At 47.9% G+C, this 56,582-nt stretch overlaps 1 pseudogene across 1 annotated transcript; it reads right to left on the bottom strand.

Moving 5' to 3' along the window:
- Nucleotides 1–19,471: 19,471 nt before the first annotated feature.
- LOC309622322 (thimet oligopeptidase-like) lies at nt 19,472–22,896 on the bottom strand (annotated as a pseudogene). Its single transcript has 6 exons — nt 22,761–22,896; nt 22,185–22,560; nt 21,910–22,105; nt 20,617–20,737; nt 19,842–19,980; nt 19,472–19,627 (listed from the first exon to the last, which is right to left on the bottom strand). The product of its transcript is annotated as a thimet oligopeptidase-like (transcript).
- Between the last annotated feature and the right edge of the window lie 33,686 nt (nt 22,897–56,582).

The raw sequence follows: 56,582 nt of genomic DNA, 5'->3' as shown, positions 1-56,582 counted from the left end.
CTTTATTCTTTTCTTTCTTTTTTTTTTCAAACTTGTTTTTGGCTCTTCTGGATCCTTTGCATTTCCATATGAATTTTAGCATCAGTTTTTCAATTTCTGCCCCCCCTCAAAAAAAAGCCTACTCAGATTTTGGTAGGGATTTTGTTGAATGTATAGATTTGGAGACAACTGTCATTTTAACAACATTAAGTCTTCCAATCCATGAATGAAATGTCTCTACAGTTGTTTACGTCGTCCCTAATTTCTCTCAGCAGTGCTTTGTAGTTTTCAGTCTTATGTGTCTTCTTAAATTTATTCACAAATATTTTAATGTTTTTGATGCTATTATGGATGAAATTGTTTCTTTAATTTCATTTTTGGTTGTTCATTGCTAGTACATGGAAATAGAATTGGATTTTGTATGGTGATCTTGTATCCTACAATCTTGCTGAACTAATTTATTAGTTCTAGTAGATTTGTGTATGTGTGTATGTGTGTGAGTTCTTTAGGATTTTCTACATGTAAGATCCTGTCTCTGAATAAAAACAAATGTACTCCTTTCTTTCCAGTCTGGTGCCTTTTCTTTTCGATTTTTCCTTTTCACTTTAATTTCTTAAATATTTATTAACGTTGGTCTCAAACATATTTAGCATGCTTTCAAAGAACATTCGGGTTGAAAGAATGCAGAAATTATATTTGGCGTTTGGGGCTAAGGCATAAGAAATATACTTGCCATGGACTTTGAAAAAAAAAGTATGTTTCATTATAAAAAGGATACATTGGAAAGACAGAAATTGCTACCTTACAAAGTTCTTTTTTTTTTAATTATTATTTATTTATTTATTTATTTATTTTTGGCTGTGTTGGGTCTTCGTTTCTGTGCGAGGGCTTCCTCTAGCTGCGGCAAGTGGGGGCCACTCTTCATCGCGGTGCGTGGGCCTCACTATCGTGGCCTTTCGTTGCGGAGCACAGGCTCCAGACGCGCAGGCTCAGTAGTTGTGGCTCACGGGCCTAGTTGCTCTGCGGCATGCGGGATCTTCCCAGAGCAGGGCTCGAACCCGTGTCCCCTGCATTAGCAGGCAGAGTCTCAACCACTGCGCCACCAGGGAAGCCCCAAAGTTCTTTTTAAAAGGATTTTCTAAGCAGGCCTGTAGAAAGAAAGATGGACACAGACATGACATAGAGACCTCTTTTTTTAATTTGGTAATTATATGCAAAATACAGGACCACAGAAGTACTGAAAAAAAAAAATAAGCGACACAGAGGAAAACATTTTAGGTTTACTTTTTTGTCAGTTTCAAGGAACAAAGTTACCAGCCTATTTTATGATTATAAAATTATTGCTCGAAGTGCTTTGTGCTTCAAAACATGGTAGGTGGCTAAAATCTGCAAATACTTAACCTCTGTGCAACTTCTGACTTGAAGAGCAGAGTTAAATGATAGAACATCGAGCCCTTTTGCTTGTGGTCATAGAGAGGGAAATCTTAACCTGGGAACCCCCCTTCAGGCTTTGTTTTCTCTTTTGTTTCCACCTTTGTTTGGAAGAGTTTGTTTGTGTCCCTGTGCAGGGCCTTCCCCAGACAAACAGCCTCCCTGATTGACAGTCACAGATGGCCGCCGTCCCACCCTGTCTGACGTGTAAAACTTCCTCCAGCTGAGAGCCACCAGCCCCAAAAGAGAAGAAAACCTGAGGCCCCATTCAACCCTGCATCAATTATCCATGGCTTTGTGGAGACTTCTAGTGAGGGAAAGAGTTAAAGATCCATTTAAACTTTCAAACAGCAGAGGTAAACACTTGGCTAAGCACAGCTGATTGGATTTTCAATTGAAGAGGCCAGGCAGCCACAGGCAACGGGTGGTGAGGAACCCACAGAAATGATGGACACAGATTCTGCACTTTCAACTTGCATCTCTAGACAGAAATGCCGCCTAGAGAGGAAAGACACTGAAGAAGAGGGAAAGGCTGTGAGTCCAAACCCCACTGGTAGGCAGTCCTTTGGGCTGACTCCTTATCTGTGTTGGCTCCCACAAGCCTGGGTATTGGCGCCCCAGGTTGGAGACGCCACCTGCCCTGCCACGCAGCCTCTGCGGCTCTGAAAACTGGGGACATCTGAGAAAATTGTGGCAGCTTTCAAAGAGAGTAAAAAGGCTTAAACCAGTCCTATGAGAAATTTCGTTGTCTTTTTTGTTCGTTTATTTTAAACCAGTTTATTTGGGCCGGTTTTCCTCTTACAAGACATCATTCAGGTTCTAAGATCAGCCATGATTATCTCTTCCCAGAAAAATTCAGAAGAGCTACACTTCTGCTGGAATGGCACAGTCCTTTAACATCTGCTAATCACTAGAACTATAGGAACCCTGGCATGTGACCACCAGACCCCTGATCTGCCGGCTGGCAACTCTCTCTCTGATCTTGTAGGTGGTTGCTATTTAATTTTCCCTGAGCTCTTCTGAGCCCGTGGTTGATGGGAATTACTATTGGTTTAAGACAGTGATGGCCACCTGTGTACTAAACACAGCACTAGTATTTTCTATGCTAGTTAAAATAATGTGACCAAGTTTGCCCATCCCCCAAAAAGCAGAGCCTGAATAGGAGGTAGGCACTTCACAACTGCTATTTTCCGTCTGTCACCAGGAAAAGTTAGTGGGGAAATGAGCACGCCTCGGGTTTTTTTTTTTAATTTTTTTCTTTAAATTTATTTATTTATATTTATTTTTGGCTGTGTTGGGTCTTTGTTTCTACGCGAGGGCTTTTCTCCAGTTGCGGCAAGCGGGGGCCACTCTTCATCGCGGTGCGCCGGCCTCTCACTCTCGCGGCCTCTCTTGTTGCGGAGCACAGGCTCCAGACGCGCAGGCTCAGTAGTTGTGGCTCACGGGCCTAGTTGCTCCGCGGCATGTGGGATCTTCCCAGACCAGGGCTCGAACCCGTGTCCCCTGCATTGGCAGGCAGATTCTCAACCACTGCGCCACCAGGGAAGCCCTGGGTTTTTTTTTAATTGAAGTATAGTTGATAGAATGTTGTGTTAGTTTCAGGTGTACAGCAAAGTGATTCAGTTATACATATATATATTCTTTTTCAGATTCTTTTCCATTATAGGTTATTACAAGATACTGAATGTAGTTCCCTGTGCCATACAGTAGGTCCTTGTGTTTATCTATTTTATATATAATGGTGTGTATCTGTTAATCCCAAACTCCTAATTTATCCCTCCCCACGTTTCTCCTTCGGTAGCCATAAGTTTGTTTTCTATGTCTGTGAGTCTATTTCTGTTTTGTAAATCAGTTCATTTGTATCATTTTTTTAGATTCCATGTATAAGTGATACCATGTAATATTTGTCTTTCTCTGTCTGACTCACTTCACTTAGTATGATCATCTCTAGGTCCGTCCATGTTGCTGCAAATGGCATTATTTCATTCTTTTTTATGGCTGCATAATATACCATTGTGTATATATTGATATATACCACATCATCTTTATCCATTCATCTGTGGACGGACATTTAGGCTGCTTCCATGTCTTGGCTATTGTAAGTAGTGCTGGAGTTTGTTTTTTAAAAAAGCATATAAACTATACAATTCCTAGTTAATATATCATGATACTAAAATCCAGAATTTGGGGGCAGTGCACAGGTCTCTGCTTTATGTGCTTTGTTGAATGAGACATTGAGAATCTAATATATATTAAGTGCTCCACTGGAAATGTCTTATTAAACAAAACAGCACATAGGGGAGACTAGAACAGCGTCAGGCCACAGAGGACTTTCCACCTGCCACCAGCTCACTCTGCAAAAGGATGGATGTGAAACCCACAGACCTCTGGCATGCCAGTATCAGACAGCTGTAAGGAGTGTTTACTACTGCCCAGAAGTCTCCGAAATTCTTGGAAGGGGCTACTGGTGATGTTTCAGCGCCATGAGTTTAGATCCCACGGCAAGTGTGGGGAAACCACTCTTAGCCAAAAGGAAAGTCTAGCCAATCAGCCAACATCTGCAACTGACTCAACTTTGTAGCTGTCTCGTTGCCTGGGTCCACATAATTAAGGGAAAATGCTACATGCTCTAGCAATATTAGCAAAGCTGGGGTCTTAATATATATTCCTAGAGAGTTCTAAGGACCCAGGAAACATCACCTCTACTGGAAAAGTTGACCGTCAGCTTTTTGAACTGACAGTAGAGGGATGATTGGGCGGGTTTAGGACTTTAGGAGCCCCAAACGCCTGAAATTCCAGGTGGCAGTGCACTGTCATTAATATCCCCTGGTTTTAGCTCTTTGGGAGATACCTTTTCTGAGGGTTTTATACATTATTTTTGATTTATTTTAGTATTCCTACTTCTAGTCAAAGTCAAGACCAGGAAATGTAGAGATATGCTATGAGGTGGTTCTCGGGCTTTGTTTGAAATCTACTAAAAATTCCGTCATTCGTTCAGTGACTTTCACTGTGTACCATGCATCCGTGAGTAGTACTGCTATGGGTGCCCCTATGGAGCTGACATTCTTTGTTTAATATATTTATTTAATTATTTATTTGGCTGCGCTGGGTCTTAGTTGTGGCACGTGGGATCTTTTAGTTGCAGCATGCGAACTCTTAGTTGTGGCATGTGGGATCTAGTGCCCTGACCAGGGATCGAACCCGGGCCCCCCTGCACTTAGCCACTGGACCACCAGGGAAGTCCCTGGAGCTAACATTCTACCGGGGGGTTGGGGGGGGGGCGGGAGACAGACCAACGAATACACACTGTCCGCACAGTAGTAAATGTTGTGGAGAATTGTAGAGGCCAGAGGGGGGCAGGGCTTGCCGGTATGTGCGGCAGTTTCAAAAGGGTGTTTGGAGAAGGCACCACTTATAAAGGGACGGTTGAACAGCGTCCTGGGGAGGTGTGAGGGCTGAGCCCCTGTGTACTGGGGGGAAGTGGGTCCAGGCAGAGGGCTCAGCAGGGCAGAGACCCTAAGACTGGAACCACGTGGTGGAGGAAGAGCAAGGTGGCTGCAGCCAAGGGGCTGAGTGCGAGGGACCGCGAGACAGGTGGGGGGTGGTTGGCGAGGCTTTTTAGGCAATCACGAGGATCTCCACTTTTACTGGTCCTGGGATGGGGCACAGGAAAGTTTGAGCACTGGGGCGGCACACCCTGACTCAAGTGCTCATGCAGCATCGTCTCGGTGCTGTGGAAGCAAGAAGCAGGAGATGCTGCAGCGCTCAGCAAGAGATGATCCCGGCTTTGGGACCAGCGGCCAGCAGTGGAGGTGGTGAGAAGTCATCTGAAGATGGGAGGATAGATTTGCAGTGAATTGTGCTGTGGTACAAAAGCGGGTGGGAGGCACAGGGGCTTGCAGGGTACCATGTGCTTGGGTTCAGCTGGGGTCAGAAGGTGAAAGAAAGGCTCAGGCAAGAGCCTGAGGGTGTAGGGCGATGACTGTGTTCATGCATCTCGGAATTAAGGTGACTTGCTTGCTTTGCACAGTGGGCCGTCTGCTGAAGAGTATTGTCACACCCGCTCTGTGTTCTGCGTGATGCTTTTAGGTCAGCCTTAGAGTTCAGAGCTTTGTCCCAACTCTGCTCGCTGATGAACAGAGAAGATTCTTGTGATTTGGTGGTTTCCAAGAGAAATCCCAGCAAAGTGTGGATGGAGGTGGGGGCAGAGAGAATTGCTTTAGTCCCTCAAAGAGACTGTTTATAACAGTAGAACACAGTGAGAGCAACTAGGACAGCTTCTTCAAGAAGCACATATTCTTTCTTCCCTTGTAAGAGGCACTTACTCTCCAAAGAAATCTTTTTTTTTTTCCTTACTGGAAATATTTCACTGCTTTGATTTTATTTTTTAATTCATTGTCTTCAAAGTTGGCTCTTTCAGAATTCATTTGCTTACCATATAATCTATGACTATTTCAGAAGATTGAAATTAGGTTTGTTTTGTGGCTTCTACTTTTAAACCAAGAAGTGGGTTCAGAATTGGTGATGGAAGAGAACTTGAAATAGGATAGCTTATTGGGAACATTGATTTGGGCCCTTTTCTTCTAGTGTTACTTTTTAGCTTATCTCTTTCAGAATATGCCTGATTTCCTTCTCTTGAGATACCACATGTCTAAGGATCCAGTTGTTACTTAATTTTTCTTTGTTTACTGATAAATATGCTGTATGCTTTTGTTCTTTTAAAAAGCAATTTTATTGAGGTATAAAACACTCACAATAAAATACATCCAATTTAAGTATAGAGTTTGAGTTTTGACAAAAGTGTGCACCCGCGTACCTGTTACCACGATCCATATATGGACCATTTCCATCACTTTAAAAAGTACACTCTGGGCCCGTTTCTAAATAGCTCATCCCACCCAGCCCCAGGCAAACACTGATCTGCTTCTGCTTCCAGTCACAATAGATTATATTTGCCTTTTCTAGAACATCCTATCAATAGAATCAAATCCTATGCACTCTTTTGGGTCTGGCCCCTTTGCCTCAGCACCATGTTCTTCCTTGAGGTTCATTATCATGTTGCTTGTGTTGGGGTTTTTGTTTCTTTTATTGCTGAATAGTATTCCAATGTATGGACTTATTAACACACTTCACTTTTCATGGACATCGGGTTGTTTCCAGTTCAGGGAAATTATGAGTAAAGCTGCTATGGATATTTTTCATCAAGTCTTGTTGTGAACAAATGCTGTCATTTCTCTTTGGTAAGTGCCTAGGAGAGGCATTGTTGCATCTCCTGTGATAGGTACACACGGTATTTTTTTGTTTTTTGGTCGTACCATGCAGCTTGCGGGATCTTAGTCCCCCGACCAGAGATTGAACCTGTGCCCCCTGCAGTGGAAGCATGGACCCCTAACCACTTACCGCCAGGGAATTCCCAGTACACACACATTATGATTGTTATGTCATCTTGATGAATCTACCACTTTTATCATGATGAGAAGTCTGTCCTGGTAATAATATATTTGTTCTGACGTCTACTTTGTCTAATATTGTTATAATCACTCGAGCTTTCTTGATATTAGTGTTTGCATGGTATGTCTATTCTCTGACCTCTGCCTTGTAATTAGACTATTTAGACCATTTACACTTGAATAATTACCAATTTAGTTGGATTTAAATCTCGTATGTATTATTTGTTTCCTTGTTGCTTTTTTCTTCTCCAGTCTTCTTTTGGATTGAGTATATCCTAGTAAGTTGTCATCACCACTGGCTTATAATAGCTATATAGCTCTTCATTTCATTTATTTTTCTGGTGTTTCCAGGCACCTCGTCTTCCGTGAACTCCTGGTGCCTTTGCCTCGGCAGGACCACCATGGTCTGCTTGGGTCCCCCTCCCAGCACCACATTTCAGAAAGTGCCTCCAGGCGAAGAGCTGACGCAGCCTGGGGTCCTCCTAGTTTGCTTCCCTTCTTTCAGGGACTCTAGCCCCTTCTGTGTCTGAAAACAGTTACTTCATATACTTTGTCCAGTTTTCTGGTTGTTATTGTGGGAGCTTAGGTTCGGCTCTGGTTACCATATTATGTTCTGAAGTGTAATTTTATTTTTGAAATAAAGTATTTGGTTCTTGGCAGGAGAATGTGTTAAATATGTGAAATTGGGACTGCCTGTAAAACCCTAGATGCATAACACCATTGTTATGACTTCACAAAGTGATGTAAAGATGGTGATGATCAGTTTCCGGCTTACGCATAGCAGCACGTGTAAACCTCAGAAGCAGAAGCTTTGAAAAGTTCTGTATCAGTCCCGTTTGAATGATAACAGCCCATAATCGAGCCCTTAGGTGCTCAGTGTTCTACATACAGATCTTTTTTAAAAAAAATCATCTTACGTGTGTGTTTTTTTAAATTATTTATTTATTTATTTATTTTTGGCTGCGTTGAGTCTTCGTTGCTGTGCACGGGTTTTCTCTAGTTGCGGCGAGCGGGGGCTGCTCTTCGTTGTGGTGTGAGGGCTTCTCACTGTGGTAGCTTCTCTTGTTGCAGAGCATGGGCTGTAGCACGCGGGCTTCAGTAGTTGTGGTGCGTGGGCTTCAGTAGTTGTGGCTCACCGGCTCTAGAGCGCAGGCTCAGTAGTTGTAGTGCACGGGCTTAGTTGCTCCGAGGCATGTGGGATCTTCCCGGACCAGGGCTTAAACCCGTGTCCCCTGCATTGACAGGCGGATTCTTAACCACTGTGCCACCAGGGAAGCCCCTGAGGTTTTAATTTAATTTTAATTCATTTAAATTGAAATAGCCCCATGTGGCTAGTGGCTGCCGTATTAGACAGCAAAACTCCAGGTAGCAAGGGAGCAGGGGTAGAAAGACAGCCCTGTGGTGGAGCAGTCAGGGGAGCCTCCCAGCAAAAGACTGACCAGCCTCTTGCCTCACTGTGGCAGGGGAAGCCCCAGGCTGGAAATGGCAAATACTTGGCACAGGCACCACTCCGAACCATTCCTGCGCCCATGGCAGACATTGCTAGTCAATCACCACACACTTTCTTGCTAGTTCAGCCATAGCTCAGGATCCTTCTCAATACAACACTCCAGGCAGTCCCCAACTACAGATCAGTAGATGCTAGCATTTGAGAGAAATATTACTGGTCATCCCTAGGCCAGGAGGCCCATCTGGGAGGTCCAGGATCTCACCAGGCTGTAAGGTGGCTGGCAAGGGACGTGTGGCCAACCTGGGTCAGTGAGGCAACCACAAATATGGAGAGTGGAGAGGCAATGTGCTGGAGGAGCCAAGATTTTTCTATTTCTTCAAGAAACACTCAGAGCATGATTTAGGGAGAGAGGAAGGGGGTGGGGGGAGAGGTGAAGACTTGTCAAAGCCAGCTGATGTGCAAAGCATTTGGAGATTTTTATTGAGCTGGGTGCAATATTGTGATTTATGAAGAAAAATACATATTTGGTCATTCGGACCAAAAATATATATTTGGCCATCTCCCACGTGGCCCAAACCTTAAAATATTTACATTTTCGCCCTTTTTGGAAAAAAAAAATTTGCTGACCCTTATTCTAGAGAGGGTTCTGAATTGCCCACAAAAGTGGACTTGCTGGATTAAAGGAAATATGCATTGAAAATTTCAGCAGATGCTGCCCTTCATACTTGCACTAGCTAGCAGTGTATGAGATTGCCTGTTCCCCAGTATCCTCACCAACACAGAGTAATATCAAACTTTTCCATGTGGCCAATTGGATAGGTGAAAATGGTATTTCACTATCGTTTTAATTGTACTTACCTTATTAGCAGTAAGATTTAGTATTAGGCAGTAGGTATAATAAAATATATATTTGGTCTTTGTCCCTCATTCCTGGCACAAAACTTCTAAACCCCGTGGAATTTCCAGATAGGAGTGTCTTTTGATATTCATAACAAAACCCTTTCAACCACACCTGAGTTTGTGTTAATGAGGTGACTTTTGGAAAGCCCCTAAGGAAGGGGCTGGTTGCCAGGGGAACCAACCAGAATTAGAGGATTGGAACTTTCAGTCTCTTCCACCCTCCCCCCCACCCCCTTGAAGGGGAGAGGGGCTTGAGGTTGAATCAGTTAATCCTGTCTACATAACGAAGCTTCAGTGAAATTAAAAGAATGGAGTTTGGGGCTTCCCTGGTGGCGCAGTGGTTGAGAGTCTGCCTGCCAATGCAGGGGACGCGGGCTCGAGCCCTGGTCTGGGAAGATGCCACATGACACGGAGCAAGTGGGCCCGTGAGCCACAACTGCTGAGCCTGCGCGTCTGGAGCCTGTGCTCCGCAACAAGAGAGGCCGCGATGGTGAGAGACCCGCGCATCGCGATGAAGAGTGGCCCCCGCTTGCCACAACTAGAGAAAGCCCTTGCACAGAAACGAAGACCCAACACAACTAAAATAAATAAATAAATAAATAATTTAAAAAAAAAGTTCTTCAAAATTATTAAAAAAAAAAAAAAAAAAGAATGGAGTTTGGAGAGCTTCTGGATTGGTGTACCCAGGGAGGTGCCAGGTGGGACAGCATGGAAGCTTTGCACCCCTTTCCCCATACCTTGCCCTGTGCGTCTCTTCCATATGGCTGTTCCTGAGTTAGATCTTTTTATAATAAACTGGTAATCTAGAAAGGAAAAAAAAATATTATATATATATATATATATATATTTGGTCATCTCATATATATTTGGCTTTCCAAAAGTCACCTCATTAACATAACAAAAGGCACCTTTTTTAAAAAATTAATTTTATTTGAGCGTAGTTCTGCTGTACAGCAAAGTGAATCAGCTATACATATACATATATCCCCTCTTTTTTGGATTTCCTTCCCATTTAGGTCACCACAGAGCATTGAGTAGAGTTCCCTGTGCTATACAGTAGGTTCTCATTAGCCTGGAAGGGCGACGCTGCACTCTCCCCTCCGTTGCCAGGCAGGCTGTGCTTCTGTTACTGCAGCCCAAGGCCCCGAGAGCCTGCTCTGGTTCCTTAGGGGCCCCTGGGAGGGGTGTTTGTCACAGGTCTCTCCGCAAGCCCAGTTCTCTCGACCGTGACTGTCCTCGATTGCGGCGTCTGCTACACGGCCTGGGTCAAAGAGCCTAAAAGTGCGGGGATTGGGACCCAACCTGGTAGGAGGAACTTGAGTCCCGTGATCCCCCTAAGCCCCTGTAACCCTGCGGTGGGCGTGGGTCCCCCTCAAGTCACGCTGCCTCCCACACCCACAGCTTCCTTCTGTCTTTGGCTGAGTCCCCTCTGGTTCCTCAAATGGCCACCAGGTGGGAGCAGAGACCTGCGGTGAGGCTGGGACTGAGGCCTCCTTGAAGATGGGCTAGGAGGGCTCCAGGCAGGGCTGGGGGCCTCTCTCACTGGGGGTCTGGGCTTGCCGGGTGGCTGGGAGCTGGGTGCGTGCCTGGGGGTGCAGGCCTCTTTTGGGGTGAGTGTGCTGTGACTGCGTGGGGTGTAGATGGGCACACCTGTGTGCAGAGGCCTCTGCAGCTGTTGGGTGCGTGTGCCCTTGAGCATGCCCGTGTGCAAGCATGCAGGGGGTACCTGTGTGTGACTGTGGGGCCTGGGTCTGCAGAATCCTCCCTGTTCCCCTGCAGGCCTGAGAAGGCTGACGATTGGGATAGCCTGGCCCTTGAACTTTATGTTTCCAAAGCGGCAGGTGGCTCCGAGGCTCGGACCTCAGGACCCCCTGCCCGCTGCGTTCCCTTAGGCTGTGTCCAGCCAGTGTGGCGGCTTGTCCTACTTTGCCAGGTTTGGGGTCCTGCTGAGCCTTTTTTATTTATTTATTTATTTTAACATCTTTATTGGAGTATACTTGCTTTACAATGGTGTGTTAGTTTCTGCTGTGTAACAAAGTGAATCAGTTATACATATACGTATGTTCCCATATCTCTTCCCTCTTGCATCTCCCTCCCTCCCACCCTCCCTATCCCACCCCTCTAGGTGGTCACAAAGCACCAAGCTGATCTCCCTGTGCTCTGCGGCTGCTTCCCACTAGCTCTCTGTTTGACGTTTGATAGTGTATATATGTCCATGCCACTGTCTCACTTTGTCACAAATCACCAAGCTGATCTCCCTGTGCTCTGCGGCTGCTTCCCACTAGCTCTCTGTTTGACGTTTGATAGTGTATATATGTCCATGCCACTGTCTCACTTTGTCACATCTTACCCTTCCCCCTCCCCATATCCTCAGGTCCATTCTCTAGTAGGTCTGTGAGCCTTTTGATTTGTGTCAGGATGGGGACTCATTGCTGTTCCTGGGGGCCTCGGGGTAGGAAAGGCCAACAGTGCACTGGGGGTGCTCCTTAGCCCCAGGCTGGGGGTTCGGGGAGGGGGAGGGCCGCCACACCGGAGTTTGTGCCCCTGGTCCTGCCAAGCCACTGGGAGGGTGGATGCTAGCCCACTTGTCACCCGCTTAGCATCCTGGGCTTCCAAGGTCCTCCTCCAGCCAGGCCCGTTTCCCTGCTCCCTTTGGTGCCTTTCTACTGCCCTCACTACCTCCACCGCCCTCTTCCGTTCTCCCTGAAAACCACGCTAAGCAGACATTTGTCAAGGTCACAGTGACCTCCATGCTGCCAAGCCCAGTGGACAATTCTCCGGCCTCCTCTGACTTGACCCTCAGCAGCACTTCAGGGGCTGGTCCTTCCCTCCTCCTGCCATCACTCCCTTCCGCAGCTCAGGAATTCCGCTCTCCTGGTTTTCCTTCTGTCCCGCTGGCCCTCCCTCTCAGCCTCCTTTGCTGGTCCCTGATCTCTCCAAGTCTGGGTGCCCCATCCCTACACCTCTTCTGTCTCCCTCTTTAAACGCCCACTTCCTTGGTGATCTCATCCAAGCTCATGGCTTTCAAATGACTCCCGTTGAGTATAATTTAATTAGTTGGTTTTTTATCATCTGTCTTCTCCCAAAGGAAAGCAAGCTCTACAGGCAGGGCTTTTTTTGTCTTAAGTCAGGTTTATTAAGGTATAATTTACATACAGTTAATGTCACCCTTTTTAGTGTTCACTTCTGTAAGTTTTTGACAAACACGTATAGTTGTGAAACTGTCTCTGCCATCAATTACAGGACAGTTCCCATCACCCCCAAAAGTTCTCCATACCCTTGTGGTCATCCCCTCCCCCATGTCCCGCCCTGGGCAGCCACTAATCTGTTCTTTTGTCCCTTTTCCCTAGTTGTGCCTTTTCTGAAAAGTCATATAAATGGGATTGTACTGCGTGTAACCTTTGGAATCGGCTTCTTCCACTTATCACAATGCACAGCGCATTTGAGATTCACCCATATTGTTGCAGCTGTGAGCCGTTAGTTCTTTTATTCTATTGTATTTTATTGCACAGCTTTGTTTATCTGTTCGGAGGGGGACCAGTTGTCCTGGTTTCCGTGGGAGGGAATGGTTTTTCTGGGACATGGGACTTTCAGTGCTAAAACCAGGGTGGTTGGTTATCTTAGTTCTTTAGTTGAGGGACATTTGGGTTGTTTCTAGGTTGTTGATGATTTTGAATACCTACTCAATATAACCAGTGACAGAGGGTTTTTTGGTGAACACAAATGTCCATTTCTCTTGGGTAAATACCTAGGAGTGGGGTTGCTCAGTTGGATGACGAGTGTACGTATCACTGTAAAAGAGGCTGCCAAGCTGTTCTCCAGAGTGGCTGTATTGTGTAGCATTGTGGGAGAATTCCACTTGCTCTGCATCTTAACCAGAACTTGGTAGTGTGTCAAAAAAAATTAAAAACCGGTTTTTTAGCCATCTTAATAGGTGTATAATGATATCTCCTCACGGTTGGCAGAGATTTCCTTTATTCGCCTTGAGTAGTGTTGTGCCCCCAGTGCCTGGGTTAGTGCCTGCTATGTAGTAGACACTCAATGAATTTTTTTTTTTTTTTACTGAGTGAATGAATGTATGGATGGATGAATGAATGAAGTCAAAGGGGCTTCCGGTATCTAAATCTGTTATAGCAAATACATAGCACACGTACCGCCAATTCCCCCATGCCCCATTCTGTTTCCATGGCAGACGTCACTCATCAATTGAGCCATTTTATCCACCTGCTTCATTTCAGACAGGTACGATCCAGTCCTTTGTGTAGCAAGTGAGATGAGCCCCATGAGCTAATGCAGCTTTAGTTCAAGCCTCTCATTGGCTGAAGAAGAGGCCAGGCTCAGAGCAGGGTCCAAGGCTGCCCAAGGACTCACAGCGAGCCAGTGGCAGGACTAGATCTCCAGGCTGGGCTCTCCCCAGAAAAATGCACGACGTCTCTGACAAGGCTGGAGTAGGATGGGAGGCATGGACGTGGATCTGGGCCTGAGGCCGGGTTGGAGCATTGTGGAGTGCTCCCTGGGCCCCGGCCGGGTGGGAAGGCTGATGCCGGCGCTCTTCCTGCAGGTGCCCAGGAGCTGCTGGGATGGCCTACCCGCCCACGTTGGCTCCCTGGCCCAGCGGGCGTACTGGGCTCTGCTGAGCCAGCAGAGGGACCAGAGCATCGTGGCCCTGGGCCAGAGCGGTGCTGGCAAGACCACCTGCTGCGAGCAGGTCCTGGAGCACCTGGTGGGGATGGCAGGCAGTGTGGATGGCAGGGTCTCAGGTACAGTGGTCTCCAGGTGACGTGCAGCTGGGACGTGGTGGGGGCGGTGGCGTGGGGGAAGGGAAGGGAGAGTCAGAGGGGGTGCTGGGCGGCTCTTTCTTATATCTGCTCAGCTAGCGTTCACTGAGCACCTGTGTGCAGACCCTGTGCTGGCTTCTGGGCAGGGCCACCCCTAGTCTGTTGGGTACTTTTGTGTGAATTAGAAACAGGTACTCCTTGCCTAAGACACTCACTGCCACATGTGGAACCGTCGTCACGCATTGACATTGTTAGAACCAAACACTTGACCACCACGTTCTGGGCCATCATCCTAATAAGTATACAGGCCTATGGCTATCTGATATAAATGCTGTGCCCTTAGGTGTGGTGTCCTTGTGCAGCGCACAGCCCACTGGACTGTGCAGAGGACCCGATAAGTAAAAACAAAGACAAGGAGGCACTGACAGCCGGAAGGGAGACTCAGCTGCACATCTGTGCCAGACTCCAATGCTCTGCACCGCTTGCTGGCCGAGCTGGGGAGGGGAGAGGCGGAGGGAGCACAGAGAAGGGGCCGGGGGGCTTCCTTGAGGAAATGATGTTTGAGCTGGGCATTAAAGAAAGAGTTTCAACACTGTAAATCAACTATACTTCAATAAAAAATAGTGTCAGTTGGTGATAATAATTACAATATTGATGGGGATCGTGGTAAATGCTTGCTGAGGACTTACGCGCCAGGCTCTATTCCAAGCAGGTTAACTTATTTATTATTTAAAACATCCCTATAAGGTAGACATTATTATTATTTGAATTTTATAGATGAGGCCATTAAAACGCAGGGAGGTTAACCAGCTTGCCCAAGGCCACACAGCTCATACATCCTAGCACCGAGATTCAAACACAGACAGTTTGGCTCCAGAGCTGTTACCCCTGGGCCAGTGTCCTCAATGTATTGTTGCCCCTCTGAGGAGCCTTTTTAGTTGTTCTTTCTCCTAATCGTCTCCCACCGTGAAAAGTTAATGCCATAGATTCACCATATATTTGTTTATGCAGTGTGTGTGTATGTGTGTATATATATACAGACACACACAGACATGTGTGTGTGTGTGTGTGTATCTGTGCTCTATTCTATACATAAGAAAGGAAAACTGCCCCCATCCTCAAGAATCAGTTTCTGCCCTCTTGGGGGCAGTATTCCCCCTGCTGAGAATATATGGCCCAGGCAGTATTGCTTTTCTAATAATAACAAACAATACTAACACCACCACATTTGGAGCATGTTCTGAGCACTTTACATTATTAAATCTTTTAGTCTTTGTGGCAACCACATGAGGTAAGTAAGTACTATTATTACCCCCATCTTATAGATGGGGTATCTGAGGCACAGGGAGGTTAATTTATTCGCTCCAAATCAGGTGACTAACAACGGGGAGAGGCCATATTCAAGCTTGTTTAACCATTGTACTATCCTGCTTCTCCACTGGGCTTATTCCAATGCTTTATTGATCACCTGTTCTGCACCTGGCCCAGGTTAGAGCCCTGTGAGGAGCTGGGGATACAGCAAGGAGAGGCCCTCCCAGAATGTAGATCTGCTGAAAGTGTGTGTTGGGGGAGTGGGAGTCAGGCTAGGCTGTATCCAGGTGCCTAGCACATAGTGGGTGCTTGTTAAATAGTTATGTTAAAAAGCTTGGGACTGCTGGGCTTTTTGAGCTGGCTGTGATGGGCGTTCCCCGAGAGCAGGTCCAAGAATGTTAATGCTCTGCCCTCCTCCTAGACTCCACCAGGCCCAGGAGGCCCTAGGGCAGCCCTTGTCACTCAGATCGTACCAATCCTAGGTGTGTGTATCTCCCCTTCTGGGCTCACTCTTGCTCACCCCGCGCCCCTGCTTGCAGCACAGGGCCAGCCCAGCAGCGGAAGAGGTGTGGCTTAGAGCTGAGTTGGGGGAGTGGAGGGGCCCCTGCTGGGGCCTGGGGCCAGAATGGGGTCCTGTGAGAGGTGGGGGTGGCAGCACCCGGGCCACGGGTGATGCCCTGTCTGTGCCCCACCAGTGGAGAAGATTCGAGCCACCTTCACTGTCCTCCGGGCCTTTGGCTCCGTGTTCACCGGCCACAGCCGCCGTGCCACCCGGTGCTCCATGGTGATGTCACTGGACTTGAACGCCACAGGCCGAGTCACGGCCGCCCAGCTCCAGGTGAGGCCTCTGGATGGGAGGGAGAGGGGGCTCTTTGGGGCTGCAGTAGCCTCAGCCCCACTCAGCAGGGCCCACGCCTCCAGCTGGGACCCTGGAATGTGTCTAAATGGTCATCGCTCCCCAGGCCAAGGCCAGCTCCTCCCCACCTCACTCAGTGCCCAGACATCTCCTCCCGGAGCAGGCCAGCTCGTCTGTGCCTCGGAGTATCACAGGGATGAAATATTCATGAGTAGATACATAATTCAGCCGCTCATTAGCTGGGTCTTAAAAGCGTAAGCTGAAATTAAACAGGCGCTCGCTGGCCTTCTGCGGCCGCCCGTGTGTGACAGGCACATGGCCTGTTTGTTCCTCTCTCTGAAATCACCTGGCTCCTCCCCTTCCCCCCCCCCCCGCCCCCACCAACATTCTGTTTGAACAGAAAACAGGATTAGGTTATTAGAAGGGTTGTTTGTATGCGGAGCTAGGAGAATACCCAGACTCGCTGGTGCACGATAAATCCCTTTCTGTCCCGGCCCTGAAAGTCTACCGTGCATCACCATGTGGGTCAAGTTATTAAGGGCTTCGGTTGCATAAGAGTGTGTTGGAGGGCGGCTCTGGGTTAATTGTTAGTACCCTTGGATTCCTTCATCGGAATGAGCCCGTTGCATTCGTTGATTGCCTGCGTGGACGCTGAATCAGTGAGACAAAGGCCTGGCACGTTTTGATTTGGAGGCGTCCAGCCAAGTTGGGGCCTGAGGTGCTGCCTCGAAGAGTGGGCCTGGGGGTTGGTGGGGGTGTGCGGGCAGCCTAGCGGGGCCTCGTGCTGACCGGCGCCTGTCCTCTCCCCTGGCAGACGATGCTGTTGGAGAAGAGCCACGTGGCCCGGCAGCTGGAAGGGGAAGGCAGTTTCGAGGTTTTCTCCCAGATGCTATCCGGATTGGACCTGGCTCTCAGGTGAGCGACTGGGCTGAGCAGGGACAGCCGAGGGCAGTGAGACAAAGGGCCTCCGCTCTCCAGGGCCCCAGCCCTGCCTCTGCCCAGAGGTGAGAGGCAGTGGAGCCCAGTGGTTAGGAATCTGGCCTCTGATTCTTGCTGCCTGGTACTGCTCCTGGGCTGGGTGAACCTGGCCAGGTGTCACCTGCTCTGAACCTCCGTTTCTTCCTCTGTAAAGTGGAAATAGTACCTTGACTGCTGACCTTACAGGATTAAGTGAGATAATTCACATATGGCTCTTTATACACGCTGGGGGGTGGTGGTGGGTGTCTGCTGTGACGGTGACATTTTGGTACAGGTTCTGACAGCAGCGTGGGAGGTGGGCAAGGAACAGCAGACCCCAAATCTTCCAGAAGCTCCTAAACTCTGTGAGAGCCTTGGGTGCACCTGAGGTAGCTCAGGGCGAGGAGGCACCAGGTGGAACAGCAGAGAAGCCACAAGACTCATCTGGGAGGGCCTTCTGGGGGAGGTGGCCCAGGGAGTCATCTCTGCCCCTCGCTGACTCCTGGGAATTCTTGGACATGTGGCTCCCTGTCTCTGAGCCTTGGTTTCCTCATCTGTTGAACGAATGAGTAAGGTTCTATCTAGTGAAGCTCCAGGGAGTGCTCACCCCAGGCGAGGGGTGATAATTTTCAATTTGCCTCTGCGTCCCCCATCATTTGTCTCCTGCCTTCCACCCCCGTCTGAAGGGCAGGCCCAACCTGTCCTGAGCCTCCTGGCTAAGGCCAGAGGGGCACCTTACCCTTTGGAGAGAGGGCAGATTAGGGAGGAAACTCCCAGTTTTCAGAGCAGGGTAACTGAGGAGTAAGGAAGCTTCTGGAAGGCCTTCACTTAAGAAGGGCCCATTGAGGGCAGCAAGTGAGGAATATTCGGGAGGCAGGGCCAGGGCCTGAGGCAGACCCCGGGGCCACCTGGGGCACTCTGTGGAGCCCCGTGCCATGATGCCCACCTGCCCTGCCAGGCCACTGGTGTGGGTGGGTCCTCCTTTACTTCTGGTCCCTTCTCTGTTTCCAGGACAGAACTGTACCTGCACCAGCTGGCAGACAGCAGCTCCTTCGGCATGGGCGTGTGGCCTAAGGTAAAGAGGAGGTCCTTCTGGGTGTGAGTGGGTGTCTGTGTCCCCATGGCCAAGGTGGGCGGGTCCCCTGTGTGGCTCGTCCCTCTGCCACTGGGGTGAGTAGTTGGCAAGGGCTGGTCACGTGGGGGAGGCAGGGTTGCCTTTATGGGGCCTGGGCTTGTCAGGGAAATGAGTCTTGTGCTAATAAAGGGAACCAGGAGGTGGTTTGTGTAGAGGTAAGGGCGCGGTCTCCGGGACAGGCTGTCTGGGTTCAAACCCCGGCTCTGACACTTACTGGATATGAGACCTCAGGCATGGACCCTAGCCTCTCTGAATGTCTGTGTCCTCTTCGGTAAAATAACAACAGAACGGGCGGGCAGGCTGAGGAGAGGACAGAGCGTGGCACGGCCTGCCCGCCTGGGCCACGGGGAGAAGGTCGGGGCGCCGCCCGCGCCCTCGTTCCGCTGCCTGGCGTCCTTTGTGGAGGGAGGGCTCCCAAGGAGCTCAAAGGCCAGGGAAGGACACACGGGACGGTCCAGAGCCACCCTACCGCTCCAGTGGTGCAGCACCCTCTCTGAATTCCTACTGCCACCAAAACACATCCCTAAGGCCTTTGGGAAGAATTGCTAGGACCCAGGAAGGCGGCCCCTTGCTGTGGTCCAGACTTCAGCAGCTGCCGATGACCAGAGGGAGCCAGCCGGCCGGCCGTGAGCAGGAGGACAGGACACGGGGACAGGGACAGCCACAGCCGGGCTTCCCGCAGCTGTGCCCACCGCCAGAACCAGCTCCAGCCAGTCACAGCCCCCGAGATGCCAAACAGAGACGGGCGAGAGGCCGGCAGGAAACTGACACCCCCTCACTGGAGAGCCTGCCCGGTCGGGGTGCGGGGCACCATCCCCGTCTGAACTCACCCCACAGCTCAGCCGTCTCCCAGTGACCCAGACGCGTCACCACGGCCCCAGGGCTGATCCCCGACCAAGGTCAGAACTCCCCCCAGTGTGACGGCCCCCATGCCACTCCTGTGGTGGAAGGGACGGCAGGCAGAGACCAGGAGTAGAGTCTTTTTTATTAATGGCTGCGTTTTCAAAGAACCGTTTTGTTACCAGGAAAGCTCCCCAGGAAGGGATTGCATTAGTGCAACAAGGGGGAGCCTTGATGCCAGGCTTTCCAGACACTTCCAGGTGGAGACTTTTGGCCTAGGCCGGCCGCCGGGGACTCGGGGGCTGGGAGGACACACGGCCCCTCCCCCGCCCCGACGGGGCGCTAAGGCACCCGGCCCGCCTGGGGGGGCAAAACCCCGTGCCGTCAGCAGGCCGGCGGCTTGCAGCCCTCAACCTGCAGCCCTTTGCTCAGGAGGAAGGCGTCCTGCATGGGGTCACAACCCAGGAAGAGCTTCACCATGCCCTTGGCATCCTCGGAGCCCCCTGGCCTCAGAATGCAGCTTCTGTAGTCCATGGCAACCTGAGGAGAGGGGGCGGGGCTGCAGGAGGGTGGAGCACCCCCTTCACGGAGGGTGTGGGTGTGGCCACCTCTGCTGTGACTCAACAAAGGGCAGGGGAGCAGGGGGTTCTGGGCAGGGCCCTCAGAGCCTGGCAGGCCCAGGCGGGCGGCAAAAGCATCTAGGCCCAGGCCCAAGGACCTCCGTGTTGGTCTGCACGGCAGGCCGGCCTCTCACCTTGCCACTCAGGACGCCCTCCTGCTTGAAACGAGTGTGTGGACCGTGTCCGCGGAGTACACCTCGCTGCACAGGTAGCCATAGGACTGGGCGTCGTAGCTTCCTGCCAGGTGGCCGAAGGTCGCAGGCAGGTGGGTCCCTGGGACACACGCGGAGAGGCTCCTGCCCGGTCCCCTGGCCGCTCCGTGCCCCTTCCCCAGAGCCCAGAGCTTGGGGCCTCAAAGCAGCCCTGTCTGAGTCCCCTGCCACTAGAGGGAGTATTGGCCCAACACTTCTAGAAAACGGGGACCTTGCGGGCAACTCAGTGGAGGGACACAAATCAATCTTTGCCGACTTTCTGCTGAAGCTCACGAGGGTTCACCCCTAAGCCTCTTACAGGGACAGCTGCCCGAGGCTCCGAGGGATGAGTCAGGGCTCGCCCTCCAGCACGGGGAGAGCGCGGGTTAAAGCGCTCACGAGGGAGTGAACTGCGTCTCCGCACCGACACGCTCGGGCAAACCTCGTCGACGCGTTCCGTCCAGGGTATGAAGCCCTCTCCTGCCTCTTCCAGGCTCTCCAGAAAGCACGTGCAGATACGCCCAGCCCACCCTCGGACTCCGCGGGCCACAGCTGGAGGGACCAGCCCAGGAACCCAGGCAGGAAGAGGCCAGAGGTCAGCGAGCCTCGACCAGAGCCCGTCAGTCGGTCCCCCTTCACACACCACCAGAGGATCCTCTTGACCTGGGCAGTAGCCGCCAACCGACCGCTAAGGTGGGCCCGGCGTGCGCTTGGCTACCTGGCGTGGCTGGGACCCCGAGGATCTCCTGGCAGAGGCGGGCATTGTCCTAGGCCGGGTCCGAGGGCGTCTGCGTGTGCAGGGCCTGGTCCACCTTGGCCAGGACGATCTGGCGCAGGTTGAAGAGGCCTGGAGGGCGGGAGGAAGGAGACGGGGGCGCTGGCACTGTGTCCAGGCCGCGCTTTCCAGCCGGGCGGTCCGGGAGCCCCTTTCCTTTCCCTCGGCCCGGCCGCACGGGGGTTGGCCAGCCGGGACTTGATGAGCTTGTCCAGCAGCTCCTGGGGGACGGCGCTGCTCGTGCCCCGCCGAGACTGGCAGCAGCGCCAGGGCTTCACAGGGCGCGGCGCTCCCGGCCCCAGAGCCTACCCTCTGGTTCTCATCCCCGGCTGTCACCAGAGTCGCAGGCAACGTGCCCTTCTTTTCGTTTGTCTTTTTTCCGGCCCTCGACCACGCAAAGGTGTGAAGCCCTGCCACTCGCTGCCACGTGGATGCACCGTGAGAACACGGTGCTCAGCGAGAGAAGTCAGACACAGAAGGACACACAGGGTGTGACCCCACTGAGGGGAAACGTCCAGAACAGGTAGATCCACAGAGTCAGAGTGGGTTCCTGGTTGTCAGGGACAGGGGAGGGGAGGGAATGATAACTAAGGGCGTGAGGGACCTTTTTGGGGTGAGGGAAATGTTCCAGAACAGGGCAGTAGTGACGGCTGCACAGCTCAGTAAAGTGTCCCCACGCGCTCCGGTTGCAGTCTGTGAGAGCATCGCTCTCAGGACGAAGGGCTGACTGCAGGAAGACTGAACGAGCACTGGGTCCTGGGCCCAGACGCTCATCTGGGGACCCCCCCCCCACATTGGGAAGTCACTGGGACTTGCTGAGCCTCCACCGAGACTGGCAGCAGCCCCAGGGCCTCACAGGGCGTGGTGCTCCCGGCCCCAGAGCCTAATCTCTGGTTCTCATCACCGCCTGTCACCAGCCTTGCATGCAACGTTCCTTTCTTCTATTTTGTCTTTTTTAAAGGCAACTCTTGAATACCTGTATTTAACATTGCAGGGAACCAGTCCTGACTCCTTGATCTGGGACTTCCAGCCTCCAGAGTCTCGAGGACATCCACTTCCGTTGTTTACGCGCCCAGTGCGTGGGGTTTGGTGATGGAAACTGACACCGAGGGCGTCTCCTCGTGCGGGGTGACATCAGCGGAAGAATCCCGTGGCGAGGGCCTGCCTGAGGACCACGGGAGAGCCCGGGCCCTCCCCGCCCCCTGCCTTCAGCCCCTCGCCCGCACCCTCCTGGGAGCGGAGCTGGTGCATCGCTTGCCAGAACTCATGGAAGTAGGTCTCCAGCTCATCATGCTGGAACAGGGAGGGCGGGTTGGGCGTAGGCTTGGTGAAGTTGGCCACCATGGCCGCGATGGCAATCTGGCGCCTCCCGTCCTGCTGCAGGCAGCCCGGCTGCAGGCCAAAGCAGGCCATGTGCCCGGACTTCCCTTCCCTGGGGAGGGACGCGGGTGAGGCCCCGCTACCACAGAGGAGCCCCGGCCCACGGCCGACAGGTTCCCCCACGCATGCACCGAGGGTAGAGGTCCAGGTAGAACTTGCTGATGGATGACCTTGCCCGAGGCCGCGTCCCGGACCGTGTAGAGCCTCACATCTTCATCTTCGTGACGCATGTTGGCGCCTTCCTCCAGGTCGAAGGTCAGCCCCAGCAGCTCCTGGGAGATGCCCAGCCGCCTGCGCGTGACCACCTGCATGGGGAAGGACTCATTGAGCAGGTACTGGTCCACGTGGTAGCGCGTCTCCTCCCCCTGGTTCATGTAGTAGCGCAGGTCCTAGACGTTGATGGGCCCGTCAAAGTGCAGGCCCCGCCTCTGGCACTCAGCCTTCTTTAGCTCCAGGATCACGGCCGCTCCTGCTCCCCGAGGGGCTTCAGCTTCTGGGCCAGCTCATCTGCGGGCGGAGGGGAGAGGCTCAGCTATGTCCCTGTGGCAGCCGCCCAGCCGCCCCCCACCCCACGCCCCTCGAGGCAGAATGAAGGGTTGGGGAAGGCGACCCCCAAGGGCTGACACAGTGGGGTCTCAGGCAGCACCACGTCCAGTCAAGGTCCACCTGACCCCCGTCCCCACTGGGACTCGGGGAGGCGGGGTTACCTAGGAAAGTGGCCACCACCTGGCTGGTCTTGGCCATGTTCATCTCCAGCACAGAGTCGGCACGCGTGCTGAATCCCAGCAGGCGGGACTTCTGAGCCTGCAGCCTTACCAGCTCCCCGAGGATCGCGCAGTTCTCCTGGAACCCAGAGACAGCCAGCGCTGGGGACCGTGGGCCACGCCCTCCCCACAGGCCCCGGGCCAGGTCTCTGTGGGTGGGAGGGCTCTCAGGCCACTGGCGGGCACAGCCAAACCCCCTCCCTCCTCCTCCTGGCCTGGATTTCTAGACACTTTGGTGCTGTCCTAACATGTGGTCTTTATGAACACAGGTCCTTTTGGAACCAGAAACGGCGTGAACCATGATGAGCTCTAAGGCCAAGGGCAGGAAGAAATGTGACCAGGCTCTCCAGGAGCCACCCAGGGGCCTCCCCGGGCTCAACAATACAAACTTGGCTGCCGTGCAGACAGCAGCTCATCCCCACGGCGCCCGAACAGCCAGCCCCTGGACGGCGAGAGACCTGTTGCTGCAGGTGCCCCGTGGTTGGCTGGTGAGGCCTGGCCCCAGGCGTACGCCACCTTCTCTGGGGCCACCTCTCTGGGTCTGCGGTGGGGTTCTCCTGGGAGCCCCCAGTCACCACAGGACCAACGTGGCCTGTCTGCAGCCCAAGAAGGTGGGGACACAGGTCTGTCCCCCGTGGACATCACCCGCGAGGCCGAGCAAGCACCAGTGGTGTCTGCGGGGAAGATGAAGGGCTCATGCACAGCCCCCATCTACTGAAGATGCTAAACGGGAGAAGCACAGACTGCAGCCACATGCGGTATGGACCAAACGCAAGTGTCCTTGCAGGAACCGATGTCTGAATGTCGAGGCTGTTCCCGGGCCACAGTGAGAAGGCCCAGGCCCCACGCAAGGCACAGAGAGGGGATGGGGGGAACATCTGCGAATCTGAGCTCATCGGGCATCACCCCAGAAGGAGAGGGAGAGAGCCAGAAGGAGATACGGAGGCAGAGGGAGAGAGAGGGAGGTACAGACGTCTCTCCTTTCCCTGGGGGTTCTCTAGTGCAGCCAAGCCTGAAAACCACTGCATTTCGGGAGATGGGTCCTCGTGGAAAAGTTAAATAGTAGCTCATGGCATTATCGACACATATTAAAATGGCCCCAAATCTTGGGGAGTCAGGGAGGGGAGCTGGCGGCTGCCTCGTAAAGGAGGAGAGATTGGGCGTCAGAGGAGGTGCCTGCCTCCACCACCTCCGCCGCCGCTGCCCCTCCCCCAGGGCCCCGCAGACTTCATCTCCCAGCTGTGGTCCTGGGCTGGAAGGCAGCGGGGAGGTCAGGCCGTCCCAAGCATCAACGTTGACTTCAGGGCTGATCTGAAAGGCGCCTGGTGTTTGTTGAAGCAGAAAAAAGAGAAAGCAGTGGGCAGAGGATGGGAGGGGGAGGGAGCCCCCATCAGCCCTTCTCCCTGTCTCCCTCTCTGTCTCCCTCCCTCCCTCCCTCCCTCTACCTCCCTGCCTCTCACTCTCCCTCCATCTCTCCCTCTGCCTCTCTCCCTCCCTCTCTCCCTCCCTCTCTCCCTGTCCCTCTTGCCCTGTCCTGTCCCTCTCTCCCTCCCTCCATCCCTGTCTCTCTTTCCCTGTCCCTCTCTCCCTCTCCCTCTATCCGTCCCCCCTCCCTTTCCCCATTTCCATCTCCCTCTCTGCCTCCCTCTTTCCCTGTCCCTGTTTCCCTGCTCTGCTCTCCCTCTCCCTCTCCCTCTTTCCCTCTCCCTCTCTCCCTGTCCCCCTTTCCCTGTCCCTGTTTCCCTGTTCCGCTCTTCCTATACCTCTTTCCCTCTCCCTCTCTCCCTCTCGTGCTCCCTCTCCCTCTCCCTCTCCCTCCACCTCCTTCCCTCTCCAGAGAGGGAAGGAGGTGGAGGGAGAGGGACAGGGAGCAGGAGAGGGAGGGGGGAGAGGGAGAGAGGGATAGAGGGAGGGAGAGGGACAGGGAGCAGGAGAGGGAGGGGGAAGAGGGAGAGAGTGATAGAGGGAGGGAGGGAAAGACAAAGACATCTCTCCCTCCCTCCCTCCCTCCCTCTCTCCCTCCCTCTCTCCCTCCCTCTCTCCCTCTTCCTCGCTCCCTCTCCTCCCTCTCCCTCCGTCTCTCCATCTCCCTCACTCCCTCCCAGAGACAGAGAGACGAAGAGGCAGAGACAAGGGAGAGGGAGAGAGGGAGAGGGAGAGAGAGGGGGAGAGAGGGAGAGACGGAGAGAGGGAGAGAGAGAGAGGTCTCTTCCTCCCTTTCCCTCTCTCCTCCTTCTCTCCCTCTCTCCCACTCTCCCTCTTCCCTCTCCCTCCCTCCCCCCTCCCTCTCTCCCTCTCCCCCTCTCCCTCGTCTCTCCCTCTCCCTCCATCTCTCCCTCTCTGGGAGGGAGTGAGGGAGAGGGAGAGACAGAGGGAGGGAGAGGGTGAGACAGAGGGAGGGAGAGGGAGAGAGGAAGAGAAAGGGCGAGGGAGGGAGAGGGAAGGAGGACGAGACGTCTCTCCCTCTCCGTCTCCCTCCCCCTCCCTCTCTCCCTCTCCCTCCCTTCCTCTCCCTCTCCCTCTCCTAGAGGGAGGGAGGGAGAGGGAGAGACAGAGGGAGAGGAGAGGGGGAGTCGGAGAAGGAGGTAGGGAGAGGGAGAAGGCGAGAGGGTGCCTGCTTCCCTCTCTGTCTCCCTCCCTCCCTCCCTCCCTCTCCGTGTCCCTGTCTCCCCCCTCTCCCTCTCCCTCTGTCTCTCCCTCTCTGGGAGGGAGAGAGGGAGAGGGAGAAGGAGGGAAAGTGATGGAGGGAGGGAGAGGGAGAGAGGGTGAGGGAGAGAGGGAGAGAAGGAGGAGAGAGGGAGAGGGAGGGAGGAAGAGAGCTCTCCCTCTCTCCCCCCTCTCTCCCCCTCCCTCTCTCCCTCTCCCCCTCTCCCTTGTCTTTGCCTCTCCCTCCGTCTCTCCCTCTCTGAGAGGGAGTGAGGGAGACGGAGAGACGGAGGGAGAGGGAAAGGGAGGAGAGGGAGGGAGGGAGAGACGTTTCCTCCCTCCCTTTCCTCCCTCTTCTCCCTCTCCCTCTCCCTCTCCGTCTAACTCTCCCGCTCCCTCCATCTCTCCATCTCCCTCACTCCCTCCCAGAGGGAGAGGGGAGGGAGAGAAGGAGAGGGAAAGAGGAGAGGGAAGAGGGAGAGGAAAGAGGCAGAGGAAAGAAGCAGAGGGAAGAGGCAGAGAGGGAAGAGGGAGAGAGGGAGAGGGAGAGAGAGGGGGAGAGAGGGAGAGACGGAGAGAGGGAGAAAGAGAGAGGTCTCTTCCTCCCTTTCCCTCTCTCCTCCTTCTCTCCCTCTCTCCCACTCTCCCTCTTCCCTCTCCCTCTCTCCCCCCTCCCTCTCTCCCTCTCCCCCTCTCCCTCGTCTCTCCCTCTCCCTCCATCTGTCCCTCTCTGGGAGGGAGTGAGGGAGAGGGAGAGACAGAGGGAGGGAGAGGGTGAGACAGAGGGAGGGAGAGGGAGAGAGGAAGGGAAAGGGCGAGGGAGGGAGAGGGAAGGAGGGCGAGACGTCTCTCCCTCTCCGTCTCCCTTCCCCTCCCTCTCTCCCTCTCCCTCCCTTCCTCTCCCTCTCCCTCTCCTAGAGGGAGGGAGGGAGAGGGAGAGACAGAGGGAGAGGAGAGGGGGAGTCGGAGAAGGAGGTAGGGAGAGGGAGAAGGCGAGAGGGTGCCTGCTTCCCTCTCTGTCTCCCTCCCTCCCTCCCTCCCTCTCCGTGTCCCTGTCTCCCCCCTCTCCCTCTCCCTCTGTCTCTCCCTCTCTGGGAGGGAGAGAGGGAGAGGGAGAAGGAGGGAAAGTGATGGAGGGAGGGAGAGGGAGAGAGGGTGAGGGAGAGAGGGAGAGAAGGAGGAGAGAGGGAGAGGGAGGGAGGAAGAGAGCTCTCCCTCTCTCCCCCCTCTCTCTCCCCCTCCCTCTCTCCCTCTCCCCCTCTCCCTTGTCTTTGCCTCTCCCTCCGTCTCTCCCTCTCTGAGAGGGAGTGAAGGAGACGGAGAGATGGAGGGAGAGAGAAAGAGAGGAGAGGGAGGGAGGCAGAGGGAGGGAGGGAGGGAGAGACGTCTCCTCCCTCCCTCTCCTCCCTCTTCTCCCTCTCCCTCTCCCTCTCCCTCCAACTCTCCCGCTCCCTCCATCTCTCCATCTCCCTCACTCCCTCCCAGAGGGAGAGACGGAGGGAGAGGCAGAGACAGGGGAGAGGGAGAGAGGAAGAGGGAGAGAGAGGGGGGAGAGAGGGAGAGGGAGAGAGGGGGAGGGAGAGAAGGAGAGGGAAAGAGGAGAGGGAAGAGGGAGAGGAAAGAGGCAGAGGAAAGAGGCAGAGGGAAGAGGGAGAGGAAGAGGGAAGAGGGAGAGAGGAGAGAGGGAGATAGGGAGAGGAAAGAGAGAGGGAGAGGGAGGGAGAGGGAGAGAGGGAGGGAGAGAGGAAGAGACAGAGGGAGAGCGAGAGAGGGAGTGGGAAAGAGGTAGAGGGAGAGCGGAACAGGGAAAGAGGTACAGGGAGAGAGGGAGGCAGCGAGGGAGGAGAGGAAGCAGGGAGAAAAGAGAGAAAGAACACACCGTCTACATTTCTGTCAAATGACACCGGGGATCCTTACACAACCAGGAGAAAGTAACACAGGGAGGCTCTTTCTCAGCTGGAACTGGAACTGCAGACGGGGCCAAACACCACCAGGCTGGCCACACGTGTCCAGCCGCCGCTCCAGCCCCGTCAGCCGTGAGTCCGGTCACCAGGGCTCTGAGTGTCTGCTCCAGGGAGCTGGGGTTCACCCTCTCACCCGGGAGGCCGGGCCAAGAGAGCAGGGCCCCGGGCTGGACACATAGGGGAAAACGCATCCCCACAGGACAGCTTGTGCGAGCAGATTCAGCTACCAGATTCTAGAGGCCCGGGACCACCCTGTGGCCCGTGAAACCCAGGAGCCACGAGGGTCTTGCAACGTGATTCCTGTCCGTTGGACTGTAAAGTTTATGTAGGGAATCTTGGAAACAGTGGTAACAAGGCTGAATTGGAACGAGCTTTAGGCTATTATGGACCACTCTGAAGTGTGTGGGGTGCTAAAAACCCTCCCGGCTTCGCTCTCGTTGAATGTGAAGATCCCCGAGATGCAGCCGATGCTGTCCGAGAACTAGATGGGAGAACACTATGTGGCTGCCGAGTAAGAGTGGACCTGTCGAATGGGGAAAAGAGAAGTCGAAATCGTGACCGCCTCCTTCTTGGGGTCGTCGCCCTCGAGATGATTATGGGAGGAGGAGTCCTCCACCTCCCGCACATCTCCAAGATGGAGAGCCTTCTCCGTCAGCCAGAGCAGGTCCCTTTCTAGATATAGGAGAAGAGAGAGATCCCTGTCCCAAGAGAGAAATCACAAGCCGTCCTGATCTTTCTCTAGGTCTCCTAGCCGATCTAGGTCAGATGAAAGGAAATAGAAGACCACTTTGCAAGAGGAGTGGTGTACAGGCAATAACTTCATTTGGCAGGAGTATGTACAGAAAATTCAAGTTTTGTTTGAGACTTCCGAAGCTTGGTGCACTTTTTAAATGTTTTAGTTGTTCACATTTGTTTGTCTCTTGGGACAGTGACACATAAAGGTGTCATTCTCTATGGTTTGAAATGGGTCCTGGGAGGCATGTAATATGAAGAATTGTTACCTTACAATGTTCCCTTAAGCAAAATTGAACTTGCTTTGAATTTTTGGTCTTGCCTAGACTGATAATAAAACTCTAACTCCTGCCCACCTAAAGTGTGATGTTTACTATTATGGAAACAACACTGGCAAACATTGAAAAGACTTTCTGTAGCTGGGATATGGTATGCAGCTGTAGTTAAGCAAGCAGTCTTTAAAAGGTGCTGTGAACCCAAGCCAGCAGGTAAAAATGAAAGCCGCACCCTTACCCTAGATTAGAGGTTTAAAAATTCCACTAGTCTTCACACCGGACAAGAGATTGTCCAGGGAGTTTAAAATCTAAGAAGTTTCAAGGAAGTTAGTTTACCTTTGAGTTAGGTCATACGTCCCCTCTGTGATTGCTGTACATGAATACATAGCTCTTTGTAATATTTTTTGGAAATTTGAGATTATCAAGATACCAATGTCCTGCCAGATTAAGAGTATATTGTAGAGCTGAACTTTGAGTTACTGTGCAATTTTTTTTTCATGCTGTCATTTGTAATATGTTTTGTGAGAATCCTTGGGATTAACGTTTTGGTTGCAAAAGAAAAAAAGAAAAGAAAAGAATCCGCCTGCCAATGCAGGGGACACAGGTTCAAGCCCTGGTCCGGGAAGATCCCAGGTGCCGCAGATCAACTAAGCCCGTGGGCCACAACTACTGAGCCTGCACTCTAGATCCTGGGAGCCAGAACTACTGAGCCCCCGTGCCACAACTACAGAAGCCCACACGCAACGAAGACCCAACGCAGCAAGAAAAAAAAGACGATACTGGCCAGGTGATCAAGGGTAAAATCGTTTGTCATAAGTCCCGTTGATGGTGTGTATCCTTGATGTGACCTGAGGAGAATGGCATTTTTATCTCTGTCTGGGTCTTCCGCCCCAAACCCCATAACTCCAGACCAACCATAAGAAAACATCAGAAAACAAACAGACTAACAAATTGAGGGACAAAACACCTGACCAGTCCTCCTCAAAACTTTCAAGGTATCAAAACCCAGCGACGTCTGAGAAATGTCACAGCCCAGAGGAGACTGGGACAGAAAAAGGATGTTAGGGGAACACTAGGGAAATTCTAATAAAGTGTGGACTTTAGTTAATAACAATGTATCCATCTGGGTTCCTTAGTTGGATAAACATGTCACACTAAGGTACTAATGAGTTGGAAATAGGGGTACTGGGTCAGGGTCCACGGCACTCTGTACACTCTGTACAGATCTTTGCAACTTTTTTGTAACTCTAAGCTCTTGTAAAATTAAGCGAGTACTGAACAGAGCTAAGAATGTTATTTCCCTGATTTGAACATGCCTGAGTTTCTTTTCATGGTCACATTTTTGCTATTTGGATGTGTCTTGGAATCAGTAGCAAAGGAGAGTTGCCAGCCCCTGGGAAGATGTGGGTGGTTCGCAGGTGGCTTGCTCTGGAGCTGAAGACCACGGTGGGAAGTCTGCAGCCTCGGGCTGCACTTAGAAACATGGGAGGGGATGGGCCAGCTCAGTTAGGGATGGAACCTATAAATAAAACTTTTTTCTTTTCCGTTATGGCTTATCACAGGATACTGAATATAGTTCCCTGTGCTAGACAGTAGGACGTTGTAGTTTATCCATCCTATATTTAATAGTTTGCATCTGCTAACCCCAAACTCCCAATCCAACCCTCCCTCACTGTTTCTCCCCCTTGGCAACCACAAGTCTGTTCTCTATGTCTGTGAGTCTGTTTTTGTTTTGTAGACGCGTTCATTTGTGTCGTATTTTAGATTTCACATATAAGTGAGATCATATGATATTTGTCTTTCTCTTCTGACTTACTTCACTTAGTATGATAATCTCTAGGTCCATCCACGTTGCTGCAAATAGCATTATTTCATTCTTTTTATGGCTGAATAATATTCCATTGTATATATGTACCACATCTTCTTTATCCATTCATCCATCAGTGGACATTTAGGTAGCTTCCATGTCTTGGCTACTGTAAATAGTGCTGCAATGAACGTTGGGGTGCATGTATCTTTCTTTCTTTCTTCTTTCCTTCTTCCTTTCTTCCTTTCTTTCTTTCTCTCTCTCTCTTTCTCTTTCTTTCTTTCTTTCTTTCTCTCTCTTTCTTTCATTCTTTCTTTCTTTTTTCTTTCTTCTTTTATTGTCACACGGCATGTGAGATCTTAGTTCCCTGACCAGAGATGGAACCCACGCCCCCTGCACTGGAAGCATGGATTCTTAACCACTGGACCACCAGGGAAATGCCAGGGGTGTATGTATAGTTTTGAATTAGAGTTTTCTCCGGATCTATGCCCGGGAGTGGAATTGTGGGACCCTATGGCAGCTGTATCTGTTCCTGCACGCCTCACATCAACCACCTGCACTCCAATCCTTGCTCTCAACGTCATCTTCGGGGAACCCAACCTGCGACAGGGACCTTGACAAGAAGAAATGGCTCAGGGAAAAGCTACCTGCACGGGGAGGAGATAGAGACCATCGCCCCTGGGGTGCGGAGGGGAGAGTGGGTGCAGAGGTTTGTCATTTCACCCCCGATACTCATCTCAGCCCTCGTGGCTGCCCCACTCTAGGTCACCTCGGGATACAGAGGTGAGCCGGTTAGAGTCCCTGCCTGTGCAGGAATCGGGGCACCAGCGGGTCTGAATAATACTAGTGCAGGGTCTCCCCCGTGGCACTGGGGTTATTCGGGGCGGGTCATCCTCTGCTGAGGGCCCCTCCTGGGCACTGTGTGGGGTTTAGCAGCATCCCTGGCCTCACCCATTTGATTCCAGGGGCCCTCCCTCCCAGTTGTGACAACCACAGATTTTCCCCACACATCACAGAAGAACTGGGTGAGGCGGGGGCAGGATGGCTCTGGGCGAGGACAGCTGTGTTGAAGCAACCAGCCTGGCCCAGGGCAAGGTCTGCCCCAATCCCGTCAGCGCCTGCATTTAGAACTGCCCCTTTCCTCTCCCACCTCCCCTGCCCTGCAGTGGTCTCCGAGACATCATCCCCATGTAATAAATCACACCTTCTCAGTTTACTGTTTGCTGCCCTCGCTAGAACGTGAGCTCTTTGAGGACAGGGATGCTGTTATGTCCCCAGCACCTAGAAGAGTGTCTGCTGTGTAGTAGATGCTTCATAAATACTTGCTGAATAAAGGAGTTGAATAAAGGGATGAGTGGATGAATGAATGAAGGTTACAATGGAAGGAGGGGGGAGATTCCCTTTCTGGCTCTCGGGGGTTGGGAGATCAAGTGAAAGATCTGTCCTAAATAGGCTGACCAGCCTTCTGGGGTTCCCCGGGACTGAGAGTTTCCCCAGAGTTCCAGCGCTCAAACCTGAGCGGTCCTGGGCAAACTGGGGGCGGGTGTTGGTCACCCTATCTAAACACAGTAACAATTCCAGCTGCAATAGCAATGGCCAATGACCTCTACGGTCTTATTGACCATGCACAGTTCTCTACCTGGCGGGGAAGGGTGGGCCGGGATTGGAATTCTGGTGATCCAGGGCGGGTGAGGGCACACCCCGGGCTTGTGGAGGGGAGTCCAGGAAGGTTCTGGAGGAAGTGACAGTGACACAGGAGGGAGGGAGGAGTCTAAGGAAGAACATCCCACATGACAACCTGTGCCAATGGCCCTGGGCCCAAGGTCACACCTGACCAGGGCTTGCTTTTTTTTTTTTTCTAATTTACTTTTCCCCACATGGATATGCAATTGTCCTAATGCCATTTATTGAAAACTCCTTAATTTCCCCACTTTCTATCATATCAAGTTCTCATATATCTGTTTCTGGACCTTTTTTCTATACCATAGAGCTATACGTCCCATCCTTGCACCACTAGGGCTGTTTCATCACTATAACTTTATTTATTCATTTTGTTTTGGCCGTGCTGTGTGGCATGTGGGATCTTATGTCCCTGACCAGGGATCGAACCCGCGTCCCCTGCAGTGGAAGCTCGGAGTCTTAATCACTGGACCTCCAGGGAAGTCCCCAGGGCTTGCTTTGACATCCATGGAATGGTGGCAGGTGGGCACGGGGAGCAGCTGTCTGTGAGCCATCCTGGGTAGAAATGCAGGGTGGAGGGGAGGACAGATGGAGCTGGAGGGGAAGAAGCGGAGGAGGGAGGGAGGAAGGGAGGGAGGCCGGGCGAGAGACAGACAGAGAGTTTCCGGAGACAATAGCTCTGGCCGTGTCCTAGGGCATGAAAGCTGAAAATAGCTCCTAGTGCCGGGAGCCTTGGAGCCGGAGGCTGGGAGCCAGGGTGACTGGCTCTCCTCCCTGGTGTGCGTGTGTTGCGGGGGGGTGGGTGGCTCTGGGCTTCTCAGGCTGGGAATGGGGTGCACAGAGCAGGAACGGAGCAGGGACCCTTCTCTCTGGAACCTCGTGGGCCATCCTCAGCTCACAAAGCTGAGCCACTCCTTGCCCTACGAGTGGGGGGCTTATCCTCCCTGTCCCCTGGATCATACCCCCTCACACACAACTTCCCCGTGTGTGTTCCCAGCAACCAAGAGAATCTGTTTTTAAAAGATTTGGGGGAGGGGGGTAACCATACAAACAAGAGCAGAATGGATACTTTTTCAGGATATGAATGGCTCTGTGTAAGCCCACCCCCAGGGTAACCACAGTCCTGACCTCTAACACTCTTGACGAGTCAGCCTTGGTCTGGGCTTGCGGACCCACGGAAGCTTCCTCATTCCCTCCTTCAGATCCCGACTCTCCCTCGGCGTCTTTGTGAGAAGCACCCGGGGAAGTGGGACTGCTAGGCTGTACTGCTGCTAGAACTCCACCTGGGCTCCACCAGGCTCCAGCCCCCCGCCCTGTCCACCTAACTGACCCTGAGGCACCTCAACTGGTAGGAGCAGCATCACCTTCCCTCCTGGGACTCGTGATACTTAAGGGAGACACCGAAAGACAAGCCTTTGGCTCCCTGGCTGGCAAAGAGCAGGTACTCAATTGTCATAAGTGTCCGTATCACTGAGGGTTCTCCAGACAAACAGAATCCATATGGGGTGTGTGTGTATATACACACACACGTACATATGTACAAGCATACAAAAATATACAGCTGTGTACATATGCAGTATGCGTACACACATATACACATATAGTATATACAATACACACATACATATATACACACATATAAAATGCAGTTTGTATATATACAGTATGTATACACACATATACACACAATATAGACAATACACACATACATATACACTATACATACACACATATAAAATGCATAGTTGGTATGTATACAGTATGTACACATACGTATAACATATGCAATATACACACCTAGGTACATATATAGCATACGTATATACACACATACAAAGATATTTAGGTGTGCATATAGACAGTATACATACATACACATATAATATATGCAATACATACACGTACATACATATAGACACACATATACACCTACATATAAAAGCATATAGCATAAAAATATATATGTACTGTATATAGAAATTCATCGTATATATACATACATATATCATATATATAAGATATATACACATACATATATACAATGTGTACACACACACACCTATATGTAAATATGCGCATGTACATACACATATAAATTCATACGCAAGTGTGTATATAATAGTATATTCATATATACATATAATACCTAGAAACATATTGGGGGGGAGGTGTCACGGTACGTCAAGGGCGGGAGTCGAACCCGCCACCCCAGGCCCCGAGGGGTCTCCCCGGGTCTCCACTTCGGGCCGGTGGGTGTGGCCGGGGGGGGGGCAGCTGAAGACGTGCGTGCGTGCTTGCGTGCGTACGTGCGTGCGTGCGTACGTGCGTACGTGCGTGCGTGGGGGCGGGTCCACGGGGCGGGAGGCGCTCGCTGCGAGTGAGTGGTTCAGCCGGGCCCCGGCTCATTGTGCTTGCCTCACGCCGGCCCCAGTTGGCAGCAGCGCTGGAGGCCCCGGGCCTGTGACCACAAAGAGGGAGCCGGGGGCCGGACGGGAGCAGGCCGGCGGCGGCGGCGGCGGCGGCGGCGCCGGCTGAGGCCCAGGCCAGGCTCCCTCCCCTCAGCCTCCCGCCCGCCCGCCTGTCCCGCCCCCGCCGGCGGCGCCCCGCCCCTCCCCCAACCGCCAGACTAGCCTGGTGCGGGGGCCGCGCGCGAAAACGTGGGGGAGAAGCTGAGGCTGGAGTCGCCCGTGGTGGCCGAGCCCGCCGTCTACCCATGGCTGCTGCTGGTCTACGTGAGTGCCGCCCGTCCCCTCTTCCCGGACCTCCACCTCTCTTCCCCCACGGCGCGCGCTGAGCCCACCGAGTAACGGAGCGACTCAAGTCGCCAGACCCTCTTTGGAGCCCCCCTTCCCGCCCTGCCTGGTTCTCCGCGGCTGTTTGCAGCCCCCGCGCGCAGGGTGGGCAGAGGGGAGCCGGGGCCGGCCGGGGGCACAGACTCGGCAGCGGGGACCCCGCGCTTCCGAGGGGCGCCCGAGCCGGTCTGCCGTTGGCCCTGTAGGGCTGGGGACCCAGGTCCGCCCCCTCCCCCCGGCCTGGACTGCCGGCGGGCTTGCCCTTCCATACTTTATGATCTGACACGTCGGGTTTCTTTTTCCTGGCCAGCTTTACCATTACCTGACCAGCTTTCCCAGCATCCCCTGATAATGTGTTAGATATTCAAGTTTTAGGGCCCGGTCCCAGCCCTATGGAATCAGCAACTCTGGTGGGGCTCAGTGATCTCTGTTACAACAGGCCCTCCAGATGATTTTTATTCACCTTAAAGTTTGAAAATATCTGCATTGTCAGCTGGCCGAAGCGTCCACCAGCAGGTGAAGGGGAGTGGCGCCTGGAAAAGATAGGGACTAGCCAAGGTAAGTACAGTAGCATTTGCCATGGTAGTAATGGAGAATGCCTTTTCTCCACTGGTTGGCACAGACTAGTATCTGGGAGCAGTGGCAGGGTTATTTAGGATGCTTTACATTGCAGTGTAGAGTGACCGCTGTCCTGGTTTGCCAGGGACTTCCCCTGTGTGAGCACTTAAAATCTCATCCTGGCAAACCCCTTAGCCTTGGGTTTGATAAACTTAGGGAATAACATGAAATTTAGGGGAAACATGATCTAGGTTTTGGGCAAGTCACAAGTGCTAATTAAAGCTAAGCAAGTATGGACAACATCTAGCCTTCTTTACCCCTTTGCGGGGAGGTAAATCTTGATTGGGTGAGAGGACTTATTGTTAAGAGATCTTTGTAGAAACATCCCCTTCTGCTTAGTCCGCTGGTTCTCCGTTCTGGCTAGACATTGGCATCGTCTGAGGAGAGTTAAAAGGATTGTATTGGTCTAGCATGACCAACCGTCGGTGTGAGGGTTTTTAAAAAGTGCTTCAGAGGATTCTAATGTGCAGCCAAATTTAGGTGCCACTGCTTAAGCTTTTGAACCGCTGCTACGTATTTTCACCTCATCTTGCTGTGAGAATATCCAACTGTAGTTGAGGTTTGTTGTTTTTCTTTTTCTTTTTTTAACTGTCTTATTATAAGATTTACTATCTTAAATAAGATTGAATGGACAGAAAATCCTGCTAGTCCATCTGGTATAGCTGGATACCCAGAGTAATATCGTTAAGATATGTACCATTTAAGTATTGTGACTGGCCTTTTAAAAATTAACATATGCATTAAATTAGTATTGATAGTATAGATCTCTTTTGAAGTTGTCATGTTGGGGAGCTATACCTCTAATCTGCTGCCATTGCTAAATATCTGGACACCTCTTACTAGGAATTGCTTTTAAAAATCTTTAGGGATTAAAACCAAGATTGCTGTATTATTTGTACTGGGACCACAAAAACCTCACAGAGTTCCCCCGCTGTACCTTCTACCCCCATCTCTAACCCTTGGCAACTTCTAATCTGTTCTCCATCTCCACAGTTTTGTTATTTTAAGAATAATATGTAAACATAATCATGAATTACTTAATCTTCGGAGATTGGCTTTTAAAAACTTTTCCCTCGGCATCATTCCCTTGAAGTTCATTTCAATTTTTGCATATATTAATAATTTGTTCCTTGTTGTTGCTCGGTAGTATTCTATCATAAGATTTTATCACAATCTGTTTCAACATTCACCCATTGAAAGACATTTGGGGAGTTGCCAGTTTGTGGCTATTAGAAATAAAACTGCTATGAACATTTATGTGTAAGTTTCTGTGGGAACTTCATTAAGTTTTTGTTTCTTTTGGATAAATGCTCAAGAGTACAATTACTGCATTGTAGGGTGAATCTACTTTTAGGATTAAAAGAGACTGTCAAGCTGTTTCTCAGAGTGGCTAAACCATTTTATTTTCCCACCAGTGATGTGATATAATTTTTCTACGTACTCGCTAGCATTTGATGTTGTCACTATACTTTAATTTTAGTTATTCTCTGATATCTCATTATGGTCTTAATTTGCATTTCCCTGATGGCTAACGATGTTGAACATCTTTTCATGTGCTTCTTTGCCATGTGTATATTCTCTTCCATGAAATGTCTGTTCCTGTCTTCTGCCTATTCTCTAGTTGGATTTTTTTAAGTTGTTTGGAGAGTTCTTTGTATATTATAGATACAAGTCATTTGTCTCCTATGGGATTTTCAAATATGTTTTCCCACTGTGTAATTTGAGTTTTCATCCACTTAAAAGGATCTTCTATGAAGCATTTTTAACTCATTTTGATGAGATCCAATTGATCAGTTTTTGCTTTTATTGATCATACTTTCGGTGTCAAGTCTAAGAATTATTCACCTAGTTCTAGATGCCAAAGATTTTCTCCTATTTTTTTTTTCTAAAAATGTCCTGCTTTTACATTTAAGATTATGATCCACTTTGATTTAATTTTTGTGTAAGATGTGTAAGGTTTAGGTTAAGGTTCATTGTTTGTTTGTTTGTTTTTGTCGAGGGATGTCCAACTGTTTCAGTACCATTTTTTGAAAAGTCTATTCTTCCTTGATAGCTTTTGCACTGCTGTCAAAACCAAGTTAAATGTATTTGTGTCAGTCTATTGCTGGGTTCTCTGTTCCATTCCATTGATCTATGTATCTACCCTCCATCATTACTGCGAAATCTTGAAATTGGGTAGATTAATTCCTCCCATTTTAATCTTCCTTTACAAATTGTTTTAGCTATTCTTCAGCCTCTTCCTACCATATAAATCTTAGAATAAGCTTGTCTACATCCACAAAAACCTTGAGGGCATTTTAAGAGTAATTGTGTTAAGCCTCTTAACTTGGGGAGAATTGACAGCTTTATTATGTTGTGTTTTCTAATCCATGAACAAGGTATGTCTCCCTATTTGTTTGGGACTTTTAAAATTTTCTTCATCAGCATTTTGTAATTTTCAGTATAGAGGTCCTATAAATGTCTTATTGGGCTTCTATTTAAGTATTTATTTAGGTCAGTTGTAAATGGCATCACATATTTTTATTTAAGCTTCTACACATTTGTTATTAATATATAATTTGATAAAATTGTGTGGATCTTGTACTCTAAAACATTTACAAACTAATATTATTTCTCAAGCTTTTTGTGGATTCCTTGGTATTTTCTCCATTTAGATTATCATCTCATCTTCAGATACAGACAGTTTTAGTTTTCCTTATTCAATATAATAGGATATATTACTATTCAACATTCAGGAGGATATATTCCTTCCTATTCAACATAGTAGGAATAGTTCTTTCATCTTTTAAATAAACTTTTTAAAAATTTAACTTTTAAATGTATCTGTTTATTTATTTTTGCTTTATTTTCTTACTAGAACCTCCAGTAATATATTTAATAAAAGTGGTGAGAGCAGATATCGGTGCCTTGTTTCTGATCTTACAGAGAAAGCGTTCAGTCTTTCACAGTTAAATATAATGTTGGTATAGGTTGTTTGTAGATCATCTTTATGAGTTTCAGTATGTTCCTTTTCTACTCCTAGTTTGCTTGGAGTTTCTTTTCTTCTTTTTTTAAAATCATGAATGGGATTGGATTTTGTCAAATGCTTTCTCTGCATTAATGATTAGGATCACATGACTTTTCCCCCTTAATCTATTGGATATGGTAGATTACATTGTTTGATTTTCAAATATTTAACCAACTTTGCATAACTGGAATAAATACCACTTGGTCATGGTATATTATTCTTTTTATATATTTCTGGAGTTAATTTGCTCATATTTGGCTGAGGATTTTTACAGCCAATTTCATAAAAAATACTGGCCTGTAGTTTTCTTCTTTCTATACTATCCCAGTCTGGTTTTGGTATCAAGGTAATACTGGCTTCATAAAATTAATTAGGAACTGTTCCCTCTACTTCTGTTTCTTATCAAGTCATGTAAAATTGGTGTTAATTCTTTAAGTCTTGGGTAAAAGTGAAACATCTAAGCCTGAATATTTCTTTTGGGAGTTTTTAAATGAAAAATCAGTGTTTCTCATAGTTACAGGAAAATTGAGATTGTCTCTTTCATCTTGGCTGAGTTTTGGTAGTTTTGGGTGTAGACGCATTGGTCCATTTCATCCACATTTTTGAATTTATAGTGTAGACTTGTTCATAATAACTTGTCCCTTATTAACCTGCAGGATATGTCATGGTATCCCTGGTTGCATTTCTGATATCTGTGATTTGTGCCATCTCTCTTTTTATCTTGATCAGTCTTGCTACATCTTTCTTGATGAGATTGTTTATTTTGAAGAACCAGCCTTTTGTTTCATTGATTTCCTCCCCCCCCCCATTTTCCTGTTTTCAGTTTCATGGATTTTTGTTTCATCTTTATTATTTCCTTCTTTCTGCTTGTTTAGTGTTTTTTCCTCTTCCGTTTTTACTATTTTAATATAGAAAATTAGACTATTTCTTTGAAATATTTTCTTTCCCAATTTAGTGCTATAAACTTCCCTTTCAGCATTGCTTTCACTTCATTCCACAAACGTTGATCTGTTATATCTCCATTTTCTTTTATTCTATGCATTTAAAAATTTTTCCTTGACTTTTTACCCATGAGTTATTTGGAATTGTGATGTTTAGTTTTCATGTGATTGAAGATTTTCCTGTTGTCTTTCTGTTATTGATTTCTAGTCCGGTTCCATTATGGCTAGAGAACATACTCTCTATGATTTTAATTCTTTTAAATCTGCTAATGTTTTTTTTTATCACCCAGTGTATGGTATATGAGTGAATGTTCCATGGACACTTGAATATGTATTCTGCTTTTATTGAGTGTGTTCTTTAAATGTCAGTTATATCCTGTTGATTGATGATGTTTTCAGTTCTTCCATACCCTTGCTGATTTTTGTCTCTGGGAGTTCTATAAATTGCTGTGTTGAAGTCTCAAATAATAATTGTGGATTTGAAATTCTCTCCTTTTACCTTTTTCAGTGTTTGCTTCATGTGTTTTGAAGTTCTGTTGTTTGGTGCACACACATTTAGTATCACTAGGTCATCTAGGTGGATTATTCCTGTTATCTTTATGTAATGACCCTCTTTGCCCCTAATAATTTCCTTTGCTCTGAAATCTACTTTATCTGATATTAATATAGCCATTCCTGCTTTTTCTGATGAATGTTCACATGATATACCTTTTTCATCCTTTTACTTTGAACTACCTATATCATGATGTTTAAAGTAAGCTTCTTATAGACAGTATAGAGTTGGATCATGCTTGTGATTTTTTCATCTACTCTTCCAATCTCTGTCTTTGACTTGGTTATTTAGATCATTTACAGTTAATGTAATTATTGCTATGTTAAAGATTAGGTCTACCATTTTATTTTTTGTTTTGTCTTTTACCTTAGTTTCTCAATCCTGTGTTTCTCTTATTTTGCCTTCTTGTGGGTTACTTAAACATTTTTTGGTAAGTCCATTTTAATCTAATTTATTTATAATCATTTGTGTATACTGTTTGTATAGTTTTCTTAGTGGTTGCTTTTGGCCTTACACTATACATATGTAACTTATCATAGCCTACTGGAATCTGTCTTTTATTACTTCAAGTGAAGTTTCAAAATTTTACTTCCATTTAGGTCTCTTAATAGTCCCCAGTTTTAAAGTATGATTTTCTGTAGTATTTCCTTTATATACATTGAGAACCACATCAGACGGTGTCATAATTTTTGTTTGACCATCATAGGGAATTTAAGAAACTCATGAGACTAATGATAGTCTCTTATATTTATCCCACTTGTTTTCACCCATTCCATTGTTCGCCTTTTCTTTCTGAAGTTGCCAGTCTTCTGTTATTGTTTTTTATGTTTTCATAACAGTAGGTGATATCTGGGCTTTCCAGTGCCATTGGATATGAGTTTCAGGAAACACTGAGCCTGGCTCACTTAATGCTACTGAGTTGGAGGGTTTGTATACGTTGGGCCTGTTGGCACAGCAGATGCTAGCAGATTAGACTAATGCTGATGGGACTAGTGCCACAGGAGGATGCATTCCCATTCAGGCTATGCTGCTGCTACAGTAGATCAAATCCCCCTCTACCCCAAGTGTGGGGCAGTGACCTGCTGCTGTCACTGCTTCTTTATTAGGCTGCTTTCGCCTCAGGTGTGTGGTGGGATCCCTTGGAAGCTGCTGCTGCTGTGAATCACAGGGTTAAATTCATTTTAGAAATACTTAAATATAAATATATAGCCTGGCTCTTGTAGGACCTCTGTATTTGTTTTTTATTGCTTTCATACGAATTACCGCAAATTGAGTGACTCAAAACATCGTAAATTTATTACCTTACAAGTCTGACATTGGTCTCAGTTGAGTAAAGTAAAAGTGTTGGCAGGATCGACAGATGAATGGATAAAGCTGTGGCACATATATACAATGGACTATTACTCAGCCATAAAAAGAAAAGAAATTGAGTTATTTGTAGTGAGGTGGATTGACCTAGAGACTGTCATACAGAGTGAAGTAAGTCAGAAAGAGAAAAACAAATACCGTATGCTAACACATATATATGGAATCTAAAAAAAAAGAAAAAAATGGTTATGAAGAACCTAGGGGCAGGACAGGAATAAAGACTCAGCCATAGAGAATGGACTTGAGGACACAGGGAGGGGGAAGGGTAATCTGGGATGAAGTCAGAGAGTGGCATGGACATATATACACTACCAAATGTAAACTAGATAGCTATTGGGAAGCAGCCACAAAGCACAGGGAGTGGAATCCTGCAGTGTTTGCTGATGGTCATTTGACTGGTGTGAGCTGAAACCTTTTTGACGTTGAATTTGCATGTGGCTAATAATTCCTTATACTGAGCTTTAGGCATGTCCTTTTTTTTCTTTTCCCTTTTTTTTTAAAGAGTGACTACAACTTCCCTCTTCATATTGACGTCTTGAATAATTTGTCATGTGTTGAATTTCCTTGCCTATTCCCTACCCCAGGGCATTTTTTGAGGGCAGGCGTCATTTACAGCCCAGCAGTCCTTGTGACTATTAAGCTACCATTAGCACTGGGTTTAAAGCTGCTGTTGTGGGAAAGAGCCACAAGGTGGCAGCATTATTTCGTTCTCAACTCTTGTTACTAGGGCAACAGAGTCTTCCTGGAGGTAGCGTTCCAAGGTTGTAAATTAGAGTGGAATGTGCTGGGACAAGCCCCCAGAAGTTTATGTCTCCTTACTTATGTTTGTTTTTTAAATTTAATTTCTATTTCTTATCGGAGTAAATTTGATTAGAGTGTTGTGGTTGTTTGGCTGTACAGAATCTGCTCAATGATTCATGCATATGTCTGTTCATCTTCGGATCCTGTTACCATGTATGTTATTACAGAATGTTGAGTAGACCTCCCTTGGTATTTGGTAGGTGTTTTGTCATTATATATTTTCTATGTATTCGTGATTATATAATTCATATAGTTTATATGTTATATGTTTATATACATTTAACATACATTAATCTATGTATGTTAGCCCCTTAGTCCTAAATTATCCATCCTCCCACCTTTCATTTTGGTTAACCATTAGTTTGTTTTATAAGTCTGTGAGTGTCTTTTTCTGTGGAAATATGTTCATTGGTAGCAATCTTAGGATAACATGTATAAATGATATCATAGGATATTTGTCATTCCCTTTTGACTGACTTAACCTAATATGATTATTTCTAGGCTCATCTGTAGTCCTGTAAACGGCACTGTTCATTTTTTTCCCGAGGCTACTATTCCATTCGGTACGTATACCACTTCTTCTTTGTCCATTTATCTGTTGATGGGCATTTTGTTTGCTTCCATGTCTTGCCTATTGTAAATACTGCTGCAATACACGATTTTCCATCCCGTGTCTTTTGGATTCTGGCTTTCACAGGTGACAGGCCCAATAGTGGGCCTTCCAGATCATATGGTGACTCACTTTTTACCTTTAAACACACTGCCATTCTGTTCCTATTATTGGCTGTTACCACTTTACATCCCACTTAGACCGAGAGGTTATGCTGTTCTCCACAACTTCTTCAACATCTATTGTTTGTTGACTTTTTGCTGATGGTCATTCTGACTGGTGTGAGGTGATACCTTTGTGTAGATTGGGTTTCCATGCGTCTGACAATTCCTGATGTTTTGCGTTTATCAATGTCCTTTTCATTTTTTTTTAAGATTGAGCTAAACTTACAACTTCTAATTTCCTTCTTGAAAAATTTGCCGCGTTTGGATTTTTTGGCCATTCCCTGCCCCAGGATATTTTTTGACGGCATGAGTCATTTACAGCCCTGCAGTCCTTGTGACTATTAGTGACCATTAGCAGTAGATTTGAGCTGCTGTTTGAGGAAACGGCCTTAGGGTGGGAAGACTTCTACGTTGCCAACTCTGCTTGCTAGGGAAACAGAACCTTGCTGCAAGTTGTGCTTTTAGGTTGCAGATTAGAGTGGAATGTGCCAGGACAAACCCCCATAAGTTTTAGCCTCCTTAATTCTTGTCTGTGTCTTTAAGTTGTAGTTTTTATCAGAGCAAACTTGATTGAAAAATGTCTTTTTTTCTAGGTGTACAGAATCTTGTTCATTTACACATATACATATATCTATTGATCTTTGGGTTCTTTTCCATGTAGGTTATTACAGAGTGTTGAGTAGACCACTCTTGGTATTCCATAGGTCTTTGGGGATTATATATTTTATATGTATTAGTATATGTGTGTTAACCCCAATATCCTAATTTATCCATTCCTCACACCTTTTCTTTGGCTTAACCATAAGTTTGTCTTCTCAATCTGAGATTGCCTTTCTCTGTGGAAATATGTTCATTTTTATGAATTTTCAGATAACATAAGTGACATCAAAAGGCATTTGTCTTTCGCATTCTGATTTACTTCACGTTGTGTGATTATCTCTAGGCTCATGTGTGGTGCTGCATATGCCATTCTTTTATTTTTTTTCGTGACTTATATTCCATTCTGTCTATATACCACTTCTTCTTTGTCCATTCATCTGTTTATGGACCTTTTTTTTGCTTCCATATCTTGGCTATTTCAATATTGCTGCAGTGCACATTTGCCTGCCTCTGTCTTTCCGATTCTGGTGGCCTTAGGTTATAGGCCCAAAAGGTGCCCTGCCGCATCATATGGTAGCTGAATTTTTACCTTTTAAAGCAGCTCCATTCAGTTTGTGTTAGTGCTGTTACCACTTTACATCCCACCAGCAGCTAGAAGGTACACAGTTCTCTACAAGCCCTTCAGCATTTATAGTTTGTAGACTTTTTGCTGATGGTCATTTGACTGGTGTGAGCTGAAACCTTTTTGGACGTTGGATTTGCATATGGCTAAGAATTCCTCATAGTGAACTTTAGGCATGTCCTTTTTTTTCTTTTCCTTTTTTTTTAAAGAGTGACTACACCTTCCCTCTTCATATTGAGTTCTTGAAAAATTTGTCATGTGTTGAATTTCCTTGCCTATGCCCTACCCCAGGGCATTTTTTGAGGGCAGGCGTCATTTACAGTTTTTTTTTTTAATTTAATTTATTTTATTTTTTATTTTATTTTATTTTTGGCTGTGTTGGGTCTTCATTGCTGCACACTGGCTTCCTCTAGTTGCGGTGAGCGGGGGCTACTCTTTGTTACAGTGCGCAGGCCTCTCATTGTGGTGGCTTCTCTTATTGTGGAGCACGGGCTCTAGGGTGCGCGGGCTTCAGTAGTTGTGGCACGCGGGCTCAGTAGTTGTGGCTCGCGGGCTCTAGAGCGCAGTCTCAGTAGTTGTGGCGCACAGGCTTAGTTGCTCCGCAGCATGTGGGATCTTCCGGGACCAGGGCTCGAACCCGTGTCCCCTGCGTTGGCAGGCGGATTCGTAACCACTGCGCCACCAGGGAAGGCCAAGAAGGTGTTTTTTAACGTGTAATTTGAGCAAGTGGTTCCGTGTTATTAACATGCCCGGGGCGGGGTGGGGGGTCGGTGTGACAGGCCTGCCCTCCTCTGCAGGTCTAGTTCCAGTCTCTGAAAGGCATTGAGGATTCTGTTTGAGGATTCTGTCTTCCTTTGTGTTTTCTGCTCCCCACGCTCCCTCCTGTAACCCCTTTCTGCCATCCCCACTCCCCCCACCCCCCCAGTCACACGTTGCAAACCCCAGACCCGTTTTTTCCGTTGTGATTAAACCGTCACCTGAAGCCGCCTCCAGGAGCCTCTGATCTGAACCCCCTAGTGGCATTAACGTGGCCCTCGTGCTATTAACTTCAGCCTCACAGACTTTCCCCGCTGAGAACAGCTTTGCTGGGCACTGAGGGTCTGTGACTTTTATCTCAGTTAGGCCGTTAAAAAACTGAAACATGGTTTAGATAAATAAATAACTCCTCCTTCCCTTCCTCCTGGCTCTGAGCTTGGAGCTGGTGAGCTGTCTGGGGAGAAGGTCACGGGATGGGGGCTGGGGGATGGGGAGAGGGGACAAGGTAACCGTGCCTGACACGGATCTGTAACTACACGTGGACAGAGCTCTATACTGAACGTGTCTGGTCCCTCCTTTGCTCCGAGGCGTTCCCGTTTTCTGGTTGGTGTGAGGGGTGGGGCAGAGTGGAAGGTGGACCAAGGTTGCAGTAGCTTTGTCTGACTCTAGGTCTGTGACATCCCCCTTCAAGCACATCCCTCTTCCCCACTGTCTCCCCATCTCTTCCCTCCGCCCCTTTCCGTGACTGTCTCCGTGTGTTTCCACCTTGTTGCTTTTCTGTGGTCCCTCTGTTTCTCTTTCACCCTCTACCTGTCTCCGCCTTTTGTCTCCTTCCGAACCTTCCAGCATCCCCTGTGCTGCGGTTGGCGCATGGTTTGGGGGATCGCCCTCCAACGCGGGCTGCAGGCGACTTGTCAGACTGCTTTGTGAAACCAAAAAATGTAGAAATCTTTCATTTCCTTGGCCTCTGAGGCTTCGCTGGGGTGGCGGGCAATTGGCAGGCCTGTCGGCTACACCCCACACTGGTCGTTGTTTCATATTCTTAACTATAAAAGTGGGGATACAAATGGTACCTGCTTCATAAGGCCGTAGTGAGGATCCAGCAGGAAGTGGATGCGAAGCCCTGAGCACAGTGATTGATTCTCAGCAGATGCTCAATGAATGAAATCTCTTAAATGAAATCGTTTATTATAAAAATGTTTAGTCCGGGGTAAAAGTGGACCAGAACAATGAGCCCCCATGCATATACATCAGCCAGATTCGGTATGTTTCAACATTTTGTGTACCTGCTTTGTCCATCCCCTCTTCTTGTGGTTGCCGGAATATTTTAAAGCAATTAGCAAACCCCTCGTAGCATTTCAGCCCTATGTGCGTCTCTAAAAAATCTGAATGTTTTCTCATACAACCTTAAGACCTTTATGCCAACCAATGAAAATGATGATTCTTACTTTAATACTGAGTCCATATTCAGGTTTTTCTGATTAACTTTAAAATGTCCTTTTACTCTTGTGTTTTTTGAATCAGGATCCAAATATTGTTCTTGTATTGTAATTGGTAATAACATCCCATTAATCCAGAACAGCCCCCCACCCCACCCCCACCCCCACCCCCAGGTAACTGACGTATTGAAGAAACTGGGCCGGCTGTAGAGTGTTCCACATTCTGGATTTCTCTGTTTGCTTTTTCGTGGTGTCATTTAAATTGCACTTCTGCTTCCTAAATTTCCTATGAGCTGAAAGCCAGCTCCAACAGCTGGATTAGCGTGTTAGGTTCGGACTTTGTAGCAAGAGGCACATGACACGTAGGGGCCGCTCTGCCGTCCGTCACTTCTCTAAAGTGGGCTCAGGTGCGCTCAGCTCTCCGGCTCCTCACTCAGCTGTCATCTGCCATTCGTTTCATTTTCACTGACGATCTCTGCATAAATCGATTATTTTATTAGGAAGTTAGGAAGCGGTGAGTTTGCTAATCATGCCATTCCTTCCACGTTGACTGCTTTTTACTCATCCACTTGCGCTATATATTTGCCTGTAAAGACAGTCAGGTGCGGTTGGCAGATTTCTGCGACGTCTCCCGTGACTTTTAAAAGCCTCCAGGGGTTACTCCCAGGGGTAACCCGCTGAAAGAGATTTTGCAGATATAATTAAGGTTGTGTTCTGGGTGGGTTGAATTTGCTCACACCAGCCCTTTAAAAGCAGAGAATGTCCTCAGGCCGGCAGCAGAAGTCAGAGAGATTGAAGCAGGAGAAAGGTGGGACGCACCCTTGGCAACTTTGCAGGTGGAGGGGGCCCCATGAGAAGGATTGTGAGTGTGTCGAGGAGCTGAGGGTGACCCCTCCTCCTTGGCAGGCAGCAAGGGAACGGGGACCTCAGTCCTACAGCCCTCGGACCTGCATTCTGCCAACAGCATGAATGAGTTTGGGAGCAGATTCCTCCCTGGAGCCTCTAGATAAGAACCCAGGTTGCCAGCACCTTGATTCTGGCTTTGTGAGCCCCTAGGCAGAAAACCCAGCAGAGCCAGCCAGGACTTCTGACCTCCAGAACTGGGAGGTATTTATTAGCGGTGTTTTTAAGTCACTGAGTTTGTGGGTGTTTGTTACACAGCAATAGAAGACTAATAGAGCAGGATCAATGCTTAACTTCTTTGTTTTTAATTGCCGGTTTCCAGAATAAAAAAGGTTAAGTAAATGACAGCTGCCTTTATCTTCCTCATCCTAACATAGAAACCATACGTCTTAACGGACATCAATGAAGTGGATTCCTAATTTGCTGTCAGTAAAACTTACTCATTTAGAGATTGACAAGTGTCCTGGGTTTGGCTCATTGAAAGAATGGTTTTAAAGGGATACTGGTTATCAAATAGACAGTAAAATCAATTTGTCGGTTAAAATCAATTTGTATGGTTAAGATGTTTTGCTACCATTTTCTTCTGTGATATACTGAAATAATTTCATCATATGCAAGTGGGGCACATAACATTTGATAAATTCCATCTGTCTGTTGACAATCTACTCACTTCTCTGACTGCATACCCTCTCCTGTTAGAGAAGGATGTTTCCGATTATAAGGAGACTCCAAAATAGATGCTTAATTCATAAAGTATGCAAATGTTACTCTCATATATAAAGAACATCATGGTTAAAGTACTATGACGTCACATCATTATTGCCATGGAAGACATTTCATTTTCTCACACTGACTTCAGAGCTTAATCCAGAGTCTGAATATTGATCTTTTTCAATTCGTGTGAGAATTGGTGTCTTTGAAACATGGTTTTGGTCAAAACAAAATTTTGCAACTTTTACTCTTTGAAAAACAGCTTTATCGAGGCATGCTATTACATGTTATAAAATTCACTCACTATGAGTGTAAATTTGATGAGTTTTAGTAAACTCTGAGTTGTGCAGCCAGCACCACAGTCTAATTTTAAAACATTTCCATGTGTCAAAGAGACCCCCTGTGCCCACTTGTAGTCACTTCCTGCTCCCATCCCCAGGCAACCAATAATCTGCTTTCTGTCTCTATAGTAATTTTCCTTTTCTGAACATTTCATATGAGTGGAATCTTACAGGTTGTAGACTGTTTGTCTTTTGCACATGGCTTCTTTCATTTAACACCAGGTTTTGGAGGTTGATCCACGTTGTGTGTTCCGGTCTCTCGTTCCCTTTTGTTGCTGAATAATATTCCATTACGTGGATAGACCACATTTTGTTTATCCCTTCGCCAGTTGATGGACATTTGAATTATTCCCACTTTTGGTCTATTACAAACGATGCTGCTGTGTTCACATTCACGTACAAGTGTGGATGTATGTTTTCATTTCTCCTGGGTATGTAACTAGGAGTGGAATTGCTGGGCTGTATGGTGAATTCATGTTTAACTTTCTAAGGAATCACTAGTTGCTTTCTAAATTATACTACATTTACATTCTCACCATCATTTTATGAGAGTTCCAGGTTTGCCATAGCCTCATCAACACTTGCTGTTGTCTTTGATTCTAGCCTTCCTAGTGGGTGTGAAGTGGTGCTTCATTGGGGTCTTGGTTTGCATTTCCCTAACAGTTAGTGATATTGGACATGTTTGTGGTGATTAGCCATTCTTATATCTTCTTTGGTGAAATATCTATTTAAATCTTATGCCCATTTAAAAAATTGATTGTCTTTATTTATGTTATTTATCATGTGTATAATTCACAAATACTTCCTCCCAGTCAGTGGCTTCTTTTTCATTTTCTTCATAGTGACTTTTGAAGTACAGAAGGTTTTAATTTTGAAGTCCAGTTTACAACTTTTTGGAATGAATTTTAGTGTCTTATCTAAGAACTTTTTGCCTAACTGAATTCCCCAAAGATTTTTTTCTCTTTTTCTTCTAGAAGTGTTTTAGCATTTTAGCTCTTAGGTCTTTGTTTGATTTTTGAGTTGTCATGTATAACGTGAGGTAAGGGTCTAAATTCATCTTTTTTTGCATGTGGCTATCTAGTTGTCTGAAAAATGTTTGTTTTTTTGTTTGAAGATAAAAACGTTTTCTTCCCCCGTTGGATTGTCTTGGCACCTTTGTTGAAAATTGATTGACCATAAACTTAAGGACTTATGTCTGGACTCTTAGTTTTGTTCTGTTGATGTATATGTCTGTCCTTATGCTGGTCCCACAGTGTCTTGATTACTGTAGCTTTATAGTAAGTTTTGAAATCAGGAAATAAAAATCTTCTCACTTTATTCTTTTCTTTCTTTTTTTTTTCAAACTTGTTTTTGGGTCTTCTGGATCCTTTGCATTTCCATATGAATTTTAGCATCAGTTTTTCAATTTCTGCCCCCCCTCAAAAAAAAGCCTACTCAGATTTTGGTAGGGATTTTGTTGAATGTATAGATTTGGAGACAACTGTCATTTTAACAACATTAAGTCTTCCAATCCATGAATGAAATGTCTCTACAGTTGTTTACGTCGTCCCTAATTTCTCTCAGCAGTGCTTTGTAGTTTTCAGTCTTATGTGTCTTCTTAAATTTATTCACAAATATTTTAATGTTTTTGATGCTATTATGGATGAAATTGTTTCTTTAATTTCATTTTTGGTTGTTCATTGCTAGTACATGGAAATAGAATTGGATTTTGTATGGTGATCTTGTATCCTACAATCTTGCTGAACTAATTTATTAGTTCTAGTAGATTTGTGTATGTGTGTATGTGTGTGAGTTCTTCAGGATTTTCTACATGTAAGATCCTGTCTCTGAATAAAAACAAATGTACTCCTTTCTTTCCAGTCTGGTGCCTTTTCTTTTCGATTTTTCCTTTTCACTTTAATTTCTTAAATATTTATTAACGTTGGTCTCAAACATATTTAGCATGCTTTCAAAGAACATTCGGGTTGAAAGAATGCATAAATTATATTTGGCGTTTGGGGCTAAGGCATAAGAAATATACTTGCCATGGACTTTGAAAAAAAAATGTATGTTTCATTATAAAAAGGATACATTGGAAAGACAGAAATTGCTACCTTACAAAGTTCTTTTTTTTTAAATTATTATTTATTTATTTATTTATTTATTTATTTTTGGCTGTGTTGGGTCTTCGTTTCTGTGCGAGGGCTTCCTCTAGCTGCGGCAAGTGGGGGCCACTCTTCATCGCGGTGCGTGGGCCTCACTATCGTGGCCTTTCGTTGCGGAGCACGGGCTCCAGACGCGCAGGCTCAGTAGTTGTGGCTCACGGGCCTAGTTGCTCTGCGGCATGCGGGATCTTCCCAGAGCAGGGCTCGAACCCGTGTCCCCTGCATTGGCAGGCAGAGTCTCAACCACTGCGCCACCAGGGAAGCCCCAAAGTTCTTTTTAAAAGGATTTTCTAAGCAGGCCTGTAGAAAGAAAGATGGACACAGACATGACATAGAGACCTCTTTTTTTAATTTGGTAATTATATGCAAAATACAGGACCACAGAAGTACTGGAAAAAAAATAAGCGACACAGAGGAAAACATTTTAGGTTTACTTTTTTGTCAGTTTCAAGGATCAAAGTTACCAGCCTATTTTATGATTATAAAATTATTGCTCGAAGTGCTTTGTGCTTCAAAACATGGTAGGTGGCTAAAATCTGCAAATACTTAACCTCTGTGCAACTTCTGACTTGAAGAGCAGAGTTAAATGATAGAACATCGAGCCCTTTTGCTTGTGGTCGTAGAGAGGGAAATCTTAACCTGGGAACCCCCCTTCAGGCTTTGTTTTCTCTTTTGTTTCCACCTTTGTTTGGAAGAGTTTGTTTGTGTCCCTGTGCAGGGCCTTCCCCAGACAAACAGCCTCCCTGATTGACAGTCACAGATGGCCGCCGTCCCACCCTGTCTGACGTGTAAAACTTCCTCCAGCTGAGAGCCACCAGCCCCAAAAGAGAAGAAAACCTGAGGCCCCATTCAACCCTGCATCAATTATCCATGGCTTTGTGGAGACTTCTAGTGAGGGAAAGAGTTAAAGATCCATTTAAACTTTCAAACAGCAGAGGTAAACACTTGGCTAAGCACAGCTGATTGGATTTTCAATTGAAGAGGCCAGGCAGCCACAGGCAACGGGTGGTGAGGAACCCACAGAAATGATGGACACAGATTCTGCACTTTCAACTTGCATCTCTAGACAGAAATGCCGCCTAGAGAGGAAAGACACTGAAGAAGAGGGAAAGGCTGTGAGTCCAAACCCCACTGGTAGGCAGTCCTTTGGGCTGACTCCTTATCTGTGTTGGCTCCCACAAGCCTGGGTATTGGCGCCCCGGGTTGGAGACGCCACCTGCCCTGCCACGCAGCCTCTGCGGCTCTGAAAACTGGGGACATCTGAGAAAATTGTGGCAGCTTTCAAAGAGAGTAAAAAGGCTTAAACCAGTCCTATGAGAAATTTCGTTGTCTTTTTTGTTCGTTTATTTTAAACCAGTTTATTTGGGCCGGTTTTCCTCTTACAAGACATCATTCAGGTTCTAAGATCAGCCATGATTATCTCTTCCCAGAAAAATTCAGAAGAGCTACACTTCTGCTGGAATGGCACAGTCCTTTAACATCTGCTAATCACTAGAACTATAGGAACCCTGGCATGTGACCACCAGACCCCTGATCTGCCGGCTGGCAACTCTCTCTCTGATCTTGTAGGTGGTTGCTATTTAATTTTCCCTGAGCTCTTCTGAGCCCGTGGTTGATGGGAATTACTATTGGTTTAAGACAGTGATGGCCACCTGTGTACTAAACACAGCACTAGTATTTTCTATGCTAGTTAAAATAATGTGACCAAGTTTGCCCATCCCCCAAAAAGCAGAGCCTGAATAGGAGGTAGGCACTTCACAACTGCTATTTTCCGTCTGTCACCAGGAAAAGTTAGTGGGGAAATGAGCACGCCTCGGGTTTTTTTTTTTAATTTTTTTCTTTAAATTTATTTATTTATATTTATTTTTGGCTGTGTTGGGTCTTTGTTTCTACGCGAGGGCTTTTCTCCAGTTGCGGCAAGCGGGGGCCACTCTTCATCGCGGTGCGCCGGCCTCTCACTCTCGCGGCCTCTCTTGTTGCGGAGCACAGGCTCCAGACGCGCAGGCTCAGTAGTTGTGGCTCACGGGCCTAGTTGCTCCGCGGCATGTGGGATCTTCCCAGACCAGGGCTCGAACCCGTGTCCCCTGCATTGGCAGGCAGATTCTCAACCACTGCGCCACCAGGGAAGCCCTGGGTTTTTTTTTAATTGAAGTATAGTTGATAGAATGTTGTGTTAGTTTCAGGTGTACAGCAAAGTGATTCAGTTATACATATATATATTCTTTTTCAGATTCTTTTCCATTATAGGTTATTACAAGATACTGAATGTAGTTCCCTGTGCCATACAGTAGGTCCTTGTGTTTATCTATTTTATATATAATGGTGTGTATCTGTTAATCCCAAACTCCTAATTTATCCCTCCCCACGTTTCTCCTTCGGTAGCCATAAGTTTGTTTTCTATGTCTGTGAGTCTATTTCTGTTTTGTAAATCAGTTCATTTGTATCATTTTTTTAGATTCCATGTATAAGTGATACCATGTAATATTTGTCTTTCTCTGTCTGACTCACTTCACTTAGTATGATCATCTCTAGGTCCGTCCATGTTGCTGCAAATGGCATTATTTCATTCTTTTTTATGGCTGCATAATATACCATTGTGTATATATTGATATATACCACATCATCTTTATCCATTCATCTGTGGACGGACATTTAGGCTGCTTCCATGTCTTGGCTATTGTAAGTAGTGCTGGAGTTTGTTTTTTAAAAAAGCATATAAACTATACAATTCCTAGTTAATATATCATGATACTAAAATCCAGAATTTGGGGGCAGTGCACAGGTCTCTGCTTTATGTGCTTTGTTGAATGAGACTTTGAGAATCTAATATATATTAAGTGCTCCACTGGAAATGTCTTATTAAACAAAACAGCACATAGGGGAGACTAGAACAGCGTCAGGCCACAGAGGACTTTCCACCTGCCACCAGCTCACTCTGCAAAAGGATGGATGTGAAACCCACAGACCTCTGGCATGCCAGTATCAGACAGCTGTAAGGAGTGTTTACTACTGCCCAGAAGTCTCCGAAATTCTTGGAAGGGGCTACTGGTGATGTTTCAGCGCCATGAGTTTAGATCCCACGGCAAGTGTGGGGAAACCACTCTTAGCCAAAAGGAAAGTCTAGCCAATCAGCCAACATCTGCAACTGACTCAACTTTGTAGCTGTCTCGTTGCCTGGGTCCACATAATTAAGGGAAAATGCTACATGCTCTAGCAATATTAGCAAAGCTGGGGTCTTAATATATATTCCTAGAGAGTTCTAAGGACCCAGGAAACATCACCTCTACTGGAAAAGTTGACCGTCAGCTTTTTGAACTGACAGTAGAGGGATGATTGGGCGGGTTTAGGACTTTAGGAGCCCCAAACGCCTGAAATTCCAGGTGGCAGTGCACTGTCATTAATATCCCCTGGTTTTAGCTCTTTGGGAGATACCTTTTCTGAGGGTTTTATACATTATTTTTGATTTATTTTAGTATTCCTACTTCTAGTCAAAGTCAAGACCAGGAAATGTAGAGATATGCTATGAGGTGGTTCTCGGGCTTTGTTTGAAATCTACTAAAAATTCCGTCATTCGTTCAGTGACTTTCACTGTGTACCATGCATCCGTGAGTAGTACTGCTATGGGTGCCCCTATGGAGCTGACATTCTTTGTTTAATATACTTATTTAATTATTTATTTGGCTGCGCTGGGTCTTAGTTGTGGCACGTGGGATCTTTTAGTTGCAGCATGCGAACTCTTAGTTGTGGCATGTGGGATCTAGTGCCCTGACCAGGGATCGAACCCGGGCCCCCCTGCACTTAGCCACTGGACCACCAGGGAAGTCCCTGGAGCTAACATTCTACCGGGGGGTTGGGGGGGGGGGCGGGAGACAGACCAACGAATACACACTGTCCGCACAGTAGTAAATGTTGTGGAGAATTGTAGAGGCCAGAGGGGGGCAGGGCTTGCCGGTATGTGCGGCAGTTTCAAAAGGGTGTTTGGAGAAGGCACCACTTATAAAGGGACGGTTGAACAGCGTCCTGGGGAGGTGTGAGGGCTGAGCCCCTGTGTACTGGGGGGAAGTGGGTCCAGGCAGAGGGCTCAGCAGGGCAGAGACCCTAAGACTGGAACCACGTGGTGGAGGAAGAGCAAGGTGGCTGCAGCCAAGGGGCTGAGTGCGAGGGACCGCGAGACAGGTGGGGGGTGGTTGGCGAGGCTTTTTAGGCAATCACGAGGATCTCCACTTTTACTGGTCCTGGGATGGGGCACAGGAAAGTTTGAGCACTGGGGCGGCACACCCTGACTCAAGTGCTCATGCAGCATCGTCTCGGTGCTGTGGAAGCAAGAAGCAGGAGATGCTGCAGCGCTCAGCAAGAGATGATCCCGGCTTTGGGACCAGCGGCCAGCAGTGGAGGTGGTGAGAAGTCATCTGAAGATGGGAGGATAGATTTGCAGTGAATTGTGCTGTGGTACAAAAGCGGGTGGGAGGCACAGGGGCTTGCAGGGTACCATGTGCTTGGGTTCAGCTGGGGTCAGAAGGTGAAAGAAAGGCTCAGGCAAGAGCCTGAGGGTGTAGGGCGATGACTGTGTTCATGCATCTCGGAATTAAGGTGACTTGCTTGCTTTGCACAGTGGGCCGTCTGCTGAAGAGTATTGTCACACCCGCTCTGTGTTCTGCGTGATGCTTTTAGGTCAGCCTTAGAGTTCAGAGCTTTGTCCCAACTCTGCTCGCTGATGAACAGAGAAGATTCTTGTGATTTGGTGGTTTCCAAGAGAAATCCCAGCAAAGTGTGGATGGAGGTGGGGGCAGAGAGAATTGCTTTAGTCCCTCAAAGAGACTGTTTATAACAGTAGAACACAGTGAGAGCAACTAGGACAGCTTCTTCAAGAAGCACATATTCTTTCTTCCCTTGTAAGAGGCACTTACTCTCCAAAGAAATCTTTTTTTTTTTTCCTTACTGGAAATATTTCACTGCTTTGATTTTATTTTTTAATTCATTGTCTTCAAAGTTTGCTCTTTCAGAATTCATTTGCTTACCATATAATCTATGACTATTTCAGAAGATTGAAATTAGGTTTGTTTTGTGGCTTCTACTTTTAAACCAAGAAGTGGGTTCAGAATTGGTGATGGAAGAGAACTTGAAATAGGATAGCTTATTGGGAACATTGATTTGGGCCCTTTTCTTCTAGTGTTACTTTTTAGCTTATCTCTTTCAGAATATGCCTGATTTCCTTCTCTTGAGATACCACATGTCTAAGGATCCAGTTGTTACTTAATTTTTCTTTGTTTACTGATAAATATGCTGTATGCTTTTGTTCTTTTAAAAAGCAATTTTATTGAGGTATAAAACACTCACAATAAAATACATCCAATTTAAGTATAGAGTTTGAGTTTTGACAAAAGTGTGCACCCGCGTACCTGTTACCACGATCCATATATGGACCATTTCCATCACTTTAAAAAGTACACTCTGGGCCCGTTTCTAAATAGCTCATCCCACCCAGCCCCAGGCAAACACTGATCTGCTTCTGCTTCCAGTCACAATAGATTATATTTGCCTTTTCTAGAACATCCTATCAATAGAATCAAATCCTATGCACTCTTTTGGGTCTGGCCCCTTTGCCTCAGCACCATGTTCTTCCTTGAGGTTCATTATCATGTTGCTTGTGTTGGGGTTTTTGTTTCTTTTATTGCTGAATAGTATTCCAATGTATGGACTTATTAACACACTTCACTTTTCATGGACATCGGGTTGTTTCCAGTTCAGGGAAATTATGAGTAAAGCTGCTATGGATATTTTTCATCAAGTCTTGTTGTGAACAAATGCTGTCATTTCTCTTTGGTAAGTGCCTAGGAGAGGCATTGTTGCATCTCCTGTGATAGGTACACACGGTATTTTTTTGTTTTTTGGTCGTACCATGCAGCTTGCGGGATCTTAGTCCCCCGACCAGAGATTGAACCTGTGCCCCCTGCAGTGGAAGCATGGACCCCTAACCACTTACCGCCAGGGAATTCCCAGTACACACACATTATGATTGTTATGTCATCTTGATGAATCTACCACTTTTATCATGATGAGAAGTCTGTCCTGGTAATAATATATTTGTTCTGACGTCTACTTTGTCTAATATTGTTATAATCACTCGAGCTTTCTTGATATTAGTGTTTGCATGGTATGTCTATTCTCTGACCTCTGCCTTGTAATTAGACTATTTAGACCATTTACACTTGAATAATTACCAATTTAGTTGGATTTAAATCTCGTATGTATTATTTGTTTCCTTGTTGCTTTTTTCTTCTCCAGTCTTCT

Source organism: Balaenoptera borealis (genome assembly GCF_965194805.1).
Source record: "Balaenoptera borealis genome assembly, contig: HAP1_SCAFFOLD_2111, whole genome shotgun sequence".
Taxonomy (NCBI): domain Eukaryota; kingdom Metazoa; phylum Chordata; class Mammalia; order Artiodactyla; family Balaenopteridae; genus Balaenoptera; species Balaenoptera borealis.
This window is presented reverse-complemented; position numbering and strand designations above follow the sequence as displayed.